Raw genomic sequence first — 72,089 nt, forward strand, 5'->3', positions numbered from 1 at the left:
CCAATCAATATCATCAAACAAAGTCAGGGCCTTATTTATGAAAGCCTTGCGCCACCAGTGCGTCACTTATTACCCATGTTTAAAGTCATGCATCAGTTGCACATGGCAATCATAAATTAGGGCAAAATACATATACTAATCAATTGCACCCAAAAATCGATTTTTCAATAACATGTAAGAAACACTGCGCAGAACCTAAGTACAACCAATCAATATCATCAAACAAAGTCAGGGCCTTATTTATGAAAGCCTTGCGCCACCAGTGCGTCACTTATTACCCATGTTTAAAGTCATGCATCAGCTGCACATGGCATTCATAAATAAGGGCCAAATACATATACCAATCAATTGCACCCAAAAATCGATTTTTGTTTAACATGTAAGAAGCACTGTGCAGAACCTATGTACAACCAATCAATATCATCAAACAAAGTCAGAGCCTTATTTATGAAAGCCTTGCACCACCAGTGCGTCACTTATTACCCATGTTTAAAGTCATGCATCAGCTGCACATGGCAATCATAAATAAGGGCCAAATACATATACCAATCAATTGCACCCAAAAATCGATTTTTGAATAACATGTAAGGAACACTGCACAGAACCTAAGTACAACCACTCAATATCATCAAACAAAGTCAGGCCTTATTTATGAAAGCCTTGCGCCACCAGTGCGTCACTTATTACCCATGTTTAAAGTCATGCATCAGTTGCACATGGCAATCATAAATTAGGGCAAAATACATATACTAATCAATTGCACCCAAAAATCGATTTTTCAATAACATGTAAGGAACACGGCGCAGAACCTAAGTACAACCAATCAATATCATCAAACAAAGTCAGGGCCTTATTTATGAAAGCCTTGCGCCACCAGTGCGTCACTTATTACCCATGTTTAAAGTCATGCATCAGCTGCACATGGCAATCATAAATAAGGACCAAATACATATACCAATCAATTGCACCCAAAAATCGATTTTTGAATAACATGTAAGGAACACTGCACAGAACCTAAGTACAACCACTCAATATCATCAAACAAAGTCAGGCCTTATTTATGAAAGCCTTGCGCCACCAGTGCGTCACTTATTACCCATGTTTAAAGTCATGCATCAGTTGCACATGGCAATCATAAATTAGGGCAAAATACATATACTAATCAATTGCACCCAAAAATCGATTTTTCAATAACATGTAAGGAACACGGCGCAGAACCTATGTACAACCAATCAATATCATCAAACAAAGTCAGGGCCTTATTTATGAAAGCCTTGCGCCACCAGTGCGTCACTTATTACCCATGTTTAAAGTCATGCATCAGCTGCACATGGCATTCATAAATAAGGGCCAAATACATATACCAATCAATTGCACCCAAAAATCGATTTTTAAATAACATGTAAGGAACACTGCACAGAACCTAAGTACAACCACTCAATATCATCAAACAAAGTCAGGGCCTTATTTATGAAAGCCTTGCGCCACCAGTGCGTCACTTATTACCCATGTTTAAAGTCATGCATCAGCTGCACATGGCATTCATAAATAAGGGCCAAATACATATACCAATCAATTGCACCCAAAAATCGATTTTTCAATAACATGTAAGAAACACTGCACAGAACCTAACTAAAACCACTCAATCTCATCAAACAAAATCAGGGCCTCATTTATAAAAGCCTGGCGCCACCAGTGCATCACTTATTACCCATGTTTAAAGTCATGCATCAACTGCACATGGCAATCATAAAAAAGGCCAAATAAAAATACCATTCATTTGCACCCAAAATCGATTTTTAAATAACATGTAAAAAACACTGCGCAGGACTTATATACTAACATACAATTTCACTTCTAAAACATAACTATCTGCTTCCAAATATTCTCCATAGAGAAAATAAATCTCTATCTAAATTAAATGAATCATTACTTACCTTTAGAAATGCTTTTGGAGATTGAAAACAGTGTCAGACACACACACCAATTTTTCTTTAGCAGAGGAAAAGGTGTGCTCTCAATACACTGAAACCAAGACTGGCATAGAAAATCTCTATCTTTGTACACATATGCCTTAATTCAACCAATGAAAACTCTTCCCTCACTATTTTCAAACCAACACCCATCCCCCTCTCAAACCTTTCTATCTGTTACCATAGCAACTCCCTCCTAACTGAACTCTAAGGTTCAAAAGTTTATCTTACAATGTTGCAAATTAACTCAGCAAGGATGTTTGACCTGTGAATACAGCAGCCTATACAGGGTATTTTTGCTTTTGGTGATTTTTTTTAAACCATTCAAATTGCTTCTTTCACACAACATAACCATACACCCTAACTTTCAGTTTTCAACTATCTGAATCCACCAATCATTGCTAGTGATTCAAGAGCACAGAAACTCCACAATTATTTTTTTGTGAACTCCTACTGTTCCAACTGCCATTTCATTCCCACACTTCATCTGACTGGACCAGAACCTTCTCACATCATGTACTCTGTTTGGGTTATTGGACATAGCTACATCCACTGGGCTCAAAGGTATGCAGCTAGCAGAAATTTTCATAACCTTGATTTATCAAATGTGGAAATCAAGTGGATTGGCCACAGAGGATTAAAATGTCACCAATTGATACCATTGGTGAAAACCTTTTTGCATCTGCCAGAACCTGACCTTATAATTGTGCACTGTGGTGGAAACGATCTAGGCACATTAACTGGGGTAGGTCTGGAAATGCTATTAAAGGACACCTTTCATCAATTGATGATACTTTTTCCCCACACTGCCTTGGTATATTCCAATATATGCCAAAGACAGAAATGGAACTGGTCCAACCAATTTGGTCCACAATTTGAGAAAGCACGGAAACATGTAAATAAATCTGTTTCTGCTTACATGAGAGACTATGGAATGGGTTCATTATACAATAATAACTTGCGTTACAACATGCAAGACATCTACAGAGGAGATGGAGTGCACTTCTCAGATGAGGGGAATAGAATATTCCTCCTGAATTTAAGAATGTGTATTGGAACCTACTTGTAGGTACCTAAATCAACCACAGAACCCAAAAGCTCTTTTCAGAGCTACCCTAACTCTGATCATTCAAAGCGTTTATTTTTTTCTAACTTTTTTCACTATTTTTCACCAAAGTACGCGTACGAGAACGCTTAAAGGTGCGCGCACCAGGCGCTTCCCCCGTGGAAAATTAAAGAATTTTTTTTTTTTTTTTACGTTTATGAGCCTCCTAAGCCCCCCTCAGAAAACCTAGAGGGTCAAGAAGTCTCTACAGTTCCCCCTTCTATCCATTCCGAACATTGTTTACCCTCCATCTTGTGTCTCGATTGTTCCGAAACACAAAATGGATGACTCCCGATACGCTGCCCGTGCGCGTACTTGAGCGCGCACTAGTAAGCGCAAAATAAAAAAAGGTGGGAAAGTAATTTACGGAAAACCCAATGGAGACACTTTCATCAAATATAGAATACGCCCTACTACATAGCAGTCCCTACCATTTGCCCAAATTTGGTGAAATTCCATTGAGACATTTAGGCTACAGGCCTGTCTAAATATCCTGAGGTAAATTACATGACAAAAACACACTTGTAATGTTAGAATTTACAACCAATTAAAAAGTATCTCTCAGTTTCTACGATTTTTTCCTGTCGTTTGATTGGTTAAGTACAACAATATATATAAAAGAAGAGAGGGAAACACAGCCATTTTGACTACTGCTTCCTGAAGTACACTTGAAAACAAATTTCACTGTCAACTTCAACTAATTTCTCTAAGGTAACTTCTAATTATGGAAGTATATTGTACACATTAAGTTTATTTCTTAAAAAATATTCTGTTAGTGATATGCTATCCCTCTTTAATAGTTAGAGATAGACATAGACTTCTCTGTAATAGTTATGGATTGAGTTAGGCTTCTCTGGTATACTAGCTCTACTAATATAGTTAATTTATATGCAATTTACAGAAAGAAAATGGAAGGAGAAAATAAGGCAAATGATACTTCTATCAAAGTAAAGGTGGAAAAACCAGAAGATGAAAAAAAAGAAGTTGATTTCATGGATGACTCTTTGGATGAACAGTTTATAGAATGTTTGGAAGAAATTGAATCATGTACATATAATTATGAGGAAATTCCGGACAATATTATGTTAGAAATTTTATTAAATTATGAAACAGAATCAGAGGAATAAATTTATCTTTAATAATATTAATTGTATCAGACAATATTCTTTTTTATATGTAATTCATGAAGTATAAACAAATAAAAAAAAAAAACAATTCATAAACATACAATTTTTGAAGTGATTATTTTTCCATAGTACCCTCCCCGATACGCTCCCCCGTGCGCGCACCAGGCGCTTCCCCCGCTCCCCCGTGCGCGCACCAGGCGCTTCCCCCGCGAAAATCGAAAAAAAAAAAAATTTTTTTGAGGCCCCGCGGGGCCCTTTAATGGCCCCCATATCACACCTAGGGGGTCAGGGGGGTCTACCCTGCCCCCTTATGGTCAATTCCACCCTTTGTTTTTGCCACCTCTTATGACTAGATTTTACCGATAGACAAGATGGCGGCCGCTCCGGACTGTTTAGAATGTTTACAGACAACTGAGAGCCAACCAGCTTTCTGCGCGCAAGTCGCGTGTCGCGCCGGGAGCGCTCACGGGTGCGCGCACCCGAGAGCGCCTATAGATATATATATTTTTTTGAACGTTAATTTCTCAAAATCCACTGAAGCACATATCTTGAGACATAGCAAAGGCACATCGGGCTACCAGTCCCTACAATTTTGCCAAGTTTGGTGGAAATCCATTCAGCCGTTCGGGCTAAAAGTGAAATCGACCGCCCTATGGAAATTAACATGGGGAAAACGCGTTTTGGGACCCCCCTTTTATCTCAGCCCCCGCTTGACGAATCCCCCCCAAACTTTCAGGGAAGGACCGGACCGCCATGAGACCATTTTCCTGAAAATTTCAGGCAGATTCGTCAACCGGCGCCAAAGTTATTCCAAATAGAATTTTCAGATTTAACATTGAAAAAAATCCTAACTATAACTACCTACTGGCGACCGCCAGTAGGTAATATATATATATATATATATATATATTCAATGAAAAAACCATAGGTTATAGTCCATATATAGTTAGGAATTAGCATTTACAAAACCTTATTTTACTCGCATAAAACCATTGAAATTCCATATATAGTTAGATGCGCTAACTATATATCGCGCACCCGCAATCCACTGCACATGATGTCACATATTACATCATTCATGACATGGTCAGTGACATCACTGATGACATCACTGATGACATCTCAAATGACATCACTGAAGACATCACTGATGACATCTCATTTGACATTACTGATGACATCACTGATGACATCTCAAATGACATCACTGATGACATCACTGATGACATCTTATTTGACATTACTGATTACATCACTGATGATATCATTTATGTGATAATACATATTCAGACTCTAATATAACCTTAGATACACTCAGTGTAAACAGGCACTCACAGACTGTCACACATCCATAGAGTTACCCACACACCTAGTCAGTCATGCAAAGGATCAATCACACCTCCATTTCCTCAACTATACAGTTATACACACCTTACTTATTCAAACATATACTAACATATATTTACTCTCTTATACAATCCTTGATACAAGTTCACAATGATTCATACAGCCACTCACACATTCACTGGCTCTTATGTTCAGTTATTTATATATGTCAACTCTCACATGGAGTGTGTTTTACATATATACTTACTTTGACATGTAGAACTGAGATATCCATTCACTCACCAATATACTCATGCACACAGTCAACTGTCCATACAGCTGTTTCTACATGCACTTTTGAACCCATACACCTAGGAATCAACTGCTCACACATTTATGCACAGAGTTATACACCTCCCAGCCACCCACACACATACTCAGTCTCCCATACAAATACTTGGGCAACCATTCAATAACCCATATAGTTACTGATATAGCTACTGATTTAAACATGCAGCAGTTTACAAAAGAACATAAATAATGATTGCCAAATTAAGACACTTTAATGACTAACCCATGCACTCAGTGAGACACATTTAATCATTCTCTCATACAGTCAGTCATGCACCTACTAAATCCTTCTTCCAGACACTTATACATCCACTCATTCTTCAATATGTAAGACATATTTTAACTTTACAGAAACATACAGTCACTGGATGTTGTCATCAGTGATGTCATCAGTGATGTCACTGACCATGTCATGAATGATGTAATATGTGACATCATCAGCAGTGGATTGCGGGTGCGCGATATATAGTTAGCGCATCTAACTATATATGGAATTTCAATGGTTTTATGCGAGTAAAATAAGGTTTTGTAAATGCTAATTCCTAACTATATATGGACTATAACCTATTGTTTTTTCATTGAATTTCAATGGTTTTTTGAAAGCTAATATTTGTATCTGTAAAATGTATTCTTCTTTAAATCATAAAATATATTGTACATGTTTTTTATACATTTTTAAAAAAAAAAATATGTTGTTCCGCTCCTAGTCCGCGAACCGGTCAGCTTCCCGTTAGCTGAATTCAAAGCCGCGACTTGGTGCGCGAGCCGGTAATCGTTCCTTAAGCGTAACTGTTACGTTATCATGACGTTTTGCGTTGTCGCGTAATACGTTATCCGACGCGCCAAGTTAGCGGACCTGGAAGCGGATTGGATAGCGGCGCAAAGCGCGAAACGTAAAGACAGCAGGTCATGTGACTCGATAATAACACTTTTCATTAGTTCATTTCACTTTTGGTTTCCTAATGATGTAATACTAGGTCATGTGATCTAAAATTAACACTTTTCATTGGTTTAGAACTTTGGCTTTTCCCAAATGATGCAAACCCCTCCTTCTTTCCTCACTCTGACTTTCAACTTGGTGAGAGAAAGACCGTTTTACATTCCAGAGAAATGGCTTCAGTTATTGCTTCTGGTAGTGTTCCCCCACCACCACCTCCACCTCCTCATGGAAAAAAAGGACCACCTACTCAACCAATCTTTCCAGAAAAGGAAGATCAGGAAGAGGAGGAAGAACCTGAATATTTGCCAGAGGAGCCCAGGAGGTACAACAGGAAGGAAAATTTCATCTGGCAATTTTTTAAAATTCCACCAGGACAAAAGAAAGTGAACACCAGATATGTCTTCTGCCGTATCTGTGATGATCGCCTTTCGAGAGGGACAGACAAAAAATATAGTTTTGGGAATTTTACAATGCAGAGGCACATGAGTAGGTGGAACCCAAATAATTATAGTGCTGCTCAGCTTCGGGACGAACAACAAAATTCCCCAGCAATAGCCAGAAGATCGGTCGTGCCAGAAGTTTCGGGACCAGAAGCAAGGGAGTTGATCCCGAATATTCAAATGGACATGGGGGAAGTGAAACAAATGTGCGTGTGGTGCAATCAAATATTATGCTACCGAGAAAGTAGCATAACTCTCATAATGAGAGCAATCAAAAATCATGCATGTCCAAAACGCTCCCAAAAATAAATTCTTCTTTTTTTTGTTGCTCCTGTTGAGCCCTCTTTGATGAATCATTTTTGTTTCCCCCCTCCCCCCCAAAAATAAAAAAAAACAAAATGTTCAGAAAAAATCAAAAAAATATAATATATGTTCAGAAAAATAATAAAAACAATTTAAAATAACAAAAAGACAAAAAAAAGTTCTTTTCAGAACTACCTTCCCATTATAAAAAAAAAATTGGTAGAAGTCTTTGAACTCTGCCAAGCTCTATTTCTTTTAGTTCGCTCCTAGTTCGCACTCCGGTACGCGAACTATGAGCGAACCAAAAAAAAATTTTTAAAAAAAGAACAGTAAGTATTAGGAAAGGAAACAGACAGTTATGTTACAAAAAAGACAGCTATAGGGAGTAAAGAAAACGTACTGTTACCCGCAATTCACTTCTAATCATGTCATATATTACATCATTTTTGACATAGTCAGTGACATCATCAGCAGTGGATTGCGAGTAACAGTATCTTTTGTTTACTTCCTATAGCTGTCTTTCTTGTAACATAAATATCTGTTTCCTATCCTTATACTTACTGTTCTTGTTTTAAAAATTTTTGGAAATCATTCAGAAACAGTAACATTAATAGAGACAGAATTAGTGAATAATAATGAAAAAGTATGAAAAGAGAGGGAGTGAAAAAAATACTGGAAGGAGTAGAATAATTAAGTAATAGAGAAAGGAATGAGAGAAGTAGCAAACACAGGAAAGTAAAGATTAAAGAAATAAAGCAGGAGAACTGATAGATGTTAAATGTGATAGACTAAATGATTGATTGAGAGTCACGATAAGGTGTGTCCTCTCTAAAAGTTTGTTTCAAGTGAACCGTACTCAGGGTTGCATATGAAAATTAATGCTTGTTGAAGAATACAGAGGAGATAATAGATGTCAAGACCTACCATTGTAGTAAAACTTGCCCACTTCTTACATCATTCATAACATAGTCAGTGACATCATCAGCAGTGGAATGCGGGTTAAAAAAGTACAAAACATTTACCTTATAATTCTTGTTAACTGTGAAAGAAAATTTTTCATACTTTCAATCTGTAAAAGAGAGAACAAACATTTGCAAAAATATTAGAACATGTATTTAAAAAATAGAAAAAAGAAAGGGAAAAGGATCAATAAGAAACAGTTTTTAAAGAACTTTGACACTGACAGAAGCCTCTGCTTCTCTACGCCCCGTACACAATCCTAAAGATATATATTTTAAAGTAACAATATCTTCATGCTGAAGAAATGAGGCCTATTTTGGAACATGGTGCTTCTTTTGCATTGCTGATGTCTCACAATAGTGATACAATAGCAGCACAAAAGAGATGTAAAGCTATCATAAAATTGTGTCTAACATTTTAAATGATTGTTTCAGAATGCAAATAAGATGTGTCCTTTCAAGAGGTTTCTTTAAGGTGAGGCCTATTCAGTTTTAAAAAAAAAACAGTACACAGAAGTACAGCCCTGTAAGCATTAAAATTGACACTTACAGAAGACTCAGTTTCTCCATATCTACCTCACATTTCTAAATGTATTTCATAAGTACAAAAAGCAGAATATTAATTATACATGTTAAATGGTTTATTTTTGCTGTTCTCAGAATGTATCAAATTTCACTTAAATCAGTGACTTCAAGGTATTCATCATGTAACAGCGGGGAAAAAAAAACACAATCAAAATGATTGTGTTTAAAAAACCCATACAACCTAAAAAATCTGAATTCAAAACTCCTTAAAATTAACTTACTTTCAATGACGTCGAAGGATCTCCTATGAACAGCTTCCACTCTGTTGTGCTATAAATATTTTCAGCCCGCCACTTTCTGAAAGAAAACCTCGATCGATTCGAAAAATATGTTACATACAAGAAAAGACTTCTCTCATTCTATCACATGTTTCCATTAGGCCAAATCATGTTGCCGCGATTCGCAAGTCTCGTAATTCTTCCAATCAAATCCCGACATTTTCTGTTTTCGCAACTTTCAAAAAGAAAACATTTAAGATTATTTTCACAATCCTGGACTACTAATATCTTACCCTTCTTTGTCACTCATGTTCTCCTTTTCCTATGACACTGATACTACTTACTATGAAGCAGACTTACTTGCATCAGGTTTATATAGTTGGATTTTTAAATTGACATTATAATTAAAACTTTTGGACCAATATTCTTGACAGCATTGCAGACTTACATTCCCTCTACTTCATGAATCTTTTGCAATTCTTCACAGGAAATTCCGAGATTCTTTCATTAAAATTTTGGTTTTAAAAACAGCAGGTAAGAATTTTTAAGGTCAAACGGCAATTTTTTTTTTAAAGTTACAACGGAATCATTGCAGAATGACCAGCCGTTTCGAGCCTTTAAATAAGCTGTATAATGTCCTGATGTTGTTGAAGGACCATCGTGATAGATAATTGCTAGAGTTACAAAAGTCCTTCCTGATATTGAAAGCTGAGAAGCCACAAAATTTTTTATTAAAGTTGACAATTTCGATCCATCAGGCCTACATCGTTGGATCATTAAAATGACATACTGTCCATATCTACGTATAAATAATGTTGACATCATTTCAGATTTACATTGGCTACACTCCATGTTGTGATCCGCTGCATTTACTAGCTTATTAAAGGAGACTGATTTACTGTCTGGCAAAGTTAAATAAATAAATCTTTCTGAGTCTACACTAGTAGTACTTGATACCATATAGTTCTCGCAGTCATGCTGCCATTGATAAGAAAGCCCAAACAGGTGATCTACATCTACACCCTCATCTTGCAATACATCAAGCATATACATTAAAAACTCCTGACAATCTTGCTGATTATTTTCAGAGAAGTCTGTTTGACCTGAACATTCATCTAACAGATAACGAACCTCAGACACACTTTCTACTTTTGTACGATCAGTGCTACATTTCTCGAAAACAGAATTCAACAAACAGCATAAAATTTGTTCTGAATTCAACAGAATCTGTTCTTTTAAACTCTCTAGTGAAAAGAGAACATTAACCACTACATTTGCATAGCAGTTGACACCAGAACTGTTTTCAAATTGAAAACCGACAACATCTTCAACAGAATCCACTTTCTTTCTGCTAACAATTTTCGGTTCATCGACTTTTGGTCTTTTTGCTACAACCTCCCTACTATTACTGATATTTCTACGTTTCCGGCCTACCACACGTTTCTCAAACAAAGGATATTGAGGCAAATGTGGTGCATACTCTCTTCTTAACCTATTGTATTCCTTAACACAATCTAGATCCGCACAAATGTTTGTGACATCACAGTCAATCAAGTACAATCCCGATAAAGTTCTTACTCGTGACAATGCCACATATGCCATACCCTCCTTGAACACTGAACTGCCAATATTCACCAATGCACTGTCTACACTTAAACCTTGCGATTTATGGATTGTTACCGCATATGCCAAGCAAACAGGAAACTGTTTACGGCGAACATATAAGTCTTTAACAAGCAAAAACCTAGCAGAACAACGACCAATTACCTGTACTTCCTCAATGCCATCAAATTTAATTTTTAAAAATTCAATTCCATCTCTACTTTTGTATTTCTCAAAATCAACAACATTACCCATTGATCCATTTACCAGACCTCTTTCAACATGTAAATTCCTTCTCAAAATGATTCGGCAATTTAAACACACATTCAGAGTCTTTTCAAAACCCGCTGTTTTAGATATAGTCTTCTCTAATGAATCCAATTTTGATTTCAAATTCTCTGACAAAATAATTGTTGATCCCATATGCTCTATTTTGTCAATAGCTTCAAGTTTCACAATCTCTTGCTTTTCTAAATTCAACATTTTGTTGTTGAAGATGGCACATTCTGCAAGAGTTGGCATCAAACATATTCCGGATTTCTTCTCAGTAATTTTCTGAAAAATATTCTCCGGGATATAAATTTGAAAGTAATCGTGCATTTAAAGCTTCTTTTCCATAATCGGTCACTTTTCCAATTCTAATATCTTGTAGAATATTCTTGTAATCTTCATCTTTTGCCTGACGCATATTTTCATGCAGTTCAGCATAATTGAAGTTTAACCATATATTGACGTTGCCAATGCTCCCTAAGCACTTCCTGGTATCTTCATGCGTGAGTATTTTGAAAACAGGTTGTCCTTTTACTGGTGTCAGCTGCAGCAGATCTCCGAAAACAATGATGTGTTTGCCACCAAAATAACACATCATATTCAGTTTTAAGTACTTCTTGCATTCTCAAATGCACAAAGGCAAGCATGACATTGGAAACCATGCTTACTTCGTCAATGATAAGTAGCTTCATTTTCCTCAAGACTCTTGAAACTTCACAGCAAGCATCCCCAGATAATTTGTTGTATTGTAATTTGTTGTCATGCTCCACCGGCAGCATCAGTAGACGATGCAAAGTAATACCTTTAATGTTATGTGCTGCAAGTCCAGTAGGAGCGGTGACAACACAAGATAGCGATGACTCAGTCCTTTCCTGCAGATAGCATGAAATTGCTTTAATGAGGAAACTTTTTCCAGTTCCCGCTTCTCCACTCACATACAGTCGGACAGGCTTCAACGGTGTACATGAGCACTCTTTCTTCTCATGACTTAATCCATGCTCAATTTGCTTGGTAACTTCATCATATATTTTCCTCTGCTCAACGTTGAGTTGTTTTTCCAAGTCTTCTAAGTTAACTGAATCCTCCTGAGCATGTGCCATGGCTCTTTCCACTTCATTCATAGCAGTGGCAGCTTCATTTTCGATAATAGGTCCTCCCAGTGGATCTTGACTCAATGAAACAGAACTCTGACTGTCCTGAGAACTGTCTCAGGCAATCTCGGCTGCAATCGTTGCTTCCTGCTCAATTTCCAAAGTTAGCATTTCTTGATATTTGTGAAAAGCAGGACATTCTATGGTCTCCTTGGCAGCAGTGAAAGAGTCTTCGTAACAGAGGAAATCTCCAAGCAGTTCCTCTTCTGCACGCCAAGGCTTGAAAAGTTGCAAAAGTGCTAAATAGAAAAACTCCTTTTTTTCTGGAGATTTGCCACTTAATTTTCGATGGTTTACTAATTGGCATTTTCTTTGCTTGACCAGGCATCCCTCACTTCCAATTACAGCATACACTCCTTTCTCAATATCTTCTTTGATGTTCCTCTTGAATATATAATTTTGTAGAACCTCATATAGACAAACATTCTCAAGGTGACTGCTTCGATTTGGATAATATGTATCCAACATGTTGGTCTTCAAAATGTCGGTACTGTTTGGTTCCTTTTCTGCCAAATATTCAATTTCCCGGACAGGTTTTAGAACCCGATTTCGCGTTGCAGCAAGACCAAGACTCGCCCAAACAATACTCCTGGATTTGGCATAGAGACTTGCTGAAGACAATCGATCTGAACATTCGTAAGCTCCAATTTCTCGATGCGACAACATCTTCAGACTGAAACTGTACAACTTCTTGCTGAGGCTCTTTTCATGGGAAATGTCCTCCCACATATCCTTCAGTTCTGTCTTTTCTTTTTTGGTGATGTAAGATGTCACATACCGAGCCACAGCCATACAGTTGTCACCCACAAACTGTATATCCATGTTAGCATTCCACATGGACAAAATCACTGGGTTGTAGTCGTTGATGTACTTGGACTCTTCGTTCCTTTTCAAATTGTATGTATTTTTGGGTGATTTCCTCGTCACATTATGTCGTAGTGAAGACATCAAACTGTTCACTTTTCCTTTAGAAATCACCGGTCGTGGAAAGTTGAAACGACATTCGGTGTAGAACTTGTCCTTGTTTCTGAATTTACGACGACAGTACTTTCCACAACGATGGCTTTGGAAATGTAGAACTTGTTCTCTTAGGCTTTTCTTCTCCGTTGCGTTTGGAACAGCACACGTAGAATACTGTTCTATGAAATTCATCACTAAGTGATCCGGATCTGTTCCAAATTTAGGTGCATCCTTGATCCACAACAACATATGTATATGAGGAGCACCTCTTGCTTGGTACTCCTTTCTCCAGAAGAAATCCAACACCTCTCCAAGAGGTGGATTTTTCTTATTTGTGATGAAAGACATCATAGCTTCAAATTTATGATTGAAGTACCTGCATACATTCACAGGATCCAAAGAACACAGTTCTCCAGGTGTCTTGAATTCAATGTTTTCAATATTTCCATTTGCTTCTCGTAGAAATTCAATATGGCTGAGATACCCGCCACCCCCTCTCAACACAATCCCCAAGGATGGGAAACCGGAAACAGTTCTGAAGTTTTTGGAAGACGGGAGGGAGTGACCCTCCCGGCCGTATTTATTAAAAATATGAAACAAAATTAAAACATTAAATCAACAGTTTCATATTATGTACAATTTCATTACCACATTGCGATGTTTGGCTAACCTTAACATATCCTCTAATACAAAGGTTCTCCTAGCCGAACTAACATCCTACCAACATTTACTTAACTTTTGAAATTGTACATCCTAACGTTTAAGGGCCAACGGCAAGGTCGTAACCGGTGTCAAGATCCCTAACCCAGACATATCCCCCTCACTTGTGAGGGGCGGCACGGAGGCATACCTCAAGTGCAACTACCAATTTCCCTTGACTTGACGGGGGCCCCAATAAAACTCGACGCCACTTAAAGGTCGTACGAGGACTCGTGTGAGGTATCTAGAAGGTAGCGTAGACCCCCCCCCAAACCCCACACAACTTACCACATCTGCCGTCGCAGACGTCCTGGCCCCGGGAAATTCCCCAGGAGGGGGCTGTAACCCCTCCTACCCATGAAGGGGCCTTGACCGCCTTCCCTTTCCTTTCGGCGACCCATCCTTAGAAGGGACCGCCTCCCCGTTGAGGGGCCAATGGCCACCTCCCCCGAGCGCCCCCATCCGTAATGGGTGACGCCCACTCATAGGGATCTTCCAATTAGTGCTCACCGATCATGACCTTACCGCCCGACCAAAATAAATACGACAATGAACTAAATAACTAAAGACTAAATATAACAGACAGTAGCAACAACAACTTTATTCAAAGCCTGCTTACTGATGAACACTAAAGCAGAATTACTTTATTTGCAAAACCTAACACAAAACGATCATTCTTTATTGCATACTCAAAATATTCACGATAATACCACAACCTGTAAACGAAAAACAGAATTATCCATCAAACTTTATTTAAAACCACTCGCTGTCTTCAGGGGCTGGTGGGTGGGTCAAAATTGGCTCTTCGTTCCGTCTCGAGCTCACGTGCAGCGAGGAGGTGCAGCTTCAGAGCACAGGAACAAGAGGATGCTTTCTGGTCTTGTTCCTCCTTTTATCCGTCTTCAGGGCGGGCGTAAACCCGCCCCTGCCTGCCCCAAGGGCGTGGCCAGCCGCGTCAGTGTCTAGGCCAACCCACTCTAGGGCGGGAAAAGGCGCGCCCAGGCTACACCGCTTCGGGTATACCAGCCGAGACTCGCCTCCCGCCCAAGATGGCTTCCCGGGGGGATCGTGGTACTCTGCCATACGTTCGGGGGGACCGATTGGTCGCCCCTTTCCATATGGCTGAGATACCCGCCACCCCCTCTCAACACAATCCCCAAGGATGGGAAACCGGAAACAGTTCTGAAGTTTTTGGAAGACGGGAGGGAGTGACCCTCCCAGCCGTATTTATTAAAAATATGAAACAAAATTAAAACATTAAATCAACAGTTTCATATTATGTACAATTTCATTACCACATTGCGATGTTTGGCTAACCTTAACATATCCTCTAATACAAAGGTTCTCCTAGCCGAACTAACATCCTACCAACATTTACTTAACTTTTGAAATTGTACATCCTAACGTTTAAGGGCCAACGGCAAGGTCGTAACCGGTGTCAAGATCCCTAACCCAGACATATCCCCCTCACTTGTGAGGGGCGGCACGGAGGCATACCTCAAGTGCAACTACCAATTTCCCTTGACTTGACGGGGGCCCCAATAAAACTCGACGCCACTTAAAGGTCGTACGAGGACTCGTGTGAGGTATCTAGAAGGTAGCGTAGACCCCCCCCAAACCCCACACAACTTACCACATCTGCCGTCGCAGACGTCCTGGCCCCGGGAAATTCCCCAGGAGGGGGCTGTAACCCCTCCTACCCATGAAGGGGCCTTGACCGCCTTCCCTTTCCTTTCGGCGACCCATCCTTAGAAGGGACCGCCTCCCCGTTGAGGGGCCAATGGCCACCTCCCCCGAGCGCCCCCATCCGTAATGGGTGACGCCCACTCATAGGGATCTTCCAATTAGTGCTCACCGATCATGACCTTACCGCCACAGGTCCGGATAGTTGACCGGCTATCCGGACCCCCCACCACACTCCTACCTAAAGGTCATGTTTTAACGCCTTCAGCCAAGCTATGAAGTCTCCTATGAGTAACTCATTCCCCACCCGAGACAAATGAACACCATCCCCCACGTACATACTGTCATCATTAATACACCCGTGCGAAATAGAATGCAGTGCATTGGAACGGAACAACCTACTCACTTTGTTATTAATTTTTCTCACAGAATGATTCACAGCAGGAACAGAAAAAGCACCCGCCACACTTTTCGTGGGATCATATGGGACCACGCAATTGTGCACCCTGGAACTCTCCTCGCTAACCAACTTACAGTGGAAAGCATCGCCTCCAGGAGAAGTCGTCTACCAATGGTGACCAAATCATTGCCCCCAAGATGTACTATGACTACAGACGGCGGTGACCTCGTCCGCCCCAGCAAACCCTCGAAAAATGATTGAAACTGGTCAATACAGAGACCGCCCTTTCCGTAGAAGGACACACTGTACCCGTATTCCCCAGCCACGTGCACCATGTCACCTGCCTTGAATACGTCCGCGGCACGCCTCACGTATGAGTGGCCCACGACCCACACCTCCTTTTTCACAGCCGGTGATGTCTGACCGCTGGCCCGGTGTTGGGTCGACTGCATAGTCCGCCCCGCCTCGTAGGCTTGCGTAACTGAAAACCAAACAAAACAAGAAGCGTGAGTACATCATTACAGCCTCACAACATGTGCAAACGCACATACCTTTTATGACAATTGGAGGACCAACGCCCCACACGTTTAACTTGTTCCATACTCAGACCCCTGGCTGTAGCCTCTGTAGCAGCCCCTATCCGAAAGGAATGGGTCCCAAACTCGCCCGGGTTCAAGCCCGCAGCTGTAATCGACATCGCAAGCACCCGCTGAAACTGAAACCTTGTCAGTGGGGTGGCGTCCGCGTGTCTCAACAAGGTCCCCCCCATGATGCCACCCTTCGTGTTAAATAATCCTCTAAACACTTCACTGGGCACATGGACGACCCGGGAATCCTGCGTATAATTATGCAGTCACCCATCCCACTCTGGTCGGTCTTGGACCTCACAAACGAGACAGTCATTGTCTCCCCTCTGATCTGAACGTGCTCTGCGCACAGTCCTCCCGTCACATCCTGCTTGTTCCTCGCCACTAATTCGCTTACTCGCATAGCCCCATGAAATGCCAGCGTAAAAGCGGCTCGGAATAACACTGTCTCAAACTGAGATGAACATGTTGTAGGGAGTCTGGATAATAACTGGGCCAACCTATCCAAACCTATCGGGCGCCTCTCATCTACTCTGCGACCCTCAAGGCGTTGCCACCCACGTAGCGCTTTTTGCACAACGAAAGACGCTGTCGGGTCCTGGATCCCATGAGCCCTAGCAACAAAGGAAATGGCAGCCCGATGCCTCTGGGCCGTGGCCACCGATTTCCTTGCCAGATGTAACGACATCAGAAAGTTCACTACCCATTCCTCCTGGCCCCAAAGCTCCTCTCTAGCAGTCCCCAAAAAGGCTAAATAGGACCGGAACGCCCCTTCATATGCCTTCCTCGTCCTGGGTGCTAAACTCTCTCCCACGAGGTTACGAAGTCCGGGGCACCGAGAGACCAGAGAGCTTCGGGAAAGGGTGCTGGCTCCGGGTCCGCTGTGGGAAGAAAACCCCAGAAGGCCTGCATACGAAAACGAGAAAGGGCATCAGCCGCCTGGTTCATTACCCCCGGGACATGTCTTGCTTTGAATAGCACATTCAATTGCATACACAGTAATATGATTTCCTTGAGCAGTCTCAAAATCCATTTGCATCGTGCTGCCTGGCTATTGATACACTCAACCACGGTCATATTGTCAGACCAAAATACCACAGAGTGATCTCTGAACCCTTCGGGCCACGTTCTCAGGGCCACCGAAATGGGGAAAAGTTCCAGGAAAGCAATGTTACTTGTCAGTCCACTGTTATGCCACCATGCCGGCCATTTTTGTGCAGACCATCGAGTGCCGAAAATGGCACCAAAACCCATGCTCCCTGCCGAGTCTGTCCACAGCCCCAGCTCCTCAGAGGACACGGCCGGTTTGTTCCAGACGACTCGACCATTGAAATCCGCCAGAAATGCCAACCAAATGCGCATGTCCTGGTGGACCTCTGCCGAGAGCCTTGTGCGATGATGGCCCTCCCTCAGTCCGACCATGGCTTGAGCGATCGAACGGGAAAAAGGGCGGGCCATTGGTATAACTCTTAGGGCGAAATTCAACTGTCCCACTAACTGCTGTAATTGATGCAGCTTAACCTTAGATTCACTCATACACATTTGCAGGGATGCCCTGAACTTTAACACTTTATCACCTGGCAAACGGAAACAACCTTCTCCGGAGTCTAACTCGATCCCCAGAAACTCGAGGCAAGTCGAAGGACCCACCGTCTTACCTGGTGCCAATGGCACGCCAAACTGATTCATTAAAACACAAAATGCAGCCAAAGCTTGCCCACATTCCGGATCCCCGGCTGCCCCCAGGAACAAAAAATCATCGAGATAATGCATCACATGTTGGAAACCCGTCTTCTTAGTGAAGACCCATTGTAGGAAACTACTGAATTTCTCGAAATAGGCACAAGATATAGAGCATCCCATCGGCATACACCTATCCATGTAATACTGACCCTGAAACATGAATCCCAGGAGACGCTGATCGTCTGGATGTACCGGGAGCAACCGGAACGCTGACTCGATATCAGATTTTGCCATCAGCGCACCGGGCCCCAGGCGATTCAAAATGGCTACGGCCTCATCGAAGGATGCGTACCGCACCGAACACATTTCCGGGTCTATCGCTTCGTTTACAGACAGACCACGTGGGGCTGACAAATTATGTATCAGCCGAAACTCACCCGGGTCCTTCTTGGGGACCACTCCTAAAGGTGAACAAACAAAGTTAGCAACCGGGGGTACACTAAACGGACCGGCGACTCGACCTCGAGTAACCTCCTTCCGGATCTTTGCCTGTACCACAGTCGTATGCTGCAAGACCGATATCTGATTTTTGCATTTCTCCACACCCTGAAAGTCCCCCACTGGGATGCGGAAACCATATGAAAACCCGTTCCGCACCACCCCAGCGGAAGCACGATCCGGGTATTCACTGAGCCAGGGAATGATTGCCAAGGTATCAATCGGGGTAGGTAAAGGCGCCCCTCGGACTATGTTAGACCTGTTTGGCACCTCCTCTACCCCCGTTATCACCCGTTTTGGCTCTGCACGTGGACTCAGGATGGGATGATTGCCCACACCCACTACATTCGTGTCTAAATTTGCACGACCCCTGGGGCCTAGTACATTTACCCCTGTTAAAGTTCCAACAAACCCCCTTTTTACCTGTATTACCGGTAGGCCTCGAGTGATTGTCGGTACCCGTACCTGATCGAAAGGGCGTCCCCGCGTACTGACGGGAGGATTCGCCCACGTTACTCCCTACCAATGGCAATTTCAACATACCAGTGTCCTTCATTTTGGACCAGGACACAGAATCATAACAATCCCAAGTCAAGTTTTTATCATGTTCTTTTGCTTTTCTGAAAATATTATCATAGCAGAACCAATGATTACCCTCGTGTGATACAGAGTACCCCATGATCCGTGACTGATAAATCGGTAATTCGGGTAGCAATTCGGGCCTTCGTTCTCCCAAGATCGATGTGAAAACCCCCCACGCCTTGCCCCAATTGCCAATGTTTTCATTTACTTTAAAGGCGGCCATCTTTGCGCGCCAAACACTCGGATGCATGAGGTCCTTCTGACCTTTAACATGCTCCATCTCATAATGATCAGTAAGCAACGAGAAGATGTTTACATACTCCCCTGCCCATATCTTTTCCTTAATAGCTAAAGGGACATGCTGACCCAACTTCTCCCTTCGAGAGGGTGCCGACTCCTCCCTCGCAATCGGCAATGGCCGCTTACCTGAACCGGACGCTGTGTCTGTGACTGAAACCGTCCCCTGTGGCTTCTCAACGGCCACAGCCGGCGTGGATACCCTCGCTGCTTCCCGTGTTTCACGCAGTTGCTTCATCAACAGCTGCGCGTCGACAGCCGTGGCGCCCTCGCTACCTTTACCCAACCACGCTGCTAATTGTGCTGCCAGCTCGGGCGGCATATCTTCCCCGGACACGGGGGTGACCACAACGGGAATCGGATTCCCTTCCTCCGGCACGGGAGTGGGTGCCTCGAGCGGGACACTGGGACCCGGGATATCTCCCCCAGCTGCTCCCCTCCTGGGCCTCTTGCCTTTTCCTCCCGGGGCTGCTCCCACCAGAGGACGTTTCGGCCCCCCTTCCTCGTCCTTATCCATTCGCCTCTTTAGGTCGGTCACCTCTTTCATGAGAACACGCAGCATCTGGTCGGTAGTCATTCGCTTTCCCGCCTTCTTCGGCATTCCCCAACAGAGTATCTGGAAAACAAACAAGAACGATTACAACGCTCAAAATTGGCTCTTCGTTCCGTCTCGAGCTCACGTGCAGCGAGGAGGTGCAGCTTCAGAGCACAGGAACAAGAGGATGCTTTCTGGTCTTGTTCCTCCTTTTATCCGTCTTCAGGGCGGGCGTAAACCCGCCCCTGCCTGCCCCAAGGGCGTGGCCAGCCGCGTCAGTGTCTAGGCCAACCCACTCTAGGGCGGGAAAAGGCGTGCCCAGGCTACACCGCTTCGGGTATACCAGCCGAGACTCGCCTCCCGCCCAAGATGGCTTCCCGGGGGGATCGTGCCATACGTTCGGGGGGACCGATTGGTCGCCCCTTTCCAGTAAGTCTTCCCAGCCATACTCGGCACAGCTCAGAGTGAGGAACCATGTCGGAGTTCCTAAGTTCCTCAGCATACATTTTAAATCACCATGACGAAGGTACCAGTACTCATTAGTACCACGCTGACACGCCATGAGATTAATTAAGTGAGAATCCAAAATACTATCTTGGACATTGACTTTATGCATAAAGTCTCTTGCCGAGATATTTCGCATCTGTATACCACTTTTTAAGATGTGGTTCACTGCATATGACAGTCCAGACAGATCGCTTTCAAACAGGAGATGAAACAAATAGGGAATGCATTGACGAAACCTAGGATCTTCTGCATACAATCGTAAAGTCCGGTATTCAGACGCAGGAATTTGATGAGATCGCTCATCATATCTTCCTCCTCGACCTGTGGGAAATAGCTGTGGGAAACACCGAGCTTCCAAACTTTCCTCCCAAACACTAATGGGACTCCCTTTGGCTTGTTTCATTTGAAACAACTCAATAGCATTCCCCATGACTTCCTTGGAATGCAAAGGATGAACACTATAATGTTCATATATTTCTTCACTTTTAGAGGCCTCTACTTTCTCAATTTGGCCAGCACACAAATCGCTATCCTCTTCATCACTTACTTCCTCTTCTGCAACATACACATTCTTATAATACTTATTATTTTTCTTCAAATACTCTGTTGCCTTTTTGACTTTCCTAACATCCACTAAATCTTGCCATATTTTCTTATCCTTTGTCGGAACCCCATTAACCAAGATAACCAGAGGTTCCTCTTCCACTTCTTCTACTCCAATTGTGTTAATGTTTTTATTCAAATCTAAAGGCAAATAAACAACTCTTCCCTTTAATCCTCTCTGTAAATCTGCTGGAGGCAACTTCCCTGTCTTTGGCTCCATTCTTACAATAGCCTGAAAGGGATGGATACTTTGAATCAAAATAGATTCATAAGTATTTAAATCCTTCAATTCAGAAGGAATCTCAACCAATTCAAGATTATTATGAACTGCCCTAGCAGGCATCTGGTTTTGGTTTAATTTATTACAACAATAAGTACACACACGTTGATCCGATCCCAAATCAAAATAATTTTCTACCATCAAGTATGTGACAAAATCCTTCCATTCACTATTATTTTCCCTTTCACTTTTTGCATATAAATCCACTACCTTAGTCTGATTCTTATAATAAGTGCGTTGACAACAAACACAAGTGAAATTAGGCCTCTCACTTGATTTCATCTGAAACGTGGCAATTTCTTTCTGAAAATGATCTGTACTGTAAACCTGTACATTATCTTCCACATTACTCTCTACTTCAGGGTCAATTTGAACATTCTCATCTTTACTACTAAAGTAACAAAACTCAATTTCTTCACAAATATTCTTCACATCTATTTCAGAACCATGCAAAAGAGCAGCACATAATTGTTTAAGCATAATTGCTGGACTCTTTGCATAATACAACATTCTCACTAATTTTCTCACTTTATTATGATGCACTGCTAGCATCCTGAAATGATGAAAAACACTCTGGCATATTCTCCTGGAAAGACAAGCCAGTGAATGACCACGCAAACCTGTCATTTGTCTCACTCTGCAAGGATCTAAATCTTGCAACAACTTCATTTTCTGCTTCAAACTTTTCTTATTAAATGTCCGTATAAAATCACAAAGCAAATTGATGGAAACCTGTCGCACACTGCAAATAGAACTACACTTCCAAATGTACACAGGACCCTTAGGACGTCTTCCTAAAACCTCATCACTTAGCGCCTCTTCTGTCTCTGTTGTCACAAGTTTTTCTTTTTCAACTGGACAACCATCCTTCACTTCATAAGCTCGACCACTGGTGTCAACTGCATGCACCAAATCATTATCCTGAAAATAACTCTCCTCATTAAAAAATGCCTCAGAACTTGAACTATGCATCCATTCTCCGGAAAAAACTTCACAAAAGTTGCTACGATTTACTACTCTCTTCCATCTACTGTTTGTTTTGAAATCAGAAATTACCTTGCTTAGTTTCCTAATTCTATTGATTACCAAAATAAACAACTTTCACTTAATTTCAAAAGCATGATCAATAATTTTCTCTACATTTTTCTTCTTCTTATAAAATGCCGCTTTCTGTTTGCATTTCTTAATATTTTTTATTAAATTAACTATTATCCTATTACGGAACATTCGTTTTCGAATATCCCTAAACTGTTCTTTCCTTCTACTATCATGCACAGAGTTATCTCTTCCTCTACCAGTAACATTTTTCATGGGTCTTTCCTTACCATTTAAATTACTCTTCTTTTTCTGAACTGAAACATTTTGGCGATAAATACTTTTTTTACTACAAATATTTTTTAAGAAAGATTTTGTGCTCTTACCCGGAGCTTTCTTGGTGTTTTGATAAGTATTTAGGGAAGAGGACTGCTGCAATAAAACATCACCGTGCTGTCTTTGACGTTTTCTAGCCTTTCTAATTCTATTTTTTGTAGGCATTTTCCAAACTATGAAAGAATCTGCAGTTGAATCTGTTGAAAAATATAATAAAAAATAATAATAACCACTATTACCAAACAGTAAATGAATAACAGTCATCAAAAACTTAATGCCCTACTTATTATTTAACATAGCAAATCTTTTGCACCAGCACTGCATCACAAAAATGACACACAGTGCTACAAAACAGGCATACAACAGTCATAAATCTCTCCCTAATATTTTAAATGATTAATTCAGAATAACGATAAAGTGTGGCCTATCTACAGGTTTATTTAGGCCCAGATCTTTTGACTGGGGTGAAAGTGTATCATTGATCCTCATTCAGTCCATCGCCTGTTTTGTTTATTTGAGGTAAGGCCAACACATGGTTGCAGATAAGATTTTCACTTAAGAAAACAAAGGAAATAATACATGTGAAGGCCTACCAATGAAGTAAGTCATTATTTGAAATCAATTACATTTCTGGATATGTACTGCTAAAACTTCTTAGGTTGTTTTTGGTCATATTTATAAGGCATATGACTGTGTATGATGTTATTTTTCTTTTTTAAATGGAAAGCGTTCTCCATGGTGCAAGTTTCTTGTAAATACGCTCCCACCTGCGAAACGGAACTTTGCAATGCGAAGCTGATTGGGTCCCCGGTGTCTGTCAACATTCTGAACAGTCCGGAGCGGCAGCTATCTTATCTCTCGGTAAGATCGAGAGAGAAGAAGAGGTGAAAAACGAAGGGGAAATTTAATGAAAGGGGGCAAGGTATACCCCTGTTGACCCCCTAGGAATGTTGTTGGGATTTTTAAAGGGTCCCCTGGGGAAAATAAAAAAAATATATTTTTCACGATAGAAGCGCTTCCCAAACACCGAACTGGGCCGCAAACTGCACGGGAATACGCCATTTTGTGCTTCGTTTTAATTAAATTACTAGGTATAAGGAGGTGCGGGAGACGTATCCTAATCCCTTATATTTTCTGAGGGTGGCTGAGGAGTCTCATATATGTTGATACATGTGTTCCAGCGGCTGTGCGTGAGCTTTTTTTTTTTTTTTTTGCTGCGTGACGTCTGTTAACGTTCGATTCGAAGGAAATCAGGAAGTGTTGACCACCAATTTCTCAGTGCGATAAAATATTTTGGGGCATATTATCAAGCCTGTGCGCTAAAATTATCGCCGATAAAGCGGCGATAATGGGCTTGATAATATGCTCTGTGGAATTCCAATCGAAGCCCATTTTAGATGTCTTCACATCTAGCATGTGCTTCGATTGGAAATCCATAGAGCATATTATCAAGCCCATTATCGCCGCTTTATCGGCCGTTTTCGGCCGATAAAGCGGCGATAATTTTAGCGCACAGGCTTGATAAAATGCCACATTGTTATAAATGAATCCTTATTGATAAACAATGTCTGCGCCAACTTGCCTTTTTTACAATGCCACAATTTTGTCGTGCACGGCAGCCATTTTACATGCCAGACTGGTCTCAGCCTATCACCTAGCCCTGCGAATGTAGGGAAATATTATCAAACCTGTGCACTAAAATTATCGTCGCATTATCGGCCGAAAACGGCTGATAAAGCGGCGATAATGGGCTTCATAATATGCTCTGTGGAAATCCAATCGAAGCCCATGTTGGATAACATGGCTAAAAACTGCTCAGCACCATTGTTTGGACATTATTAACATGGCTATGTAACTCCCATAATCAAAATTTAAATTTGCCAAGCACACTTGTGTTACTGCATGCCAGAATGCTACACCGAATATGCAATTACAATTTCGCAAAGTAACAAAATCTATTTCTATATCACTACAGACAAAGCCACAGTTTAAAAACACAGCTTTCTTCATCATTTTCTCCTTAGCGATAAAAAACGGCAGCAATGCATGAATATCACGCTGAAAAGTCAGCGATATTCATGCATTATCCTGCAAATGCTCTTAGCCATGTTATCCACCTCCCATTGGATAACATGGCTAAGAACTGCTCGCAAATGCGAGAAAAAAAAGGCCACAATGCATGAATATCGCTGAAAAGTCAACGATATTCATGCATTATCCAGCAAATGCTCTTAGCCATATTATCCACCTCCCATTGGATAACATGACTAAGAACTGCTCAGGGCCCCATGAGGAACGCTTTCCATTTAAAAGAGAAAAAATAACATCATAGAAAAGAATCGTTTTTAAACACAGCATATAAATCAATTGTATACCTGCATTCAAGAGGAAATGACTGAAAATGTCCTTGAGACACATGAAAGCGTTTTCTAGAATGCCCTAGCACCATTTTTTCGACATTATTAACATGGCTATGTATCTCCCATAATCAAAATCTAAATTTGCCAAGCGCAGGTGGGAGCGTATTTACAAGACACTTGCCCCATGAGGAATGCTTTCCATTTAAAAAGGAAAAAATAACATCAAAGACACTCAAATGCCTTATAAATATGACCCAAAACAACCTATGAAGCTCTAGCAGTACATATCCAGAAATGTAATTGATTTCAAAAATGGTTTTTAAAAACAACATATCTGTTTCAGCTTACATAAGAGACCATGGAATGGGCTTCATATACAACAATAACTTGAGTTACTGCATGCCAGAATCCTACACCGAATATGCAATTACAATTTCTCAAAGTAACAAAATCTATTTCTATATCACTACAGACAAAGCCACAGTTTTAAAACACAGCTTTCTTCATCATTTTCTCCTTAAATCATACTGTTCTCTATCTAAAATAAATAAATCTTTCCTCACCTTAGCAAATACTTTTTGAGTTTTGAAAACACTCTCAGAAATACACCAAATTGTCTTCAGCAGAAGAAAAACGATGCACTCCAGAGGCTGCAGCTATTGAAAGCACAGAAATACAGATATTCATTTCACATATCTCTCATATTAGCCAATCATAACTCTTCCCTCACTTTTTTCAAATCAAAACCCTTCCCCCCTCTGCCCTCTCTGCCTTTTTTCCATAGCAACGACCTCCTGGAAGACCTCTCATGTTTGCAAATTCACACAACAATGTTTCAATTGAACTCTGAACTCTCAGTGCACCTGCGTATCCAGTGCAATCTTTCATTAAAAGTTTCTTCCTTGACCATTGAAATTACATCTTTCAAAGAACACATCCATGCACCCTAACTTTCTGTTTTCAGAAATGGAAATTCACCAATCACTGCTAATGAATCATTAGCATTGGAAATCCACAGTTTTTTTTTCTTTACAAACTCCTACTGTTTCAACTGCCCTTTCATTACCACACTTCAACTGACTGCAGCCCAACCTTCTCCCACCATGTTTAACGTCTGGATTGTTGGACATAGTTACATCCACTGGGCTCAAAGGTATGCTGACAACAGAAATTTACACAACCTCAATTTACAAGATGTGGAAATTAAATGGTTGGGCCAAAGAGGATTAAAATGTCACCAATTGATACCATTGGTGAAAACCTTTATGCATTTGCCAAAACCTGACCTGTTAATAGTGCATTGTGGAGGTAATGATTTGGGCACTTTAACAGGAGTAGGTCTGGAAATGCTTTTAAAGGACACCTTTGAGCAATTAATGGCACTTTTTCCTCAAACTGCCTTGGTATATTCCAATATATGCCAAAGACAGAAATGGAGGTGGTCCAACCAATTTGGTCCACAAATTGAGAAAGCGAGGAAGCATGTAAACAAATCTGTTTCAGCTTTCATGAGAGACCATGGAATGGGCTCCCTGTACAATAATAACTTGCGTTACTACATGCAAGATATCTACAGAGGAGATGGAGTTCACTTCTCAGATGAGGGCAACAGAATTTTCATTCTGAATTTAAGACTGTGCATTGGTACCTACTTATAAGTACCTAAATGTACCATAAACCCAAAAGCTCTTCTCAGAGCTACCCTTCATCTGATCACTCACAATTAATACTTTTCTCTAACTTATTTCTGTAATTTTCAACAAACTACGCTCAAAGAGCGCTACCCGGTACGCGAACTGGAAGCTAACCGCCCAAAATTATTTAAAAAATGTTTTTTCTCCGCACATATGGACCTCCTCAGCCACCCTCAGAAAACCTGGGGGGTCAAAATACTTGTACCGTGTCCCCTTCTACCCTTTCTGAACATTATTTAACCTCCATTTTATATCTTAATTCGACCGAAACACAAAATGGTGGACTCCCGTTACGCTTCTAGTTCGCAGACTAAACTGCTTCCCGGGAAGCGGTCCAAAAAAAAGGTGGGAAAGTAATTCACAGAAAAAGGACTGGAGACACTCTCACCAAATATAGATTAGCTTATACTACATAACAATCCCTTTCATTTTCACAAATGTGATTGAAATTCCATTTAGCCATTAAGCCTGTAGACCTCTCTAAATACCTTGAGGTAAATTACTTCACAAAACACATCTGAAGTGTTGGAATTGACAACCAATGAAAATGTTACTTTCATTTTCTACTTTTATTACCTGATATTTGATTGGTTATATACCTGAATATATATAATGGAAGAGAAGAAAACACAGCCATTTTGACTACTACTTCTTGTTGTACATCACATTTCAATACTTACCTAAGACTTCAACTTGTTTCTGAAGGTAAGTTGTTATTTTTAAAACTGAAGTATATTGTGCACTATAACTTGATATGGTAGACTTTTTCTGATAGATATACACTATCCCTCTGTAGTAGTTATGGATTTAGATAGACTTCTCTGTTATAGTTATGAATGGAGTTAGACTTCTCTTCGTTAAATTACATACACTTTTTTATAGTCATATTTCCACTCTGATACTATACACTGCCAAAAGAAAAATTCACTGATAAAAACTGCCTATCTAAAATTAATCCAAACAGTGCCCAATCTCTACTAATATATATTTTTTTATCCAAAATTTCAGGCAAAATGGAACAACAAGTTACATTTTCAATTGAACTGAAGGAGAGCAGCCAAGACAAAATTGATGACTTTATGGATGAAAGTAGAGACCACGAACTTCTACAATGTGTTGAAGCAGTGGACAACCTGCTTCAAAATGAAAAAAAGTTACACCCTATATTCAATTTTGACATTTCTGACAATGAAATGTTAGATAGTTTAATAAAGTATGAAACACAATCATAATAAAAAAATAAAAAAAATAAAGAAAACAAAAAAAAACAACAAAAACAACAAATAATTAACATACAGTATTAGAAAAGTCTATCATTCTTTTATCCTTATAGTACGCTGCCCAGAACGCTTCCCGGTTCGCGTACTAGGCGCTCACCACGCAAAAATATATATATTTTTTTTTTTTGCCCTGCAGGGACCTTTTACAACCTCCACATAAAACCTAGGGGGTCAGGGAGGATCTACTATGCCCCCTTATCGAAATTTCCCCCTTTGTTTTGGCCTCCTCTTGTCTCTCGATCCTACCGAGAGACAAGATGGCGGCCGCACCGGACTGTTTAGAATGTTGACACACACCTAAAAGCCAATCAGCTTTCCGTGCGCAAAGTTCCGAAACGGGAAAAGTACGCGAACGGGATCGCTGCCCGGAGCGCTGTTACAGATATATATCTTGATTTAAACGTTAATTTCTCAAAATCCACTGAAGCACATATATTGAGACCTAGCAAAGGCACATCGGGCTAACAGTCCCTACAATTTTGCCAAGTTTCGTGCAAATCCATTCAGCCGTTCGAGCTAAAAGTGAGTCCAACCGCCCTATGGACAACTCAATGTTAAAAACGCGTTTTGGGACCCCCCTTTTTTCTCAGCCCCCCCTTGACGAAACCCCCCCAAATTTCCAGGAGCTGCTCAGAAACAAAATGTGCCATTTTCCTGAAAATTTCAGCCGATTCCGTCCACAAACGCCAAAGTTATTAGACATAGAATTTTCAGAAATCCCATAGGGAAAAAATCCTAACTATATCTACCTACTGGCGACCGCCAGTAGGTAATATATATATATATATATATATATATATATATATATATATATATATATATATATATATATATATATATGTATATATTACCTACTGGCGGTACCTACAGTAGGTAGTTATAGTTAGGATTTTTTTCAATGTTAAATCTCAAAATTCTATTTGGAATAACTTTGGCGCCGGTTGATGAATCTGACTGAAAATCTCCTCAAAATGGCCTCGCGGCGTTCCGGTCCTTCCCTGAAAGTTTGAGGGGGATTCGTCAAGCGGGGTCCGAGATAAAAGAGGGGTCCCAAAACGCGTTTTCCCCATGTTAATTTCCATAGGGCGGTCGATTTCACTTTTAACCCGAACGGCTGAATGGATTTCCACCAAATTTGGCAAAATTGTAGGGACTGGTAGCCCGATGTGCCTTTGCTATGTCTCAAGATATGTGCTCCAGTGTTTTTTGAGTAATTTATGTTCAAAAAAATATATATATCTATAGCAGCGCCCCGGTGCGCGCACCGGGGAGCGCTCCGGGCGCGTGACGCGAGGTGCGCATGGAAAGCTGATTGGCTCTCGGGTGTCTGTAAACATTCGAAACAGTTCAGAGCGGACGCCATCTTGTGTCTCGGTAAAATCGAGACATAAGAGGTGGCTAAAACAAAGGGGGAAATGACCATAAGGCGTCAGGGATAGACCCCTTTGACCCCCTAGGTTTGATGTGGGGGCTATAAAAGGGCCCCGCGGGGCATTTAAAATATTTTTTTTTTTCGTTTTGCGCGGGGGAAGCGCCCGGTGCGCGCACCGGGGAGCGTACTATGAGGAAAAAAGGTGACAGAGTTTTTAAAGAATGAAGTTTTTATTTAGAAATTGGAGGTAGTTCTTCTTTTTGTTGTTTTATATTTTTTTGTGTTTTTTGAACTTTCTGAACTTTTTTTGGCTTTTCAAAACAGTTTTATATTTTTTTTTGTATTTTTTTAGGGGGAGAAACAAAAAAAGGGAATTGAAACTGGCTCAACTGGAGCAAAAAAACAAAAAACCCAAAAAATTACTTCTTTTTGGGGCACTTGTGATTATCACCTGCAAGGACGATGAGCTTAACGCTTTTTTCGCCATAGGCGATAAGCTTGCCACATGCAGAACAAGTGATTTTAAAATCAGCAAATCTCGGCTGAATGCAAGGCATCACCTCGGATGTTTCTGGTTCCGAGGAAGTGGGTTGGTTTCTTTGGGAGGCGGTCCTTGATGACTGGGGGAGGTTACTGGCCAGTTCCCTGAACTCTGCACGAGAGTAGTTGATTGGGTGCTTTCTGGTCATGTGCCGAATCATGGTATAGTTACCAAATGAATATTTTTTGTTTGGGTTGCCCCGTGAAAGTTCATCATTGCAGATGAGACAAGTCACCTTGGGCACATTCACCTTTTTTTTCCCCTCTGGGATTGAAAAAAACTCCCATACAATGTGTGGTTTGGGTTTGTATGGGGTATTTTCTTCTGGCAGCCATCTTCTTCTCCCCTCCTCCTCTTCCTCTTCCTCCTCCTCCTGTTCTTGACCACCAATATAATTTGGAGCTGGTCCTCTTGGTGGTTGTGGTGGTGGTGGTGGGGCAGATGCACCAGCTGATGCTACTACTGAAGCCATTATTTGGAGCAAAAAAGTAGAGAGAGCAACAAACAGGTCTTCCTCAGTCAAAGGACAAAGTCAGAATAAGGAAAAAAGGTGGGGTCTTTCATCATTTAGAAAAAAAAACTGTTCTGAACCAATGAGAAGTGTTATTTTCAGGTCACAAGACCAGGGGCTTCATCATTATGAAACTAAAACTGTTATGAACCAATGAAAAGTGTTATTTTCTGGTCACATGACCCGACGCGCTTACGCTACGCGCCCCGGGGCGCGCCCGGGGGCGCGCCCCGGGTCGCGCCCCGGGTCGCGCTGCGTAAGCGCGTCGGATGTTTACGTTGCGCGATCGTATTCGCTCGAGTACTTCCGGGTGCGCTTACGCCGTGCGTATCACGCGGACGCGGCTACGCGATACGTCACGATCATGTTTTCGTTTGCGATATTGGCGCTCACGGGACGCTCCCCGGAGCGCTCCCCGGGGCGCTTTTCAGAAATACGCTTATCGGGGTGCTCCCCGGGGCGCGCTCCGGGAGCGCTCCAAAAAAAAATAAAAAAAAAATAAATGGGATAATTGTAGAGACAGGTAGCCCTATTCTGAAGTGGTTTGTAAAAAAATTAACTTTAGAAAAATATGTATTGTGATACATTGGGCTTAATATATGTTAGAGCCAAAATGTAGCCCAAATGTAGCCCAAAGTAGCCCAATGTAGCCCAAAGATGGCCACCAGAGACCAAAAAATGTAAATGTAGCCCAAATTTCAACTAGATGTAGCCCAACTGTAGCCCAATGACAGAATGTACCAGAGTGTTCTAAAGAACAACTAGAGTGCTAACAGTCTTATTTATAAAGTGAAACTTATAGTTAGGAATTAGCATTAAAAAAACCTATGAAATTCACTGAAAAAACCATAGGTTTCACACCAGTTATAGTTAGGAACTAGCATTTAAAAAACCTATGAAATTCACTGAAAAAACCATAGGTTTCACACCGGTTATAGTTAGGAATTAGCATTTAAAAAACCTATTAAATTCACTGAAAAAACCATAGGTTTCACACCAGTTATAGTTAGCTGGAAATTTTACTGATATAAAACCATTGAAATTCCCACGTTATAGTTAGTCGGACTCACTATAACTTGCGCGTGCAATGCACTGCTGATGACATCACATATTACATCACTCATGACATGGTCATATTAAGTTATAGTGCACAATATACTTCAGTTTTAAAAATAACAACTTACCTTCACAAACAAGTTGAAGTGTTTGATAGCTATTCAAATGTGATGAACAAGTACAACAAGAAGTAGCAGTCAAAATGGCTGTGTTTTCTTCTCCTCCTTTATATATATACAGGTATATAACCAATCAAATGTCAGGTAATAAAAGTAGAAAATGAAAGGAACATTTTCATTGGTTGTCAATTCCAACACTTCAGGTGTGTTTTGTGAAGTAATTTACCGCACGGTACTTAGAGAGGTCTACAGGCTTAATGGCTAAATGAAATTTCAATCAAATTTGTGAGAATGAAAGGGATTGTTATGTAGTATGAGCTAATCTATATTTAGTGAGAGTGTCTCTAGTCGTTTTTCTGTAAATTACTTTCCCACCTTTTTTTAGGACCGCTTTCAGGAAAGCGGCCCGGTTAGCGAACCTTAAGCGTCACGGGAGTCCACCATTTTGTGTTTCGGTCGGTTTAAGATACAAGATGGAGGGCAAATAATGTTTAGAATGGGTAGAAGGGGTCATGGTAGACTTATCTTGACCCCCTAGGTTTTCCGAGGGTGGCTGAGGAGGCTTATATGTGCGGAAAAAAAACATTTTTAAAAAAAATTCCGTGAGGTTAGCTTTCGGTTAGCGAACCGGGTAGCGCTCCGGGGAGCGTAATTTGTGGAAAATTAGTGAAAAAAGTTAGAAAAAAATAATAATTGTGAGTGATCAGATGAAGGGTAGCTCTGAGAAGAGCTTTTGGGTTTATGGTACATTTAGGTACTTATAAGTAGGTACCAATGCACAGTCTTAAATTCAGAATGAAAATTCTGTTGCCCTCATCTGAGAAGTGAACTCCATCTCCTCTGTAGATATCTTGCATGTAGTAACGCAAGTTATTGTTGTATAGGGAGCCCATTCCATGGTCTCTCATGAAAGCTGAAACAGATTTGTTTACATGCTTCCTCGCTTTCTCAATTTGTGGAGAAAATTGGTTGGACCACCTCCATTTCTGTCTTTGGCATATATTGGAATATACCAAGGCAGTTTGAGGAAAAAGTGCCATTTATTGCTCAAAGGTGTCCTTTAAAAGCATTTCCAGACCTACCCCTGTCAAAGTGCCCAAATCATTACCTCCACAGTGCACTATTAACAGGTCAGGTTTTGGCAAATGCATAAAGGTTTTCACCATTGGTATCAATTGGTGACATTTTAATCCTCTTTGGTCCAACCACTTAATTTCCACATCTTGTAAATTGAGGTTGTGTAAATTTCTGTTCTCAGCATACCTTTGAGCCCAGTGGATGTAACTATGTCCAACAATCCAGACGTTAAACATGGTGGGAGAAGGTTGGGCTGCAGTCAGATGAAGTGTGGTAATGAAAGGGCAGTTGAAACAGTAGGAGTTTGTAAAGAAAAAAAACTGTGGATTTCCAATGCTAATGATTCATTAGCAGTGATTGGTGCATTTCCATTTCTGAAAACAGAAAGTTAGGGTGCATGGATGTGTTCTTCGAAAGATGTAATTTGAATGGTCAAGGAAGAAACTTTTAATGAAAGATTGCACTGGATAGGCAGGTGCACTGAGAGTTCAGAGTTCAATTGAAACATTGTTGTGTGAATTTGCAAACATGAGAGGTCTTCCAGGAGGTCGTTGCTATGGAAAAAAGGCAGAGAGGGCAGAGGGGGGAAGGGTTTTCATTTGAAAAAAGTGAGGGAAGAGTTATGATTGGCTAATATGAGAGATATGTGAAATGAATATCTGTATTTCTGTGCTTTCAATAGCTGCAGCCTCTGGAGTGCATCCTTTTTCTTCTGCTGAAGACAATTTGGTGTATTTCTGAGACTGTTTTCAAAACTCAAAAAGTATTTGCTAAGGTGAGAACAGATTTATTTATTTTAGATAGAGAATAGTATGAATTAAGGAGAAAATGATGAAGAAAGCTGTGTTTTTAAACTGTGGCTTTGTCTGTAGTGATATAGAAATAGATTTTGTTACTTTGAGAAATTGTAATTGCATATTCGGTGTAGCATTCTGGCATGCAGTAACACAAGTTATTGTTGTATATGAAGCCCATTCCATGGTCTCTTATGTAAGCTGAAACAGATATGTTGTTTTTAAAAACCATTTTTGAAATCAATTACATTTCTGGATATGTACTGGTAGAGCTTCATAGGTTGTTTTGGGTCATATTTATAAGGCATTTGAGTGTCTTTGATGTTATTTTTTCCTTTTTAAATGGAAAGCATTCCTCATGGGGCAAGTGTCTTGTAAATACGCTCCCACCTGCGCTTGGCAAATTTAGATTTTGATTATGGGAGTTACATAGCCATGTTAATAATGTCCAAAAAATGGTGCTAGGGCATTCCAGAAAACGCTTTCATGTGTCTCAAGGACATTTTCAGTCATTTCCTCTTGAATGCAGGTATACAATTGATTTATATGTTGTGTTTAAAAACGATTCTTTTCTATGATGTTATTTTTTCCTTTTTAAATGGAAAGCGTTCCTCATGGGGCCCTGAGCAGTTCTTAGCCATGTTATCCAATGGGAGGTGGATAACATGGCTAAGAGCATTTGCTGGATAATACATGAATATCGCTGACTTTTCAGCGATATTCATGCATTGCGGCCGTTTTTTATCGCATTTGCGATAAACCTTGCTAATAGCAACGTTTATCTGCGATAAAAATCGCCGATGTGCGGCGATAATTTTTGTCTCTAAACAAGTTATCGCTAGTTGTTGGTAATATGCCCCCGGGTTTTTGTTTGCAGGAATCGGGAGGCGGGAGAGTAGCACTGAAATCAGTAGTCTCACGCCTGAATCGGGAGGGTTGGCATGTCTGGATTCTCTACAGCTGGGGCCATAAACTATATTCGCAGGGCTAGGTGATAGCCTGGAACCGGCCTGGCATGTAAAATGGCTGCCGTGCACAACAAAATTGTGGCATTGTAAAAAAGGCAAGATGGCGCAGACAATGTTTATCAATAGGGATTCATTTATAACGAAAATATTTTATCGCACTGACAAATTGGTGGTCAAAAAGCTCACGCACAGCCGCTGGAACACATGTATCAACATATATGAGCCTCCTCAGCCACCCTCAGAAAATATAAGGGATTAGGATACGTCTCCCGCACCCGCTTATACCTAGTAATTTAATTAAAACGAAGCACAAAATGGCGAATTCCCGTTTCGCCAGCAGTTTGCGGCCCAGTTCGGTGTTTGGGAAGCGCTTCTACCGTGAAAAATATATTTTTTTTATTTTCCCCACGGGACCCTTTAAAAACCCCAACAACATTCCTAGGGGGTCAACAGGGGTATACCTTGCCCCCTTTCATTAAATTCCCCCTTCGTTTTTCACCTCTTCTTCTCTCTCGATCCTACCGAGAGATAAGATGGCGGCCGCTCCGGACTGTTTACAATGTTGACAGACACCGGGGAGCCAATCAGCTTCGCATCGCAAAGTTCCGTTTCGCAGGTGGGAGATTATTTACAAGAAACTTGCACCATGAAGAACGCTTTCCATTTAAAAAGGAAAAATAACATCATACACACTCATATGCCTTATAAATATGACCCAAAACAACCTATGAAGCTTTAGCAGTACATATCCAGAAATGTAATTGATTTCAAATAATGACTTACTTCATTGGTAGGCCTTCACATGTATTATCTGAAACCATGTGTTGGCCTCACCTTAAATAAACAAAACAGGCGATGGACTGAATGAGGATCAATGACACACATTCAGGGCCGGACTGACTACCGGGCAGTTTGGAATGCTGCCGAGCTGGGGGCTCATTTCACAGCGGTGGGGGTTGATTTCGTTCATGGAAACCTACGTGTGCTTTCGAAATAATGAAAGCAAAACGAATTTTGTTTAGTACACGCAGGCCCCCATCAGCGAAATCAGTCCCCCGCTCAGCAGCATTCCAAACTGTCCGGTAGCCAGTCCAGCCCTGCACACATTCACCCCAGTCCAAAGATCTGGGCCTAAACAAACCTTTAGATAGGCCACACCTTATCGTCATCCTGAATTAATCATTTAAAATATTAGGGAGAGATTTATGATTGTTTTATGCATGTTTTTAGCACTGTGTGTCATTTTTGTGATGCAGTGCTGGTGCAAAAGATTTGCTATGTTAAATAATAAGTAGGGCATTAAGTTTTTGATGACTGTTATTCATTTACTGTTTGGTAATAGTGGTTATTAACATTTTTTATTATATTTTTCCACAGATTCAACTGCAGATTTTTTCCTATTTTGAAAAATGCCTACGAAAAATAGAATTAGAAAGGCTAGAAAACGTCAAAGACAGCAGGATGATGTTTCATTGCAGCAGTCCTCTTCCCCAAATACAAAACACCAAGAAAGCTCCGGGTAAGAGCACAAAATCCTTCTTAAAAAATATTTTTAGTAAAAAAAGTATTTATCGCAAAAATGTTTCAGTTCAGAAAAAGAAGAGTAATTTAAATGGAAAGGAAAGACCCATCAAAAATGTTACTGGTAGAGGAAGAGATTATGATGATGCATGATAGTAGAAGGAAAGAACAGTTTAGGGACATTCGAAAACGAATGTTCCGTAACAGGATAATAGTTAATTTATTAAAAAATATTAAGAAATGCAAACAGAAAGTGGCATTTTATAAGAAGAAGAAAAATGTAGAGAAAATTATTGATCATGCTTTTGAAATTAAGCGAAAGTTCTTTTGGTTCGCTTTCCAGTTCGCTGCCCGGTTCGCGAACTTGAAGCGAACCAAAAAAATATTTTTTAAAAAAAAAGAAGAGTTAGTATAAGGGAAGTAAACAGAGAGTAATGTAAAAAGAAAGACAGCTATAGGGAGTAAACCAGAGATACTGTTTAATAGATCTATTTATTAATTCAGGATGACGATAAGGTGTGATGTCTCCTGAGGTTTGTTTAAGGTGAGACCTACTCAGGGTTATAGATCAATTTTACACTTGTTGAAGAATACAGAGCAGATAAAGCATGTGAAGGCCTACCAATGAAGTAAGTCATGTCCTCTTATTACATCATTCATGACATGGTCAGTGACATCATCCGCAGTGCATTGCCGGTAAAAAGAGTAGAAAACATTTACCTTATAATTCTTGTTACCTTTTTTTAATATTTTTTCATACTTTCAATCTGTAAAAGAGAGAACAAACATTTCCAAAAATATTACAACATGTATTTAAAAATTAGAAAAGAAAAGGGAAAAGGTTCAAGAAGAAACAGTTTTTCAACAACTTTGACATTTACAGAAGCCTCTGCTTCTCTACGTCCCCTACACAATCCTAAAGATATATATTTTAAACAAACAGTATCTTCATGCTGATGAACTGAGACCTATTTTGGAACATGGTGCTTCTTTTGCACTGCTGATGTCTCACAATAGTGATGCAATAGCAGCGCAAAAAAGATGTAAAGCCATCATAAAATTGTGTCTAATATTTTAAATGATTGTTTCAGGATGCAAATAAGATGTGTGCTTTCAAGAGCTTTCTTTGAGGTGAGGCCTATTCCTTTTTTTAAAAAAAACAGTACCCAGAAGTACAGCACTGTAAGCATTAAAATTAACACTTACAGAAGACTCAGTTTCTCCATATCTACCTCACATTTCTAAATGTATATCATAAGTACAAAAAGCAGAACATTAATTATACATGTTAAATGGTTTATTTTTGCTGTTCTCAGAATGTATCAAATTTCACTTAAATCAGTGACTTGAAGGTATTCATCATGTAACAGCGGGGAAAAAAAAACACAATCAAAATGATTGTGTTTAAAAAACTCATACAACCTAAGAAATCTGAATTCAAAACTCCTTAAAATTAACTTACTTTCATTGACGTCGAAGGATCTCCTATGAACAGCGTCCACTCTGTTGTGCTATAAATATTTTCAGCCCGCCACTTTCTGAAAGAAAACCTCCATCGATTCGAAAAATATGTTACATACAAGAAAAGACTTCTCTCATTCTATCACATGTTTCCACTAGGCCAAATCATGTTGCCGCGATTCGCAACTCTTGTAATTCTTCCAATCAAATCCCGACATTTTCTATTTTCGCAACTTTCAAAAAGAATACATTTAAGATTATTTTCACAATCCTGGACTACTAATATCTTACCCTTCTTTGTCACTCATGTTCTCCTTTTCCTATGACACTGATACTGCTTACTATGAAGCAGACTTACTTGCATCAGGTTTATATAGTTGGATTTTTAAATTGACATTATGATTAAAAGTTTTGGACCAATAATCTAGACAGCATTGCAGACTTACATTCCCTCTACTTGATGAACCTTTTGCAATTCTTCACAGGAAATCCCGAGATTCTTTCTTTAAAATTTTGGTTTTAAAAACACCAGGTAAGAATTTTTAAGGTCAAACGGCAATTTTTTTTTGAAAGTTACAACGGAATCATTGCAGAATGACCAGCCGTTTCGAGACTTTAAATAAGCTGTATAATGTCCTGATGTTGTTGAAGGACCATCGTGATAGATAATTGCTACAGTTACAAAAGTCCTTCCTGATATTGACAGCTGAGAAGCCACAATATTTTTTATTAAAGTTGACAATTTTGATCCATCAGGCCTACATCGTTGGATCATTAAAATGACAGACTGGCCATATCTACGTATAAATAATGTTGACATCATATCAGATTTACATTGGCTACACTCCATGTTGTGATCCGCTGCATTTACTAGCTTATTAAAGGACACTGATTTACTATCTGGCAAAGTTAAATATATAAATCTTTCTGAGACTACACTAGTAGTACTTGATACCCTACAATTCTCGCAGTCATGCTGCCATTGATAAGAAAGCCCAAACAGGTGATCTACATCTACACCCTCATCTTGCAATACATCAAGCATATACATTAAAAACTCCTGACAATCTTGCTGATTATTTTCAGAGAAGTCTGTTTGACCTGAACATTCATCTAACAGATAACGAACTTCAGACACACTTTCTACTTTTGTTCGATCAGTGCTACATTTCTCGAAAACAGAATTCAATAAACAGCATAAAATTTGTTCTGAATTCAACAGAATCTGTTCTTTTAAACTCTCTAGTGAAAAGAGAACATTAACCACTACATTTGCATAGCAGTTGACACCAGAACTGTTTTCAAATTGAAAACCGACAACATCTTCAACAGAATCCACTTTCTTTCTGCTAACAATTTTCGGTTCATCGACTTTTGGTCTTTTTGCTACAACCTCCCTACTATTACTGATATTTCTACGTTTCCGGCCTACCACACATTTCTCAAACAAAGGATATTGAGGCAAATGTGGCGCATACTCTCTTCTTAACCTATTGTATTCCTTAACACAATCTAGATCCGCACAAATGTTTGTGACATCACAGTCAATACAATCCCGATAAAGTTCTAACTCGTGACAATGCCACATATGCCATACCCTCCTTGAACACAGAACTGCCAATATTCACCAATGCACTGTCTACACTTAAACCTTGCGATTTATGGATTGTCACCGCATATGCCAAGCAAACAGGAAACTGTTTACGGCGAACATATAAGTCTTTAACAAGCAAAAACCTAGCAGAACAACAACCAATTAGCTGTACTTCCTCAATGCTATCAAATGTAATTTTTAAAAATTCTATTCCATCTCTATTTCTGTATTTCTCAAAATCAACAACATTACCCATTGATCCATTTACCAGACCTCTTTCAACATGTAAATTCCTTCTCAAAATAATTCGGCAATTTAAACACACATTCAAAGTCTTTTCAAAACCCGCTGTTTTAGATATAGTCTTCTCTAATGAATCCAATTTTGATTTCAAATTCTCTGACAAAATAATTGTTGATCCCATATGCTCTATTTTGTCAATAGCTTCAAGTTTCACAATCTCTTGCTTTTCTAAATTCAACATTTTGTTGTTGAAGATGGCACATTCTGCAAGAGTTGGCATCAAACATATTCCGGATTTCTTCTCAGTAATTTTCTGAAAAATATTCTCAGCCACAATCTCTTGTTCGGGATATAAATTTGAAAGTAATCGTGCATTTAAAGCTTCTTTTCCATGCTCGGTCACTTTTCCAATTCTAATATCTTGTAGAATATTCTTGTAATCTTCATCTTTTGCCTGACGTATACTTTCATGCCGTTTAGCATAATTGAAGTTTAACCATATATTGACGTTGCCAATGCTCCCTAGGCACTTCCTGGTATCTTCATGCGTGCGTATTTTGAACACAGGTTGTCCTTTTACTGGTGTCAGCTGCAGAAGATCTCCGAAAACAATGATGTGTTTGCCACCAAATAACACATCATATTCAGTTTTAAGTACTTCTTGCATTCTCAAATGCACAAAGGCAAGCATGACATTGGAAACCATGCTTACTTCGTCAATGATAAGTAGTTTCATTTTCCTCAAGACTCTTGAAACTTCACAGCAAGCATCCCCAGATAACTTGTGGTATTGTAATTTGTTGTCATGCTCCACCGGCAGCATCAGTAGACGATGCAAAGTAATACCTTTAATGTTATGTGCTGCAAGTCCAGTAGGAGCGGTGACAACACAAGACAGCGATGACTCAGTCCTTTCCTGCAGATAGCATGAAATTGCTTTAATAAGGAAACTTTTTCCAGTTCCCGCTTCTCCACTCACATACAGTCGGACAGGCTTCAACGATGTACATGAGCACTCTTTCTTCTCATGACTTAATCCATGCTCAATTTGCTTGGTAACTTCATCATATATTTTCCTCTGCTCAACGTTGAGTTGTTTTTCCAAGTATTCTAAGTTAACTAAATCCTCCTGAGCATGTGCCATGGCTCTTTCCACTTCATTCATAGCAGTGGCAGCTTCATTTTCGATAATAGGTCCTCCAAGTGGATCTTGACTCAATGAAACAGAACTCTGACTGTCCTGAGAACTGTCTCTGGCAATCTCGGCTGCAATCGTTGCTTCCTGCTCAATTTCCAAAGTTAGCATTTCTTGATATTTGGGAAAAGCAGGACATTCTATGGTCTCCTTAGCAGCAGTGAAAGAGTCTTCGTAACAGAGGAAATCTCCAAGCAGTTCCTCTTCTGCACGCCAAGGCTTGAAAAGTTGCAAAAGTGCTAAATCGAAAAACTCCTTTTTTTCTGGAGATTCGCCACTCAATTTTCGATGGTTTACTAATTGGCATTTTCTTTGCTTGACCAGGCATCCCTCACTTCCAATTACAGCATACACTCCTTTCTCAATATCTTCTTTGATGTTCCTCTTGAATATATAATTTTGTAGAACTCATATAGACAAACATTCTCAAGGTGACTGCTTCGATTTGGATAATATGTATCCAACATGTTGGTCTTCAAAATGTCGGCACTGTTTGGTTCCTTTTCTGCCAAATACTCATTTTCCCGGACAGGTTTTAGAACTCGATTTCGCGTTGCAGCAAGACCAAGACTCGCCCAAACAATACTCCTGGATTTGGCATAGAGACTTGCTGAAGACAATCGATCTGAACATTCGTAAGCTCCGATTTCTCGATGCGACAACATCTTCAGACTGAAACTGTACAACTTCTTGCTGAGGCTCTTTTCATGGGAAATGTCCTCCCACATATCCTTCAGTTCTGTCTTTTCTTTTTTGGTGATGTAAGATGTCACATACCGAGCCACAGCCATACAGTTGTTCCACATGGACAAAATCACTGGGTTGTAGTCGTTGATGTACTTGGACTCTTCGTTCCTTTTCAAATTGTATGTATTTTTGGGTGATTTCCTCGTCACATTATGTCGCAGTGAAGACATCAAACTGTTCACTCTTCCTTTAGAAATCACCGGTCGTGGAAAGTTGAAACGACATTTGGTGTAGAACTTGTCCTTGTTTCTGAATTTACGACGACAGTACTTTCCACAACGATGGCTTTGGAAACGTAGAACTTGTTCTCTTAGGCTTTTCTTCTCCGTTGCGTTTGGAACTGCACACGTAGATGATGTTCTATGAAATTCATCACTAAGTCATCCGGATCTGTTCCAAATTTAGGTGCATCCTTGATCCACAACAACATATGTAAATGAGGAGCACCTCTTGCTTGGTACTCCTTTCTCCAGAAGAAATCCAACACCTCTCCAAGAGGTGGATTCTTCTTATTTGTGATGAAAGACATCATAGCTTCAAATCTATGATTGAAGTACCTGCATACATTCACAGGATCCAAAGAACACAGTTCTCCAGGTGTCTTGAATTCAATGTTTTCAATATTTCCATTTGCCTCTCGTAGAAGTTCAAGTAAGTCTTCCCAGCCATACTCGGCACAGCTCAGAGTGAGGAACCATGTCGGAGTTCCTAAGTTCCTCAGCATACATTTTAAATCACCATGACGATGGTACCAGTACTCATTAGTACCACGCTGACACGCCATGAGATTAATTAAGTGAGAATCCAAAATACTGTCTTGGACATTGACTTTATGCATAAAGTCCCTTGCCGAGATATTTCGCATCTGTATACCACTTTTTAAGATGTGGTTCACTGCATATGACAGTCCAGACAGATCGCTTTCAAACAGGAGATGAAACAAATAGGGAATGCATTGACGAAACCTAGGATCTTCTGCATACAATCGTAAAGTCCGGTATTCAGACGCAGGAATTTGATGAGATCGCTCATCATATCTTCCTCCTCGACCTGTGGGAAATAGCTGTGGGAAACACCGAGCTTCCAAACTTTCCTCCCAAACACTAATGGGACTCCCTTTGGCTTGTTTCATTTGAAACAACTCAATAGCATTCCCCATGACTTCCTTGGAATGCAAAGGATGAACACTATAATGTTCATATATTTCTTCACTTTTGGAGGCCTCTACTTTCTCAATTTGGCCAGCACACAAATCGCTATCCTCTTCATCACTTACTTCCTCTTCTGCAACATATACATTCTTATAGTACTTATTATTTTTCTTCAAATACACTGTTGCCTTTTTGACTTTCCTAACATCCACTAAATCTTGTCATATTTTCTTATTCTTTGTCGGAACCCCATTAACCAAGATAACCAGAGGTTCCTCTTCCACTTTTTCTATTCCAATTGTGTTAATGTTTTTGTTCAAATCTAGAGGCAAATAAACAACTCTTCCCTTTAATCCTCTCTGTAAATCTGCTGGAGGCAACTTCCCTGTCTTTGGCTCCATTCTTACAATAGCCTGAAAGGGATGGATACTTTGAATCAAAATAGATTCATAAGTATTTAAATCCTTCAATTCAGAAGGAATCTCAACCAATTCCAGATTATTATGAACTGCCCTATCAGGCATCTGTGTACCAAGTAAACATGTTGCCTGAAAGCCTGTTTTGTTAAATGGACCAAAGTGTCTCTTGTGAGAGATGCTTGGGAGAGGAGGGGTGGCTGGAACCTCTGTGTGTTCAACACTCCCCCTGAACACAGCGTGATGTGCCTTGACAGGCAATTTATAATAAGTCACTATGTCCATTTTAGGAATCAATCATTTTTAATAGTGAAAGACAAAGGCATCATACACAGCTTCCTGCCTACATCCTTGGGCCAGAAGAGCGATCATAAACTAAACTACACAGCGTTGTAAGCCAACAACCTGGAGGCCGGCCTTGTAATGTGCTGCACTGGTGTTTTAACAAATTGCATCTTCCAGATTTTGAAGAAAAAAAAGGAAAACAACACATAGAAACATAACAAGTGAACAGGAATATCCTAGCAAAATCATACCTCAACCCTTCTGTCCCACCCCCACCATCTCCGCACCAGCTATTGACTCATTATGAACATTAAAGCTTCAATAATAGTTGTTGGTAAAGCTATAAGATTACGTTGCTGATGACTGGGCAGCGGATACCCGTTCCATTGGTAATAAATTAAGGATCTGCAAATACTTCGGACAAGTGACTTCCCTAATATCGCAAGTCAACAGCTGCAAGAAGGGCGCCCACAGTTTAGCATAATCTTTTCCCTTGACCTCCACCCGAGACATGTGTTCCATAGCCAAGAGGTACCATAGTCGGTGTATCCAGGACAACATATCGGGCTCTGACGTAGTTCCCCATTGCGTTAGTATGACCTGTCTAGCTGCCATCAGGGCTAAGGCTATTTGCCTGCCCAATATGGATTTTAATGGGAAGATCTTGGAGTGAGAAAGGCCAAGGAGGGTGTATTCTGGTACTATGGGCAAAGAGATGTCAAACACTGCATCAATGTTGTCAAGGACCTCTGACCAGTATTGATTGCCACTGTTTTATAATTTTTATTAATTGACTGTATTATATAGAAATTGTATAAATGTTCTTTTTTCTATTTTTTGTCTGAACTTATGTTGATTTAATGTTTGGTTTTAACATGAATATTTGTATATCTATTAAATGAAACACACTTTTTTTATACTTGTTTGCTTTTGTGGTTCCTTGATGTACCCACCTCCCACATGTGTTGTTGATATTATGCCATTATCTTTACATTGTGTATTTCCCTGCCTTAAGAATTGATGTTCTGAACAGGGGGTCCTTGTTATTTACATTGGCAGTATTGTTGTAGTTCCAGACAATGCCACAGCAAGTGTGCTAAAGTACCCGACATCCCACATCCCCTCCAGCAAAGGTGTGTCTTACCTTTGTACCAACTATGAATGTGAATGGGCGTTTAATACCAGTAGGAGAAAAGCTTAAAGGAGGCATCTGCCCCCGCTTTGTTGTGCACTGTATGGTGGGTGCGATAAAAGATAGTGGCTTACCTATTTCCGTTTACCAAGGCATCTGTGCCTTTGTGCGCTGTGCAATGGGGCCTGCTGTTATCATAGTATACAATTGAAATATGCAGCAATGGTCATCTTGTTTGCGGACCAACCATTTTTCAAACGTGGTAAGAGGTATGGATATCTGAGCATAATTGGAGGGTATTGTGATCCAGAGGGAAAGTTGATGATAGGGGTACACATCAGTAAGTAGAAGGCCATAGTCCTGTCAGAGCTGTGAAAAAGGGATCAGCCCCTCTGTGTCAAAGAGGGATCCCACTCATTTTTTAGCTGGCTTCCCGCCATCGCTGTAATACCGCAGAGTCCTTACCTGGAGGGAAATCAGAGTTATCTACAATGGGCTTCATTGGTGAGGGAAAGGAAGTCCAGCCTTTTTTAAGTGCCACCCTATCTCAGATCCTGAGTGCCGGTGACCTGACTGGTGAAGAGTGAAGACCCCAATCCCTATGCTTGCGGGGTAACCATAATTCCCTCAAAATATTGACACAAGTGACAGACTGGTCCATAAAGTTCCAGTGTTTGCTGGACAGTGGCCTGTTCCACTCACCTAAGTATCTGAGACATGTAGCTTGATAGTATCCCCAATCAAAGGTAATTCAGTCCCCTTTGTAATTTTGGGCATGCAATCTGGGCAAGCGCTAGACGTGGTTTCTTCCCACTCCACACAAACTTATTGATGAGAACCTGCAATTGCTTGATCGCCTGGGGCAGCAGAGATATGGGATTCATTTGAAAAGTATAGAGAATGCGCGAAAGAATTGTCATTTTTACAGCCGCGATCCTTCCCAATCCAGCACTTTGGCTGTCTGTTCCAATAGCGTTGTATAGTTGAGCATAACCGTTTGGGCAATGATGGCCACTAATCTGATGCCAAGGTAGAGTACGTCTTGCTGCATACACTGAAACTGGAATTGATGTTGTAGTGCAAGCACCTCTTTGGAAGTAATCCCCAGATTTAGGATAATGGATTTAACCAAGTAAACATTGGATCCCGATAGATCCCCAAAGGAGGACAGTTCTGCCAGTAGGGCTGTCAGGGAAGTTTGCGGCTGCGTAAGGGAGAAATTCACATCGTTCACGTAAAGGCTTATTTTATGGACATCCGCTCTGAATTGTATACCTACAATGTGATTATCCGCTCTAATACGCTGAGCTTGGGGCTCTATATATAAATCGCGAATAAAAGCAAGGATAGGGGTTACCCCTGACTGGTCTCTCGAGAGATTGGGAAGGAGTGGGATCTGTTGCCATTGACCCGCACGAAGGCTGTGGGAGCATAATAAATATACCAAATCCAGTTGATAAAATGTTCCCCGAACTCAAATCAGCACAGTGTATCGAAGAGATAGGCCCTCCCCACCCTGTCAAATGCCTTCTCAGCATCTATTGCTAACAGGAATGCCTTCCTCTTCAACTGTTGCATGCTATCAAGGAGGTAGAAGAGCCGCTTGGTGTTGTCAACTCCCTGCCTGGTAGGGATAAAATCTGATTGATCGGGGTCTATTAGGTAAGACATAAGGGCATTAAGGCGGGCAGCGAAAATGCCAGCAAAAATCTTCACCTTTATATTGAGGAGGGATATGTATCTGTAAGAACCACATTCCATTGCGTCATTTACAGGCTTCAGAATGACAGAAATCACTGCCTCTGCCATGGAGGGAATCACCCTACCCGTCTCTAAAAAAGAATTAAACAATTTAGTTAAAATGGGAGCCAGATCAGTATAAAAGGTCTTGTAAAAGGAAGCCGAAAATCCAACGGGACAAGGTGAATTGGCCACCTTCAGTCTGGAGATTGCGGTGATCACCTCCTCTATTCTAATCGCTATATCAAGCCCCTCCGCCGAAGTCGTAGAGAGAGGTGTGATCCCGCAGCTGCTCAGATATGCACTAGTGTCCGGCGCTGGTAGATCCTGCCCGGAGTATAGAGTGCTATTGAATGATTGGAAGGCATCCACAATTCGGTGTTCTGAAGCCTGCGTCTCCCCTCTGTGATCACGAAAGGACTGGATTAGCGATGTTTGCGTTATAGCTCTCAGTCTATGTGCTAGCATCATACTACATTTATTGCTACTAAGGTAGAACTTGTGAAGGAGTTAAAGAAGAGCATATTCCGCCCGATCCAGATCTAAATGTTTGAGCATGCACCTGCAATTTTCCAAGTCCCTCCAAACCCTCGGTGCTCCAGTGCGTTTGTGAATCGACTTAAGCTCCAGGACCTCTTTTTCCAATTCACCACACTGCTTCCTTTGGAGATTGTTATATGCACCAGAAATGGCAATGAATGCCCCTGTGTCGCTAGTTTTACCAACTCTCAGACGGAGGACAAGGGTATGGAGCCCACGTCATTCAGCGCTAGATAATATTTTATTGTCTGCTTGAGGTGTTGCACCGTCTCGTCAGAGTGTAGAAGAGTCTGGAGGTGCCAACTGGGGGGAAATGCTTGTGATCGCTGCCCTGGGAGGTGTGTGGTGATAAGAGCGTGATATGAGAGAGAGCGGGGTTCTATTGTGGTCGTGTGGAGGTGAGGTAATAAGGAAGCAGAGGATAGAAAGTGATCTTGCCACGCCTAAGTTTTGTGTGTCACAGAATAGTATGTAGAGTAAGGTTCCCCAAGGTATGCCAAACAACAATTAACTCGTTAGCCCTCAACCATTCTTGGCACTTTGCAGAGAGTGCCCTGTTTGATGTGTTCGATGACCGAACCTAGCGAGTTCGGTGTCCATAACAAGATTCATATCTCCTCCCACCAAGATAGCTGCATCTAGAGACGTGAGAGCATCCATGAGTGCGGAGAAGAGGAAGGATTCCTGTGGTGTGTTTGAAGCGTAGAGTGACGCTACGGTGAGGTAAGACCCGCCCCATTATATTATAATAGCTAGTAAGCGCCCCTTTATTTCAGCAACAGTCGTTAAGACCCTACCCAAAAAGCAGGACCCAAACAAAATTGCTACGCAATTCCTTTTTGATGGACCCGTGGACCAGAACTGTAAAGGGAATTTCCATCACGCATCCGTACAGCATCTTGGGAAAGGAGATGGGTCTCCTGTAGGAGACATATGTCTCCTCTAGACTGTCAAGGAGGGACAACACTTCTACTCTCTTCACTGGGTTGTTAGGCCCCTGATGTTGAGGCTAACTATTATAAGATATTTCCCCATCCAAGGATTGTAAAAACGCTATGTGGTGTAGTGATGTGCTTATGCCCAATCGCACTTTGAATGGAGTGGTGTTTAGCTATCACCTGAGGCAGAATAAACATGGTGGATGGTCCGGAGCTCCCCAAATATTAACCCAAACAAACCTCCCCCCAGAAAATAAACAGATTCTCAGAACATGTAACATAAAGAGAAAACTACAAATGTCTGTTGTGAGAAGACAATCCTGTAGGGACATGGCTCGAGGAAGCTGCCCAGTCCTTTGTGGGCCAAGTTCGTGTCTACCCGCCTACGGAAAGGCCGTCAACATTGGACCAGGACAGCCTTTCTGCCCCCCAACACCCAACTAGGCACCACTTCCTGAGCCTTCATTGAGTATCTCACAGAGTATCCGTTCTCTCCGATGTTCGTGTCAGCAATGTAAGGACTGCTTCTTGTTCTCTGTCCTGTGTGACCTGATCAGGCTTCCGAACTGTGGCCGCTTTTCCTACTTTCTGCCATCCTGTTGTGCAATGGGGGTTGTGATTTCTAGGCCAATTTGTTTGTTCCGTTGCTGTGGTGTTTGAGTTTAAATATGATGCGTAAGGGATGATCCCACGAGTATGAGATTCCTTGCTCTTGCAGATGCATTGTTACTGCTTCAAATGCGTGTCGCTTAATAAACATAGAAGTCTCCAGATCCTGGAAGATAGCCGGGGAGTGTCCCCTACACTGCAAGAGCTACGTTTCCCTCACCTTCCGTATGATGCCCTTTTTAGGCGGTGGTGAATTGGTGCCACATGAGAGGCCCCTATGTATGTACACCGGCCATTTGAATGTCTGTTGACTCTGACTCTCCCAGCACTTGAAGAAACAGTGCCCCCATGTAGGCCCTGAGAACATCCCCCTCGTCTTTCCACGGTACACCCGGATCCGCACATTGCTTTACCGAGACGGGTTCTCTAAGTCCTCAGCATGTGCCTGTAAGTCCAGGAGTTGTTCCCGAAGGTGCAGCATATCTTGTTGTAGCTGATGGAGTTCCTCCTCTCAGTTAACATCATACTCCTGCAGCATGGCCATGCGCTCTCCAATTTCATCTTTCTGCACTTCCCTTAGGTCTGCGGCGAGCTGACCCTTGAGCTCCTGTATGTCTTCTTTAATGGCAAACAGTTCCAGCATGAACTCTTTGGTAGCGGGGCGTCATCGCCAACCCCCTGAATTTTCTCACCAGATGTTGAGGGCATCCCGATTGTTTCATGAGCGTTTATTTCAGTGTCCTCTCATTTCTATTGCGGGCAGCTACCATGCCTCATTAGGCCAGCGGGCCGCGTCGACCCAGATGGAGCTCCGTGCAGGAGCTGCTGGAATGGTGCCAGGGAAAGAAGGCCGTAGACCCAACAAGGACTGACACCACTACTCTTTCAAAAGGTAGGATGCTCCCCAGTCATAAATGTTCTGGTAGACTGACAGTGGCCGATCATACAGTTAAGGTCTTCTCTGTAGAAGCGCAGTCTGTAGCAACCCCCCAGGGTATGGGCTGATACTTGGCACTCCTCCTTACCCACTAGAGTTCCTGCCTGGGCCTGGGTGCCAAATTGCCTCCCTGCTACAAGCTTCCGCTGGTCCTAGTGTCTCTGCCTCGCATCGGGAGCCTGGGTGCTGAGTGACACTCGCTCGTTCCACTTGGTCCATTTTAAAGTCTGTTCAGGAGTCCTCGGTCACAGCTCCATTGGTTTCCATTAACTAAAATGTCTCTAAGACTGCTCCCAGGCAGCTTCAAAAGTTCCGAGCACAACTTCAATTGATTATTTGCATGTGAACCACTGTGGAGACCTCTGAGCCTCTTCTGCTGAGCAGTCTCCATTGTTGTTCCCAGCATCTTCAGCAAAAGTCACCTCAGTGCCATGAAGCTTCATGCCACCCCATTGAAGGAGAAGAGGCCACCATGAATGCCAGCCACAGAACGCCGGCCATGAAGGGGGGAGAAAGGCCACCAGCAGGACCTTTATTTTCTGAGGCGCGCCCTCTCAGGTATGCCAAAACTCCATTACCGGGGGGGGGGGGCAGCATCACCTGTGGATACACAAAGGCATGGTTCTCTGCAGCCATCCCAAAAAAGCTACAACCTTCAAATTAAAATTAAGATGTTGATTGTTTTTATTATTTGGTTGTCAATTAAATAAAATATTACCTAACTTATGTATTAGCTTGATGAATGCTTGTTTCTGTATTTTTGTGTTTTGCGATTCAAATCATTGAAATTGCTTAGGCCAGGGTCTCAGGATTCCAATTCCAATAATCACTCAGTAAGGGTCCCCAGATTTCAGTAATTATTCAGTAGGTGTCCCCAGATTGCAGTAATGAATAAGTCAGTATCCACAGAAGTTAAAAGCTTAGGAACCAATGCCATAGATGACAACATACATGTGTCAAAAATATCTCACCCACGTAGTGTGTCTTACTGTGTACGTGTTCCACTTCAAACTTTTTAAGCTATTTACTAAATTGAAGCAGAGGAACTAGATGAGATGACAGGGGATGCAGGTTTCCAATATTTCAGTGTATTAACCAGAAGAGGCTTTAAATGATATACAGGCCCACAACAACAGATATAAACAGGAGGCCATTTGATACTGGACCTGGATACTAAGCCAGAGCTTGAGACTGAACCCTGGTCTCATATGCACCTATTTCTGCAGGAATAAAAACCATCCCCAAGTCTGTCCGAAAGATCCTGTCCTGGGAAAGTGGCAGAAGACATTTCGAAAGATTGAGTAGTAGTGTTGTAAAGCCCCTAAGGTCCGATTCCACTTTATTTAGGCCTGACTCCATCATGGATAATTGTTAGTTGCCAACATCTCAATCTTAGGAAATAGAAGTCCCCATAATTCCAGATTCATGCAGTCATTGTCATGCCTGCCATTTAAAGCAGATGACATTTGACCCTATCTTTCTGAGAACTGTGAAAACGTAAAGCTATCTGATTGATGACATAGATAACTTTTGATGCAACATTTACCTGGACCAAATATCTACTTTCCACTCTGTCAAGGTAAAATAAGAGCACATTCAGACATATAACCAAATAATGTCGTCTGAATTGACATAACGTTACCCTAAATGTTCATAAGTAAACATCTGTGATGCACACCTTGATGCACATAGTCTATGTCAGACATTGAGTAACTAACAGAAGAAATGCCAATATCTAATGAGATTAAATATATAACGACTACCACTTGCCAGATGAGGTTCTTCACCCAGTTGTTTGCCCAAGATTCTGAGAGAAAAGGTACTGTCAGCACACTTTGCAGATGCTAAATCTCACTTGAAGACAGACGTTGAGCCCTGAAGAAAGACTGCAGCATGTGTTTGTGCCTTCATAAGGAAACACTGGCTACACACCTCCGTTGATAAAGGTAGCCTTTGCTGTCGGCAAGGTATGCAGTGCATCTCTTCTCCCTAAGGAGCTCTAGACTGCAAGTAGCTCTGCCTTCCATGCCCTATTAGTTTAGCGCATAGAAGTAGGCATAACAGTGTTTGGCTTAAGATGGCATTTTAAAACATGCTAGAAATGTTTGTTTTATTCTCATTATTTATAACATGCCTTTTTGGTGTTTTTATGTTTTAGATGTACTGAGAAATAGACTGTTCCTTTAGTAATAAATACTTTTACTGAAAATTGTTTATTCATCTTAGTACAGTGTGTATGTGATACTGTGAATAACGAAAATAAGTTTTGTTGCTGTTTTAACTGTGCCCCTGATCCCTTTATGGGATTGTTATTAATCTAAAAGAAATGCCTCTATTTAAATTGTACATTGAATAATGTTTTGCAGGGCTACAATACTATGTCTTTTACATTTACCACTGGTGCCTTAATCCAAGTTCACCAATGTCACTCATGGGTAGAGAGCACACCTTTTAGAGCTACGTCAAAGCCATAGCTTATGCAATAGTAGACCATTATGAGTCAAAAGCTCCTGAAGAGATTTAAGGCCTCCTTTGGAAATGGTGCATGAAGTAACCAGTTGTCCCGCTGTGGAAATATGCATCATCCTTGGAAATGTAAAAGAAAACTCACAGGAGCCATCCTCTTTAAAAAAAATAAAGGCTAAAATCTCTCCTAATCCCTTTCTTGGTGGAGAACTTGAGCATGAAGCTGAAGAAAAAGCTGTTACAGGAATGTTTCCAGAAATTTTACCCATAAAATAAAAGGACTCCCCAAAATAGAACAATCATTGGGCACAACTGTACTCCCATATATACCGACAAGAAAAAAGGAATTCATGGGCTGAAACCGAAAATATGTTACTGTACATGAGTGGGCAGGGCTCCAGTCATGGTGCAACACTTGGAGATGCAGTTTCACGGGTTACTACGTATCACATCCTAACTTTTAACAAAGCAGTCTTACTGATGCCAGCCAACAGGTAATGACACCATCAGCATGGTCAAAATCTGTCTTTGCTTACCATCTCCAAAAACAGACAGTAGAAATGCCAACCACAGGGATCAGCATTCCCCATCCTGCTAAAAAATTGCTTTCATGTTGCTCACAAAACCTTGCTGTGTCCAGCACAAAAAAATGAATATTCAGATGGGAGTTCCAGTCAAGGAGGGATTCCCATGTCCTGTCAGCTAGAGAGAAAAGAGACAAAGCAGGAATAATGCTGGGTAAGCTGGCCATCTATAGTGTCCAAGTGGTGGGAACTGTCAGCTAGCAAAATGCTGTGAAGTTCCTATTTTACTCCTGTCTTCCAGTTCAGAATATTTTATTAGTAATCATATGGAAAAGTGATGGATGGCGGAAGGGATAATTGTTCCTTAGTCTTGGGGTATGGTCCCTAACCTTGAAGGAGAGGCAGCCAGGATTTCTTTTGCTGGGCTTTGTCTTCCTCTTCACAGGTGATCAGAGCTCCAAGAGTAAATAAACAAATGAACACCATATAATTTCCAGGAAGAACAGATATAAACTCTAAATCTGATTGTTCAGTTTGATGACCAAAAAAAAAAAACACGAAACTCAATGAACATTTTCCTTTCAGTGCTCAATATTTCTATAGCAACCAGTTTTGGAAGAATATGTTCTCCTGCTTTTGCATATGCCAACTCAGTTCTTTTCAGAGCACACAGGATAGGGAGGTAGGGCAGGAAGCCGCTCTTCACTGCAAGTGGTGTGTATGGTGCCCTTGCTTTTTGGTAATTTCTTTGGGCCGGTGTTATTCAAGACAGTTCACACAGTTGTCTGCAAGAACTGGTCTGTCCTCTTTCTTTCAAGGTAGTTATTGGTGCCAGGCTGTGAAACTGGTTTAGAAAATCATTCCATAAGGAGGTGAGAACTGACAGAAGCAGTTCAGGGGTAGCATGCATGGATTGGGGAGACTGAACTCTCTCACTGCCAAATCTGGTATTTGTGAAGCACAAACTACTCACTTCTAAGGGTCTCAAGATGCTGGGGGACGTTGGGAACATTAAGTGAGTTATTGCCCAGAGTCACAGGGTGCTTAGCTGAGATGCCACCAGTGCAAGGGATTGAACCATGAACCCCACACCCCCGAATCATCTGCCCTGGCTACTGCACCACCCCTTTCCCCTACTACTACCACTAACCGTATTGAGCAACCTATAATCCTAGGGGTTCCCTATTTAGAGAAAGTGACCCCAATGCACCTCCCATCCATCACCGGTTCTCAAGCACTTTTATACTTGCTATACATATTTGCCTCACAGTTTACCAAAGAGGGCCAGAGAGCTCAGGTAAAAATGCCTTAACCATAGTATAATCAGTTCTCTTCAATCATTATTAGTGCCAAGGTCAGGTTAAGGGAACATAGTCACCCACTTCAAAAGGAGTGTCTCTATGGATGGGCCCCACTCAAGAAACATCGCATAAAGAGGGAGAGCACATGCCAGGAGACTTGATATAAGGGCCTCCTGGGCATAGCAGTGGAATCTCTGGAGCATACTGTAAGGCAGCCCCACTCCTATGTCTGCTCTGGATCCAACATGACCGCAGCGTCTGCTCATCATTAGTTAATCACCCAGTTTGTAGCAGCTGTTAAAGAATGACAAATGATAGCACGTGGCTTGGGATCCATTGACCTATTTGGCCATCAGGACCTCTAAACTCTCTCACCATTGCTTGGGTAAGCCTCAACACAGACAAAACAGAATTGCTAATCTTCTGGAATGACTCCTCATCGTGGAACAACTTTTGGTGGCCCTCTAAACTAGTACCCTCATCAACTCTGTCGGGCCATGCCCGCATCTTGGCATCATTCTGGACAGCAAGCCCATCATTAAAAACCATATCAATGCAGTTTACTCCGACTGCTTCCTCACCCTTTGCATGTTCCGTAAATTCTTCAAATGGCTCCCCATGAAAACAATAAGAACCCTTACTCAAGCCCTAGTCACCAGCTGGCTGGACTACGGCAATGCTCTCTCTGGAGGAATTACAGTGCACTCCACCTCCCCAGACAAACCCACATAATCCCCCACCTCAGGATGGTATACTTGCTGCCCATTCAGAAGAAATGAATTTCAAGATGGTTGCGAGCTGGTTGTGCGACTCCCATGTGACTTTAAAAGAAAGCATTTCATTGTTTTATAAGGTTTTCCAGGGCAACACCAAAGGAGATTAATGACGGGTTGTTTGTGGTGAATAAAATTACCGGGACTATTTTTCTATACATTAAATGACAATAAAGGATAGCTCAATAAAATGAGAGGCAGAGTCCATGATATCTGAGTCATACGGGCTTTAATTAAGTGTCTCGAGATACTGGACATCGGGTTCCATCACCACTAAGGTTCAGGAAGGGATATTCAACGTTTTATTAACATCACACATTATATATAGTAAAACTGCATAATTGAAATGAATACAGTAGGCGTAACAAGTGAAAAGAGAAGAGATAAGAACACATGGGCGTAAAAGAAGGCGTGTACAGGGGCGTACACGGAGGTGTGTACTGGAAATGTCACAGAAGTGTCATAGGTGGGTGGATGCATAGAGAAATTCTGCAGGGTCAGCAGAAACCTTTACCCTGAATGCGTGCGCAACTGAGCATGACGTGTAACTGGGGAGAGCTGGGGGGCTTGACTTTAGCACTAGTAGAGGAGTCTTGGTGTCTGGGATGTCAGAACCACCTGCACCTATAGCATATCTGATATCTTGTGTTTGGAGGATGTGTTGTCTGAATCTAAAGGTCTCTCGGGCAGAGGCCGTTCAATACTGAATGCTAGTGCGTGCATATGGTTCTTCATGCATGTACGAGGGCCATGGGCCTACCATGGTAACGGGTTCGGTAAATCACTTGCAAGGAGACAGGAAGACAGGGCCCTTTGCTCTGCAGCCGGGAATATGTTTACCTATTTCACTAGACTGGAATGTGTTTTTTGCGGAGGCTGAGCAGATAACTGTAGGCAAAATACCGTCTTGGCAGGCAGGCCAGGCCGAGCCGGGCACCGCTTGGCTGGGCAGGAAGTAAGGCAGAGGTCAGGGATGCAACCCTAAACTGCAGCTTTCAGAGACAGAAGAGACTCGGAGCCTCAATTAAGGGCCTGGCTCGACTGAGCCAGAAAAACGTGGAAAACGTGTGCTTTGCGATATTTAAAAGTGCACCATGTAAATGCATTGGAAACGTAGGCTTTGAAGCTGAATTATCATTTTGTTCATGGAGGGCCTGGAAGATGACATGTTAACGTTGGACGCAAATGCAATTTCGTCTTCATGGCGGACACGGGAAGGGAATTACATGACATACATGGGGCACGGGTGCATGGATAGGGTGCGAGTGGGGGTCACACTGACTACTAAAAAATTTCTATTTCCTCATTCCCTCCTTGGCCCCTACTGCGCCCTTTAGGATATGTCTATGTTCATGAGACCATCTATCTGTTCGTACAACATCATTTGCTCATCTTTCTTCATTCGGGAACGGGAACGTGAACTTGGACGGGGAATACAAGCTGTGGCGCACAAGCCGCAAATCGCTGGCCCACATTGCAGACAGAGACAACAACTGAATACTATGAGCAGTATTATTCCTAGGAATGACAGTACTTTCCATCCCCAGGCAGATATCACACTCCAGAGCCTACCGGACCATGTCCAGGTGCCTGGATTCTGGTGTATCTGGTGAGCTATCTTATGAAGCCTTGTTATTGCTTTATATACTGACGGTGCGTTATTAGGAATAAACACACAACAACTAGATCCGATCACTCTACAAGCTCCGCCCCTATCAGCCAGGATGACGTCAAGGACAAGGCGGTTTTGAAGAACAACAAGTCTCATAGCAGACTGCTCTTCGGTCAAGTTACCTAAAGCAAAAGTAGTCTCATTCACTACTGCTTCAAGAGTTCTGGTTAATTTACGTATCAGTTTACTGTTTTGGACAGGACCTACAAAGAAAAAGAATCCTTTATTGAAATCTGTATATTGCTCCCACGCTGTCTCAGTCTGATCGACAATTGGGGACTCAATCTCCCTTCTATGTCTTATATGTACAAGGTGTGAATTTCGATGATAATCGGATGGGGCTAGAAAAACAGGTGGCAATAGGAATGCAATATAACATGTTCCATCCCAATCTAATGGCAGACGTACATAAGCTGTCTGACCACATATAAAATAAGAATGGCGGGAAGCTTTGAAAGTAGACTTTCCTTTATCGTTGAATTCGACCACAGTATTACAGTCACTGTGTCCTAGATGTACTGAACCATTCTTTCTAACGCATAATTCACCTTTCACTGGTAAAACTGTTATAAACGGCAAGTCCGAATTAGTCTCGGACTGAACGTTCAGAATCATGAGGTTAAGGGAAAAATTTCCTAATCCATACACTTCATTTTCTAGATCGGTCCCTGTCCTTTGGGGAAGGCCGTCCTTGTCTGGGAAACATGCTTGATTGATAACTGTATTCAGGTTCCCCCATATCCAATTGCCTTGGGAAACTTTGGACTCACTGTCTAAGGAGGACATTAAAGTAAACCATGCCCCGCATGAACCATTATGTGTAAACGGATAGGGAAAGAGGGGCAGAGCTCCCTTGTATTTCTGATAAGGAGGGAGTCGGCCACATACCCAGCAATTAGTGGCATTGCTGGTCTGATGAGAATGGTGTAACATACGGATAAAAGTGTTGTTGCGCAGTGCTAGACGATAGGACAATTCGTGTGGTGGCAGGTCACTGAAAGTGTGCTCTATAGTGTCATTGAAAGAAGAATGTACATGTGAACCAAGAGGAGGAAAGAAAACATGTAACGTCCAGCTTATACATATGATCGTAATACTCAGAAAAAACATAAAAAGCAATGTAACGATGCATCTGCTACGCAGATTTTTACAGTATTTCATTTTCTTGACTTTCTGTCTATCTCTCTCACTATTTGGGTCTATCTCATACATGTCAGAAACCTGTCTAACCGCTTCACCCGAGGGGGACTTAAACAATTAAACGCGGTCTGACTTACTAGACCTTAGCTTTGCTTTATACTCCTGTTGCGGAGTTTTCTCTAACAAGGGGAGTTTAGAGTCAGTATCGGGGCAGTCCTTGGGAAATGTCTCTGGACACAGCCCATGAAAACGCTTGATGTGGCTGGAATGGAGCCAGCCTTTTCTTCCCTCTACTTTTACTGCGGTCCTCGTGGTCATCAACACCAGTTTCGGTTCCCTCCACCTGGGCTCCAGAGGGCTTGTGCGATCGAAGTTCCGAATGCATACCAGGTCACCCGGAACGATTTCATGCGGTTTCACTTGGGTGTTGTCCGGGAAGGCAGCCGCGACCTGTGAACGACAAGAGAGTAGTGCAGACATCAAGGAAGCCAGGTAATCTGTCAGCATATTACTATCGACATCAGTTATTTTACTCGGCATAGGCGTACCCTACATATTGGGGGGTCTGCCAAAGACTACTTCATAAGGAGATAGTCCGGTTCTGGAATGAGCTACCATACGCATGTAAAAGAGGGCAACCGGCAGGGCTATCATCCAATCTACACCTTTTTCTGCACAGACCTTCGCTAACCGTGTTTTCAGAGTCTGATTATGTCTCTCGACGAGACCAGCTGCTTCGGGGTGTCGTACACAGTGGAATTTCCACTGGTATCCTAACAGGAGTGATACCTTTTTCATGAGTTTGGACGAGAATGGCTGTCCATTATCTGAGTACACGACACGGGGCAAGCCGTATCGCGGGAAAAATTCATGAACCAACTGCTTGGCAGTGGTTACGGCAGTGTAATCTGGGACTGGGTAAGCTTTTGTCCATCTGGAAAGGGCACATACAACTACGAGGACATACTTGAATCCTCGGCATCTGTCCATCTGGATATAATCCATCTGGAGGACTTCAAAAGGATGGTCGGGAGGATGAAATCCACCTTGTTCCACGGGAATGCCTTTGCCTGGATTGAACTGACAACAGATCATGCAGGTACGCACTTTCTGTTTTGCTGCTGCACGTAAATGCTTGTTGAACCAAATATTCTGGATACTGTCTAGCATGGCTTTCTCTCCTAAGTGTGCTGGACTATGTGCTGTATTAATGATAACTTGAAATATAGAGTCGGGGAGAAACCATGTGGCTTTTCCCTTCGTCATCCATCCCTGATCGGTTTGGACCCCTCCTTGTTCTGTCCATTTCTTTATTTCGTCCGGAGTAGCATGTGTCTGTATGTCGAGTACATCTTGTGTGGGATCCCTGATCGTCATGCAATGGGTCAGTGGAGTTACTTCAGTCTTTGTCGTGTTAGTCGGAATGTCTGTTTGAGTCTGAGCTGTGAGTTTAGCTGTACGATCTGCCAGGTCGTTACCCTTGGAAATGGTGTCAGTAACTTTAGTATGTGCTTTGCACTTCATGATGGCAATGGCTGTAGGCAAGTGTATTGCTTCTAACAGAGCTTGAATGAGGGGACCATGCTGGATCTTGGCTCCATGGGAGGTCAGAAAACCTCTCTCTTGCCAGAGAACACCGAAGTCGTGAACGACTCCGAATGCGTACTGTGAATCTGTGTATATGTTTACTTTCATGTTCTTGGCTCGTATGCAGGCTTGGGTCAGAGCGATGAGCTCTGCTGCTTGGGCGGACAATGTGTCAATACGATGCGATTCTATGACTTCAGTTTCAGTGGTCACTGCATATGCGGCCACTAACTCTCCTGTACTTGTTCTCATACATGAACCATCCACATAAAGTGTCAGGTCTGGATCGGGCAATGCAATGTCTGTCAAGTCTTGTCTTGGTTTCGTAATTGTGTTAATGACTTCCACACAGTCATGTGGTGTAGGGTCTGCTGTAATTGAGGGTAACAATGTAGCAGGATTTAATATGTTGCAATGTCTGATCTCTATGTGTGGCTGAAACAGTGTCAATTCATATCCTGTCAATCGTGCTATGGTCAAGTGCTGAGTCTGTGTCCTGTTTAGGAGAACTTCCACGGAGTGTGGAACCTGTACTGTCAGAGGATGTCCTAACACTATGGAATCGCTTTGTCTGATAGCTAGAGCTGTTGCTGCAACTGATTTTAGGCACGCAGGCAGAGCCTGGGCTACTGGATCCAATGTACTAGAAAAATAAGCACAAGGCTTGTGTTTTCCTGCTTGATCTTGTGTCAGAACAGATAATGCTGTGCCATCTCGTTCAGTGACAAAAAGTGTAAAAGGTTTGCTGTAACATGGTGTCGCTAAAACAGGTGCTTGACATAAGGCTTTCTTCAGTTCATCAAAAGCTTGTGTATGTTCCTGAGTCCAAGGGAGGACAGTCGAAGTCGCTGCCTCCTGTGTTGTCAACTGTATGAGTAGCTTGGCTAGATATGCATACTGGGGAATCCATTGTCTACAGTAAGAAGTGAGGCCAATGAAGGCCCGTACTTCCTTTTGTGTCCTGGGCTGTGGAAGATGTGCAATTAACTGAATGCGGTCTGGTGTCAACTGTCTACCCCTCTTGGACAGCAAGTATCCAAGGTAAACCACTTGCTGGGCACAGAATTGTAGCTTCGAAGGGGACACTTTATGCCCCTTCTCGGCCAGAAAATACAAGACTGTCAGTGATGCACGTTCACAGTCACGTTCTGTTCCAGCAGTGACCAATAGATCGTCAACATACTGGAGCAGGGCAGTGTCAGTAGGCATGTGAATACTGTCTAGTTGTCGTTTCAGTGCTTGGCTGTAAATACTAGGGCTTTCTGTGAACCCTTGAGGAGCACGTGCAAATTTGAAGTTTCGGCCATTTAAACAGAATCCGAAAAGATACTGGCTTTCCGGATGAATGGGGACACTAAAGAAGGCGTTCTTGAGATCGATTACAGTGAAGAACGCAGCTTCGGAATGAATGGCAGTCAATAAAAAAGAAATGTCTGGGACCACTGGGTACTGGGGAATTATGCATTTGTTTAATTCTCGAAAGTCAATCACCAGTCTGTAGAACGGTGGTGCATTAGGGTCGGTTCATTTAAGAATCGGGATGATCGGAGAATTACACACATTGGAGTCAGTTTCTACAACCACTCCTTGTGCAATGAGTTCATCAATAATTTTCAGTAAAGCCACTACAGCCTCAGGTGGTAACTTGTATTGTCGGATTCGTGGCAGTATAACTCCTTGTTTGAGAGTAACACGATATGGTGTAATGTGCATACAACCTACATCAGTTGGACCTTGCGCCCATAAATGCTATGGTACATTCTGTAATCGTGGATCAAAATCTCTTAACACATAATGTCCTTTAAAATCATGTAAAAACAATCTCACTCCTTCCGGAGAACAACAAATCACTGCTCCTAGTGCTTTCAATGTTTTTATACCAAGCAAGTTTTCTGGACATGATTTCGTAAGTAACAAGTCTGTAGTGCGAGACAATGGACCAACTTCTAGGGAAACTGGCTTTGACACTTCTTTAACAATAGGCTTTCCTGAAAATCCCAGGGAAACATTCTGTGAGCCTGAGAGGGGTGCCCCTGGAACCTCGTCATGACTGATGGTAGTTCTGCTCGCCCCTGTGTCAATCAAAAATTTTCTGTCTTTCCCTAATACTTGACTATGTACATAGGGACCCTCTTGATCTACAGGAACCTCGATAAGGGGCAAGCCAACCTCCCTCTCTAGGCTGTTTCATGAGTACTGCTGATAATCTGGATAGTCTGACTGTGCATACTGGTACATTTGTTGCGTGACATGTTGTGTGGCAGCAATGGGTTGGGGTTGGGGTACAGCTACTGTCTGTTGCGTGTTCTGTGGAGGTGGCGTGTTCTGCGGAACATTCTGTGGAACATGTTCTTGTCTAGGTGGACGCGGTCTTTCTTTCGTCTTGCCTGTAGCGATATTGTGTCTCAAAACGGCACGTTCGTTTATATAGTGACCTGGCTGTTTACAGTAGTTGCAGTTCCCTTTAACAGGAGCTGCAGAATGACTGGACGGAGCCATACCCCTCTTCTGACTATTTGAATTTGAATTTAAAAACTTTTCTATAGCGCACTTTTACCATGCGGTTTCATGGCGCTGTTGGATTGTGAGAAGCGGGCAGGAGCAGAGGGGGATTAAGCATTGTAGGCTCGAGAGAAAAGAAAAGTTTTGAGACCCTTCCGGAACTCCATATAGGAAGATGACATGCGGAGTTCCGAGGGGAGGGAGTTCCAAAACGCAGGAGCAAGCACTGCAAATTTCGTACCGCCAGTCTTTTTCTTACTGAAGCGGGGGATAGTTAACAGAGCCTGATGAGTGGACCTAAGCTCTCGTCCTGGTATGTAGGGGGTGATGGCAGAACAGATGAATTCCGGGGCGGTGCCTGTTTTAGCCTGGAAGGTGGTGCAACCAAGTTTAAACAAGGCACGCTCTTTCACCGGCAGCCAGTGCAATGCCTGCAGTAAGGGAGTGGCTCGATGGTATTTAGGCAGGCCATGAATCAGGCGGGCAGCCTGATTCTGCACTAGCTGCAGACGGCGAATGGCGTAAGCTGGGGCGCCGTTGTAAATGATGTTCCCATAATCGAGGCGCGAGAGCACCATGGCCATCACTATAATCTTTAGGGCGGGTAAAGAAAAAAAACGAGAAATCTTTCTGATGATTCGAAGGGAAAAGAAACAGGAGGAAACAACTGAACTGACCTGGGAGTGAACGGAAAGTGAAGGGTCCAGGAAGATGCCGAGGGTCTTGACCTTGGGGACTGGGAGTGGGGGAACACCAAGTGAGGAGGGCCAGTGAAAGGGGGACCAGGGGCTGCAACCACCTCTGGTCAAGACTAGCTCCGTCTTGTCCGGGTTGAGTTTGAGGTGGTTGCAGTTCATCCAATCCTGGATGAATAACATGACGGATTGGACATTTGAAGCAGAGGAGGAGGGGTGGGAAAGATTGAAAATTAGCTGGAGGTCGTCGGCGTAGTTGAACACCGTGACCTCGAGCTGCTGTAACATAAAAATGAGGGGGTAGATGTATAAATTAAACAAAAGAGGGGAGAGGGAAGAGCCTTGGGGAACTCCACATGCGACCTTACGGGAGGCAGCGGTGAAACCAGCAAGATGGACTGCCTGAGCCCTGACTATCAGCTGGGACAGACTGAGCAACTAGTACTTTCATTTTCGTGTCTTTAATACGTCTCTGTTCATGTTCGTGTTCCTCTCTAATTCGGTTCTGGTGGTACTGTAACATTTGTAACATTTGGGAAGGACTATTTGCTTGCCATGTACTCTCGACTTTCAGTACTCTATTTTTAACTTGTGGTAAGGAATTCTCTACTAATTTGGTCACAAAAAGATGTGGATATGATTCACTACTTGTCTTCAGGCCGCTATTAATAATGAAACATTTCTCAAATCTGGAATAAAAATCACTAATGTCTTCGTCTTGTTTCTGTTTGCAGGCTGAGATAGCATCCCAGTCTTCCTTTTTAGTGGCTAGTAATCTTGGCAAAACCTGTACTAATAACTCTGGTAATGCTTTAGCTTTTTCCCCAAGACCAGTACCAGGGACTCGCGTATTTTCTTCGTGTTCTAATTCTGCCCAATCAATCTTTTTCCCTCCCACTCTTTTTCTTTGAGTTTTTCATAAATCCCTGCAGGCAACAGAACTTTCAACATTTTAATGATATCGGGATACGTATACTCCCCCATGCGGAGCATGTCTTTTAATTCACGGTGAAACCCTGCTGGATCTTTATCATGACAGGGTACTAATTTTTTAATTTCCAATAATTCTATTTTCGTTAAGGGGGTGTATACAAATACTCGTTCAAGCTCACCGTCTGTCTTCCGGACGGGATGAACTTCTCGTAAGGGATTCTGTCTGTCTATGTAAAAAGTTTTCCTTACTGGGGCTGGAACGGGAACAAAATGTGGAGTCAGGAAAGTTCTGTATTTGTGTCGCTGTTCTAGAATGATATTAATTAAATCGGTACCTAGGCCTCTCCATCTACCTAGGAGTAACTCTTCCAATACATTTTATAGGGGACCTGGATCAGAATGCTGACTTTCATACAATGTAATAAGATGTTGAATCATGTACATACCAGCTAATCGCTGTTCGTCTGGGGAAAGATTAAAAAATGTTTGCGCTACGGAATCATCTTTATATACGCTGGTATTGCCAGCCCATTGTACTGCTGACCGGGATAGTTCCTGTTCATGCATGGTGCTAAGTTCACTGTAACCTATTCGTTGTTTCAGTACTTTATCAGTGGCTTGGAATAGATGCTCAAGAGAACATTGTTCTGGTATGGGGGAAAGAAAACGTTTCTTGCATTCTAGGCGTATGGGTTTGTCAAAGGGTCTCGCCCTACCTACGTACGCTATTCTAGTTGGGGTTTCAGTTTCTATATCGTCGTCTTCTGAGACTTCATCCTCCGCTTTCTCGGCTTCTCTCGCTGCTTTTTCCCTTGATTGTATGTCTAGAATTTCCTTACAAATCTTTCTATACATGGATTCTATACAACCTTGTTTACTATGTTTACCATCAGCTATGTTGTCACTCCATTTTATCAGGACTTTCATCTCTTCTTTGCTTTTACCTTGCTGATCTTGTTCCCTTATCAAACAATTTATCAAAAACAGTAAGATCATATTTTGAGTCTCCACCTTCCTGTGTGCCATGGCTTCGTGAATACTTTCTGGTCTCTCCCCCGTTCTAATAAAGTGATATATGTTGTCTAAATGTTCTCTCATATCTGGTAAAATAGTCAAATAGTTTGTAACACGTCTTATACGTATTGAATATAGTATCATCTGGTCTTCGCCTGGTACTGGATCATATCTGCAATCTGTAAGGTACTGTTTAAGGGCTGCGTATGTAGTTACTTTTGGTGTACATTGTAATGCTGCTTCTCTTAGTGTTGTTCGTCTTACTTGAGGCGGGGTGATAGGGGTACCTCCTACTGCTCCTCCTGAAGTGTGATCGTCAACCATTACGGGCTGTGCTGTCGCTGGTGGTAGTGTAGCTGGTAAAGTAGGTGTAGGTAACGTAGGTTGACCCTGGGTTGCAGGTGGATTAAAAGGATTGCCAGGACTAGTGACAGGAGAGACAGTGGGGGAAGAAACAGTGGGGGGAATCGTGTCATGAACAGGGTTGTGAGGATGAATATTTGGAGGAGGATTTGTATTTACATATTCTGGGACAGTGTCATCTAAGTAGGAAGAAAGGAAAATTTCCACTGCGGTCTGTTTATGGCAGAGTTTAGTCGGGACCAATGGTGGCGGTAAATTACTGGGCACTTCTGGGGTCGCTTTAGGCAGGCCCTCGACGAGAAGGGGGTACATGCCTTTAATAAGGGCATTTCTTTGTCTGTCTAATTGTTCTGCTTTAACTCGTTCACCTTCTTCTAGTAGTTCTCTTTCTTGGGCTTTTTCGGATTCTTCTCTGCTTTCCTAATTTCTTTCTCTGTTCTTCTATGTAAATGTAAATGTATTGGCATTTATATAGCGCACTACTTACCCGTAGGGTCCCAAGGCGCTTCGACCGCTGCGAAACCCTTCCTGGTTTCCTTGAGAGATGGTCCCTTAATGGGTATCTGCAGGGTGAGACCAGGCATCCCCGGCGGTCTGGTGGGGCCGTTAGAGAAGATGAGGCAAGCTAATGCCCAGAGTTGCCGAGTGTGATCGCTGATCAGAGTGGGCACCGAGGCGAGAGAATTATCAAGTCCGTTGACCCTGGTCCAGAAACCTGTCGCGCCGGGAATCGAACCCTGGTCCCGGGCCGTCCTCTGCTCTCGGGTCTGCCGCCTCTAACCAGTGAGCCACACCGCGCTTCTTTACGCCATAATTCTAAGGCATCTTTCTGGGATTGTCTGGCTTTCTTTTTCCAAAGTGCTGGATACTGGACTGGACTGGACTGCTACGGCATCTGGCTGCTACTACGCATGCGCTTCGGAACAGGTGGGCCTCCAGATACCTCGGACCTTGCTCTCTCGGCTTGGGCTCTGGTCGGGACTCTCCGCATTCCTCACCGCCTCGTCTGGATGCCGGACCGCAGTCTCCGTCTCCTCCGTGGGCCTGAGGGAGATAGCAGGAAAACCCGCAGGTGTGCACAGGAGTCCGTCACGGCTGTAGAAGGGGTCAGGGGCCTGAGTTACATCGCCGGCGCGTGGGGAAGGGGAGGGGTCCCTGTTCGGGCGCCAGATTATGTGGTAAATAAAATTACCGGGACTATTTTTCTATACATTAAATGACAATAAAGGATAGCTCAATAAAATGAGAGGCAGAGTCCGTGATATCTGAGTCATACGGGCTTTAATTAAGTGTCTCGAGATACTGGACATCGGGTTCCATCACCACTAAGGTTCAGGAAGGGATATTCAACGTTTTATTAACATCACACATTATATATAGTAAAACTGCATAATTGAAATGAATACATTAGGCGTAACAAGTGAAAAGAGAAGAGATAAGAGCACATGGGCGTAAAAGAAGGCGTGTACAGGGGCGTACACGGAGGTGTGTACTGGAAATGTCACAGAAGTGTCATAGGTGGGTGGATGCATAGAGAAATTCTGCAGGGTCAGCAGAAACCTTTACCTTGAATGCGTGCGCAACTGAGCATGACGTGTAACTGGGGAGAGCTGGGGGGCTTGACTTTAGCACTAGTAGAGGAGTCTTGGTGTCTGGGATGTCAGAACGACCTGCACCTATAGCATATCTGATATCTTGTGTTTGGAGGATGTGTTGTCTGAAGCTAAAGGTCTCTCGGGCAGAGGCCGTTCAATTTTGAATGCTAGTGCGTGCATATGGTTCTTCATGCATGTACGAGGGCCATGGGCCTACCATGGTAACGGGTTCGGTAAATCACTTGCAAGGAGACAGGAAGACAGGGCCCTTTGCTCTGCAGCCGGGAATATGTTTACCTATTTCACTAGACTGGAATGTGTTTTTTGCGGAGGCTGAGCAGATAACTGTAGGCAAAATACCATCTTGGCAGGCAGGCCAGGCCGAGCCGGGCACCGCTTGGCTGGGCAGGAAGTAAGGCAGAGGTCAGGGATGCATACCTAAACTGCAGCTTTCAGAGACAGAAGAGACTCGGAGCCTCAATTAAGGGCCTGGCTCGACTGAGCCAGAAAAACGTGGAAAACGTGTGCTTTGCGATATTTAAAAGTGCACCATGTAAATGCATTGGAAACGTAGGCTTTGAAGCTGAATTATCATTTTGTTCATGGAGGGCCTGGTAGATGACATGTTAACGTTGGACGCAAATGCAATTTCGTCTTCATGGCGGACACGGGAAGGGAATTACATGACATACATGGGGCACGGGTGCATGGATAGGGTGCGAGTGGGGGTCACACTGACTACCTAAAAATGTCTATTTCCTCATGTTGAACATTGCAAATCCATCATCATTCTTTAGCTCACTCCGGCACCCCAGTTCAGACATGGCCATTTGCAAATCAGTCTGACCCTGTGCCTCATGGGAACAGTCTAGCCCAAACTGCCAGGTCATGTCTTCCCTGGACTGGAAACAAGCATCCGAGGATTGGTTTCTGGCTAATCAGCCATCATCGGCCAGGCTAGCTTGAATCTAGTGGCAAAGTGAGCAAGGGACCCATGTCTGGGCATACCCTGCAATCCTAGGGTGAACAAGGCAAAACCAAAGGGGATGATGGACGGAGTGTTGAACATTGCAAACACTCACCCCCAGTCAACTGACCTGGGTTTAATCCATCATCATTATTTAGCTCACTCCGCCATCCCAGGTCAGACATGGCCATATGCAAAACAGTCTGACTCTGTGCCCTATGGGTACAGTCCAGCACGAACTGCCAAGCCTTGTCTTCCCTGGACTCAAACAAGCATCATTTACATTCTAGAAGTTGGAGGACCACACCCATTTTTCTCATTCTTCATACATCATCCCAGGAGACACACCTGCTGTGTTTTTTAATTTTTCGAGTACATTTCTTTGGTATTTTCCTTTTCACATTGTTATGGCTTCTTCTACTCCTGTGCTGGATATTCCTCTGGAAGAAGAAGAATCCAACATTCCATTGAAGAAGAAGAAGGGAAGTATTATGTGGAAATTGTTCACTATTCCACATGGCGAAGAAAAAGTGAATGTGCAAAAGGTTAGCTGCACTATTTGTCAAAGAGTAATCATAAGGGGGAGTGATAAGAAATACTGCTGCACAACATCTAGCATTTTCAAACGTGGGCAGACAATTCACGCACGACCATTGGCACAGGGACAACTGCGACATACACAAGAACAAATGCAGCAGCATGACCCGGGAGCTGGTCCTAGTACTTCAGGAGCCTGAAGCTCCTCATCTTGAGGCCCGGACATTTGTCTAGAATTTGCCAATCTTAAACAACTTTGTGTAAAGTGCATCACTGTAGTTTGCTATAGGGAGCAATCTATAGAAGCTGTGGTTTCTGGAGCAAGAAATCACCACTGTTAATTTTGTGTTTTTGTTGTTGCAATGACTGTTTAATTGCCAAAGTTCAAACTTAGTTCTTTTGTTTGAAAAAAACACCAAAACAATATACAAAATATTTAAAAAAATACAAAAAACTTAAAAAACCAAAAAAAGAAGATACAAATCATTATTTTCAAAACTACCTCATCTGGTTAAAAAAAATTGAAATAACTGCATGCTAATGTGTGTTTAATTGCATGAGTAGGTCTGTAGATGTTGATTGATTCAAACAGTGCATGGGTAGTGCACGAATGATAGTATGACTGTATGAGTAGTGCCTATTTAACTTGATTATTAGAGTACTGCAAAGAGAGTTCATACTGAATTTGCAAGTGCTTGTGTATTGACAGAGTGATTGTATAAGCACATGGCACTGGCTGGGTGATTGCAGAAGTGCACAAAGAGTGACAGTGTGATTACTGGACTGCATGGGTCCTACCTGGGTAATGTGAGGAGTGAATCAGTAGTGGGGAGATGATTAGAGTATTGCATGGATAGTGTACATTTGATTGTAGCTCTAATTTGTGAACATTTGATTGTTCATGATCGCAATGCCACCTTCTGGTTCAGCACTGTCACCCTCTGGTTCACCACTGCCACCCTCTGGTTCAGGACTGCCACCCTCTGGTTCATCACAGCACCTCTGGTTCACCACTGCCACCCTCTGGTTAACCACTGTCACCCTCTGGTTCAGCACTGCCACTCTCTGGTTCACCCCTGCCACCCTCTGGTTCACCCCTGCCACCCTCTGGTTCACCACTGCCACCCTCTGGTACAGCACTGTCACCCTCTGGTTCACCACTGCCACCCTCTGGTTCACCACTGCCACCCTCTGGTTCATCACTAAACCTCTGGTTCACCACTGCCACCCTCTGGTTAACCACTGTCACCCTCTGGTTCATCACAGCACCTCTGGTTCATCCCTGCCACCCTCTGGTACAGCACTGTCACCCCTGGTTCACCACTGCCACCCTCTGGTTCACGATTGCCACCCTCTGGTTCATCACTAAACCTCTGGTTCACCACTGCCACCCTCTGGTTAGCCACTGTCACCCTCTGGTTCAGCACTGCCACCCTCTGGTTCACCACTGCCACCCTCTGGTTCACCCCTGCCACCCTCTGGTTCACCACTGCCACCCTCTGGTTCATCACAGCACCCTCTGGTTCACCCCTGCCACCCTCTGGTACAGCACTGTCACCCTCTGGTTAACCACTGCCACCCTCTGGTTCATGACTGCCACCCTCTGGTTCATCACAGCACCTCTAGTTCACCACTCCCACCCTCTGGTTAACCACTGTCACCCTATGGTTCAGCACTGCCACCCTCTGGTTCACCACTGCGACTCTGTGGTTCACCACTGCCACCCTTTGGTTCACCCATGCCACCCTCTGGTTCACCACTGCCACCCTCTGGTACACCCCGGCCACCATCTGGTTCATCACTGCCACCCTCTGGTTCACCCCTGCCACCCTCTGGTTCAGCACTGCCACCCTCTGATTCAGCACTGTCACACTCTGGTTCACCCCTGCCACCCTCTGGTTCATCACTGTCACCCTCTGGTTCATCACTGCCACCCTCTGGATCACCACTCCCACCCTTTACCGTGACCTTTTGTGACGCAGCAGCAGCACAAAAGATGCACCATTGTGCTGAGTAGTAACAACATGACGCATCTGAGAGATGCATCACGTTGTAAAGCCCTGCACCATTAGGAGGCGTTCCGGAGCAGGGGAGGGCGTTCCTACACAGGAACGCCTCCTAAAAGTGGCTCAGTGAAATCTACATGAATTCACTCAGTCACTTTTAGGCCAATGCTTCGTCAAAACCCTGTGCCTGCTTGAAGCAGGTGCAACTCTTGATGCAGCATTGGGGAGATAGGGCCCCCCAGAGCATTGCTGGAGCTGCATCGCAAGCACGACGCAGCTCCAGCAATGCGCTGCTTTTACGGCACAGATGCGTGACGCATCTGTGCCGTTTTTGCCACATGGTGCGCCGCATTGTAAATGCGGCGCACCATGGGTGGCGGAGCTGCGGCGCACAATATTTGGCGCATCCCTGGGGATGCGCCAGTTATTGTAAATCTGCCCCTATACGTTTAGCCAACGAGGGAGCACTTATTGATTAGACAGTAGAAAGTACTTCAGTTGAATAGAGGTATTGCACAAAAAGGTGGCATCTTCGTGGACAAACACGCAGGGCGGGATTCATTCTGCCCCCTGTTAGACTCGTTTTTTGTGCCCTTCTGCCCTCTGTTAGACTTGTTTTTCCCTTGTTTTTCGGCCCTTCTGCCCTCTGTTAGACTCGTTTTTTGTGCCCTTCTGCCCTCTGTTATTCCTTTTTTTTGTGCCCTTCTCCCCTCTGTTAGACTCGCATTTTGTGCCCTTCTGACCTCTGTTAGACTCGTTTTTGTGCCTTTCTGCCCTGTTAGACTAGTTTTTTGTGCCCTTCTGCCCTCTGTTAGACTCGTTTTTCCCTTGTTTTTTCTGCCCTTCTGTCCTCTGTTAGACTGTTTTTTGTGCCCTTCTGCCCTCTATTAGATTAGTTTTTCCCTTGTTAATCTGCCCTTCTGCCCTCTGTTAGACTCGTTTTTCCCTTGTTCTTTCTGCCCTTCTGTCCTCTGTTAGACTGTTTTTTTGTGCCCTTCTGCCCTCTATTAGACTTGTTTTTCCCTTGTTAATCTGCCCTTCTGCCCTTTGTTAGACTGCTTTTTGTGCCTTTCTGCCGTCTGCATCACCACATCAATACCCAGTGCTACGCCAGCATCACTCAGCACCACCACAGCATCACTCAGCACCACCATAGCACCAATCAGCACCACCAAATCACCACTAAGCACCACCACAGCATCATTTAGCACCACCACAGCACCACTCATCACCACACCAGCATCACTCCGCACCATCCCAGTATCACTCAGCACCACCACAGCACCAGTCAGCATCACCACAGCACCACTCAGCACCACCACAGCACCATTCAGCGCCACCCCAACATCAATCTGCGCAACCATTCAACAACAACTGGTTCAAATATGTTCTCTCAGTGTTTCAAACTTTATTACAAATGTCACAGAAAGATGTTAATATTTCACTTCTGTTCTTCGATTTTTGTCACAATAGAATGCACTGAACATAATCTTCACAAAAGTTATTTACAAAAGTTTAAGCTATTGCCATTATAAATTAAAATCACTTTTATTTAAGTATTAATTATTTAAAAAAATTAAAAGCCATTGTAATTTGTAATATCAATACAGCTAAGTCACGTAAATGCAGGACATGTTGCATTACAAATGGTATATGTGTCACATTTGCGAAAGTTATACCTATTGGCATTGTAAATGACTAAGCTATTAATTTAGCTATTTTCAAAACCAACACATAAATAAAAAGAATTGTCATTTACAAGACCAATAGCTCAAAGTTTCCTAATGCAAGACCTATTGCATTGCAAATGCTCGTTTTTATATCTGTCAGTGCTTCCTGTTGAGGTTTAATTTTCGTGACAGGCGCCCCATTGCCTACTTGTAACTATTCTCTGACCCTGCTTCAAGGGTCAGAGCAGGGTCAGAGAGTAGTTGCAAGTAGGCAATGAGGCGCCAGGAAGCACTTACAGGTGTACAGCAGCAGGTGCCCAAGTTTAAGTTAATTTCTTTGTAACCCTTTTGTAAAAGGTTACAAAAAATTAGCTTCAACTTTTGCACCTGCTGCTGTAACCCTGTAAGTGCTTGGCGGAAAATTCATCCCTGCTGATTCGCGGATTTTACAGTGATTTCACGAGATTCGCAGATCGCGAAATCGCTGAAAATCCGCAAATTCCACGAGCGGAACGAATTTTCAGCCCATGCCCAATTGTGGGATCAGTAGGCAATTTCAGTTACATGCTATTTTTTCTAGCTTTATCGCTGTGTTGCTGGTCTGCAAGCTGGCGCTTTGCAAAGGGGTTTATTGGGTAGACATCACTAGTAAAACATCACTAGTAAATTACCAGGATGATGTGAGGCATGTGTTTTTGACATATAGTATGTCAAAAAAAATGAGATTTTTTTTTTTTTTTTTATTCACAATAGTCTTAGGAATTAATAATATGCTCTCACATTAATGACCGATAGTCATTGAGTGAATAATGGCTGAGTGCCTTGATTATCCTATCCCAATTATGCATGCTCTCTGCTTGCAAGCCCTCCACACTTTGATAAGAAAAATATCAACTATTTTACTTAGATTACATGTCTGTCTAATATGCCTTTTGAAAACTTCTTAGAATACCAAATATTTTACTTTTTAAACAGATTGATAGATTATTCTGTATTATAATGAATTTGTGCTTTCATGTCCATTTTGC

The sequence above is a fragment of the Lissotriton vulgaris genome, chromosome 6, assembly GCF_964263255.1.
Source record: "Lissotriton vulgaris chromosome 6, aLisVul1.2, whole genome shotgun sequence".
Classification (NCBI taxonomy): Eukaryota; Metazoa; Chordata; class Amphibia; order Caudata; family Salamandridae; genus Lissotriton; species Lissotriton vulgaris.